The sequence below is a fragment of the Pygocentrus nattereri genome, chromosome 6 (assembly GCF_015220715.1).
Source record: "Pygocentrus nattereri isolate fPygNat1 chromosome 6, fPygNat1.pri, whole genome shotgun sequence".
In the NCBI taxonomy this organism is placed as follows: domain Eukaryota; kingdom Metazoa; phylum Chordata; class Actinopteri; order Characiformes; family Serrasalmidae; genus Pygocentrus; species Pygocentrus nattereri.
This window is the reverse complement of record NC_051216.1, coordinates 5,704,488-5,774,773: the sequence shown is the minus strand read 5'-3', so window position 1 is coordinate 5,774,773 and position 70,286 is coordinate 5,704,488. Positions and strand designations below refer to the sequence as shown.

The 70,286-nt window shown below is 40.9% G+C and overlaps 2 protein-coding genes and 1 non-coding gene across 3 annotated transcripts; 1 reads left to right on the top strand and 2 right to left on the bottom strand.

The window, feature by feature from the left end:
• Nucleotides 1-2,396: 2,396 nt before the first annotated feature.
• Nucleotides 2,397-2,509, bottom strand: LOC119263654. The gene has a single exon (XR_005130435.1). It is a non-coding gene; the product is annotated as a U5 spliceosomal RNA (small nuclear RNA).
• A 10,226-nt stretch (nt 2,510-12,735) lies between these two features.
• fev (FEV transcription factor, ETS family member) lies at nt 12,736-21,410 on the top strand. The gene is made up of 3 exons (XM_037539186.1): nt 12,736-12,801; nt 13,381-13,452; nt 17,296-21,410. Exons 1-3 carry the CDS (start codon nt 12,750-12,752, stop codon nt 17,814-17,816), a joined length of 645 nt encoding a protein of 214 aa, XP_037395083.1. The 5' UTR covers nt 12,736-12,749; the 3' UTR covers nt 17,817-21,410.
• A 21,699-nt stretch (nt 21,411-43,109) lies between these two features.
• cdk5r2b (cyclin-dependent kinase 5, regulatory subunit 2b (p39)) lies at nt 43,110-47,151 on the bottom strand. Its single transcript, XM_017683699.2, has 2 exons — nt 46,773-47,151; nt 43,110-44,217 (listed from the first exon to the last, which is right to left on the bottom strand). Exons 1-2 carry the CDS (start codon nt 46,974-46,976, stop codon nt 43,564-43,566), a joined length of 858 nt encoding a protein of 285 aa, XP_017539188.1. The 5' UTR covers nt 46,977-47,151; the 3' UTR covers nt 43,110-43,563.
• Nucleotides 47,152-70,286: the final 23,135 nt, after the last annotated feature.

Sequence of the window (70,286 nt, the reverse complement as noted above, 5' to 3'; positions counted from 1 at the left end):
CAAACGACATGCAATGACTGATGGGTAAACCTTCCTGCAGCTTCCTGTACCCGGAGCAGTTCAGTTTGCAGGGAATTATGAAGGCACTTGGAATGTAAGTTTGATCAGGTGTGTGGATCAATACCTTTACATATCCAGGAGCATAAACTCCGTGTTTTGTCTGTGTTAGCTTGATTCTCGGAAAACTGACCTATTTACCGCCAAAACAGGTTCTGCTACTATTACGATGCCAGGTTTGTAACAATAGAAGAACACACTTTGGCGATGTACAGAATCATTTTCAAGAAGGTTCTATAGAGAACCACACACAACACATTCTCCATCAATCTAAAGAACCACTTCACCATGCAAAGAAGCTACTATGAATTATCTACTATGAATTATTCAGTATCTACTATGAATTAATAAGCATCTAAAATGAATTTTGTGGTAAATACTCTGAAACATTCTGTAACTCTAATGAATTATTAAGTGACATAAATTATTTATTTTCTAATCTGAAGTTTTCAGTCACTTGCTTTATTTATTCTATAAGCTATAATTATATGTGGAGGACAGTAACTGAGTAACTGAGTAAATGTAATTAGTTTCTGTACTTTAGTATTTTTGGTGTATCTGTACTGAAGTTTCTCCGTTCTGGGCGTCTTTCTCCTTTCACTCCACTACATTTCAGAGTCTAATATCCGACTTTTTCCTCCTACATTTTGAGTCGTTCCTTTTGGTTTCTGTGTGTATAAAAACGTAACAGGTCAAAACGAAAGAAGCGCAACGCCAGAGCACCAATCAGGGCCCAGCGGTCACTTTGTTTAGAGCTGGTTTTGACCTGTTGGTCAGACCGACCCAGTGCAGCACGCGGTTCAACGTCAGCGCAGCAGCGTAAAACTTTGGGAGAGTCTGTTCAACATAAATGATGAACTAACCTAACTTTGTGTAAATAGAGCTCAATATAGAAATATGTCCACATATGCAGTCGAGACTGACGCGGCTTTTTTCTGAATTTCTACAAACACCATTTCATTTTATAGTAAATGAGTTTGGGCTGGTTTATGTTTATGAACAGACGCCTACAGATCAACATAGTAAAGGAGCTCATCTGTGATCCTGAGTTTAAAGCCAGTTTTTATTCAACTTAAACTTGGAACTAAGTTGTAAATAAATCTGAAACTGAAACTTTGCTTGTGTGTAAAAAGTGATTTCAGAGCCACTCGGTTCTCCCTGATGGAAACTGTTTACCTTCAGTGTTTTGTGCTTCTGATCATTTTAATAGACGTCAGCGTCACTAATTAATGACCTTCTATTAAAAGACTGGTTTACCAAGAGAGACGCTGGAGGACTTTCACCTGAAATGAGTTCATGAAGCCAGTCTGGTTATAAAAATGATAACAGGACATCAGAGCCAGAATTCCTCTTTTAGTACTTTTACTTTATACTTAAGTACATTTGAAGGGAAATACTTTAGTACTTTTACTCAAGTGGAGGTCTAAAGGGAGGAACTTCTACTTTTACTGGAGTGATATTTTACCTTGAGGGTCTCGAGCGATTATTACGTCTTAAACTGAGCTTTAAAGGAAGAGATCAGTGATGACCTGATGAGTTGAATCAGGAGTGTCATAATGAAACTCAGTGCTGTGCAGTGAATTCAGCACTACAGTCTCAAACTGCTGATACAGTGATGTCCAGTGGATGTTTGGGCAGGGAGACTAGGAACTGTCCAGGGTGCTGACCTCCACCATGGTCAAGTGTTTACAAAGCAAGCAAATCATCATTTCCTCATTTTTTTGGAAGTTATGAGTGAATGTTTGATCACAGTCAAGTCAAAAGTGCGGACCCAACCAATTGAATGCCTGTTTTTAAAACCACTGAAATCTGAAAGTTCAGGGTTGATGCCTGGACTGAAGCCCATGATTACTCACAAAACCTTCTCATCTTTTTTTAATGTGAACGTGAGCGCTAAAGGATCTGAAGTGGATCTGCTTAACACTTTCGGTCATTATGTAATTTAATGGAGAAGGAAAACAACCTACTTTGCGTTTAATGTAAGTCAGTGGATGTTTTTCCAAGTCATTTTGGGTAGTTTGTTTTGTTCCATTCATCATGAAATTCACACACCATGTAAAGAGGCACAGGCCTTTTCAGATCATATCAAAAACAGAAAATCAAGAAAAATGGAGATACACTTGCCGTATGTTGTTATTTTTGCAGGAGACACTAGGGGGCAGGACGTTCCCGGAGCGGTGGGCAGCCCAATCCACAGCGCCTGGGGAGCAGTTGGGGGTTTGGAGTCTTGCTCAAGGACACCTCAGTCATGTACCGTCGGCTATGGGGATCAAACCGGCGACCTTCCGGTCACGAGGCCGGTTCTCTGACCGCCAGCCCACAACTGCCCTGACAGGTTTAGCTGTGCCATTGCAGAACCTTCAAAAACAAGAACACCTCATCAATGTTCCCCTCCACGGAAACCTTTAATTAAAGGTCAAAGACTTGCATGAATGAAGAAAAACCCGAGCGATGTTCCCCACAGAACATGTTCGGTTCTGGATAACTAAAGCAATGAGACAGGTTTAGGTGGTAATGACTCGAGGAAGGTGAAATTTAACCCGCTTTCAGTGTTTGAATTTAAAGCCTGGCTAATTTAACGTCAGCTCAGCGAGCAGCGACAGACCCCAGCAGTGCAGTCACCACAGTACAGGCTTGATTCTGACCAGCTTCAGCTCTGCTGACACGAGTTTAGACGGCAAACCCTGAAGTCTGAGAGAGACGAGAGTCGGGCGAGCGGCCGAACGCCAAACCCCCGCTTCTCCTGTGGCGTTTGGGAGTTTAGCTAGAAGGCCAAACATGCCTCCCAGCACAGCTTGGTTCCAGCTAACTGGTGCTGAAGTAACACCCATTTAGAGAACATCTGAAAGCACCAGGCGGTGTGACTGAGAAAAAGAACCATTTCACCATGCAAAGAACCATTCAAGCATGCAGTGGATCTAGATTGAAAGCATGGTTCTAAATAGACCCATATCCTTTACTAAGGAACCCTTAGAGAGTGTAAAGAGAGACATTTGCATCCTAAAGGGTTCTCTGCATGGTGTAATGGTTCTTCAGACTGAAGGACAATGTGTTGTGTATGGTTCTATATAGAACCTTTTTGAAAATGGTTCGGTACAGCTCCAAAGTTCAACAGTTCTTCTGTTACAAGCTTGACATCATAAAAAAGACAAACATCTTCCTGCTGCTATATAGAACCATTTGCAAAAAGGTTCTATGTAGAAGCATACACAAAACATTCTCCAACAAACTGAAGAACCGTTTCCCCAAGAACCCTTTCCCCAACTATTTCAGCATGCAAATGGTTCGATATTAAACTCAGGGGTTGATAAAAATCATGTCCTTTAATAAGGAACCCCTGAAGAACCATCTTTTTAAAGAGTGTACAGAGAATCATTTGCATGCTTGAAGGGTTCTCTGCATGGTGAAATCGTTCTTCAGATTGATGGAGAATGTGTTATGAGATTCTATATAGAACCTTTTTTAGAAAATGGAAAAAAACAAAAGTGGTTCTGCTGTTGTTACAAGTGTGACATCGTAAAAGTTAGAAAACCCTTTTTGGTGCTTTACAGAACCATTTGCAAAACGGTTCTATGTAGAAGCATATAAAATATATTCAACAAACTGAAGAACCCTTTCCCCAAGAACCCTTTCCCCAAGAACCCTTTCCCCAACTATTTCAGCATGCAAACGGTTCAAAATTAAACAAATGGGTCAAACCAGAACCTTGTCTTTTACTTAGGAACCCTTGAAGAACCCTCTTTTTAAAGAGTGTGCAGAGAATCACTTGCATGCTTAAAGAGTTCATTGCATGGTGAAATGGTTCTTGGAAACCCTTTCTGCTACAGGGAACCATTTGCAAATGGTTTCACCATGCAAAGAACCATTTAAGCATGCAATGTTGCAATATTTACCTCATGGTTCTAAACATGGATGGATGGGTTCTAAACAGACCTGTGTCCTTTCCTAAGGAACCCTTGAAGAACCGCCTTTTTTAAGAGTGTATAGAGAAACATTTACATTCGGTGCAAACGGTTCTTCAGATTGATGGAGAACGTGTTCTATATTACACCAGCAAAGGTTCTTCTACGGTCACAAACTTGCCGTTGTAGAAACTGAGTTAGGGCTTCACTAAAGAACCCTTGAAGAACCTTCTCTTTTCTTTTCGTTTCGCACTTTTATGTGAAACCTGCAACGTTTATGTGTTTCTAGTGCTTATCAAGCCCAACGTGCACCCCTGTAAGTGGACGGCGTGTGGAGCGAGATTAAAGACCCCACCCTGTGGGTGGGCGTGTCCTGACTGTGTGACTCTGTATGTGATTAGGGAAAGCTCCTGTACTTCCTGCTGAAGTTTTCGGATAACCCCCCCCCCCCCCCCCCCCCCCCACGGTCCTCAGCATCCTGCTCGGATTCCGTCTCCTGTTTGTTTGCGGCGGAAGCTGCACACGCCCGGCAGGCAGGCTGAATCAGAGTCGGTTGAGAAGTGAACAGTTAGTGCAAAACACACTCACACACACACCCAGACCAGGATCTCCTAATAAATGTTCAACCACACACACCTTTCACAAATATGCATTTCAGCTGCAGCGTTTTAAAAACTGCAGCCGGTCATTCCCGGCGGACCAGTCACCGCTGCGGGATGCAGGTAAAGCACAGGGTAAGTCGCTCTGGCCTTTTCTGGTGGGAGAAAGATTGACGGGCTGAACAGTTTGCAGGTTACTAAAAGTCTGAGAGAGGCTCAACTTGCTGTTTTGGATTTATGTGATCAAACATATCAATCTGAATAAAAAGCATGAGGACTAAAAAGCTTTTGCAGTAAAATAAAAACACTGAAAGACAAGGACAGAAATTATAGCCTAGAAATAGAAGCTTAAATATCAACGCGCCATCACTACTGCAAATGCACTGCACCCAGTGGTGGAAACACTGGACTGGTAATACTTGTACTTTATTATTATACCTGAGTATTATTTTAAGTGCATATTGAGTCTCCTACTTTTACTCCGTCACAAGAGAAAAAAATAGACTTTTTACTGCTTACATTTTCATTTAGACCTTCAATGGACTCATTACTGACCTCAGAGGCCAGGACTTACTATGCTTAAGTATTATTTTAGTGGATTTGTACTTTACTCAGTTGAATTACTGAATACTTGTACTTTTACTCAATTACATTTCCAAGGAAAGTATATATGTATTTTTTTACTGCTTACATTTTCATTTGGTCATTCAAAGTGCTAGCGACAAATTTCAGCCCAGGGGATTTTTTGTACTTTCTTACTGTACTTGAGTATTACTTTGGAAGATTTTTACTTAATACTATTATAATTACATACATTTTAAACGATTTGCCTGTATAAAAGTGGATTTTTGGGTCCACTTTTAATTGAATATGATTTTAATACAGTGCTGCTTACTTTAAAAAATATTTACTTTAAATATTTACTTTAAATATTTATACTTACTTTAAGTTTCTCTGCACTTTTATACCCCAATCTATGTCTGAGAGACCCCAATACTGTAATAGTAATAATAATAATAATAATAATAATAATAATAATAATAATAATAATTTCTGAATCAGCCCATTTTCTCTCTTTAATTTCCTTTCATTAGACCTAATTAGACTCTGTAGACAGAAAATGGCTGAAGATTTAACCCTCTATGATGGTACATGTCCACATGATTCATATATAATATGGACTGTATATGATATATACTTCCTTTGTTTATCAGATAACTTATGCATAATTGTCCATAGGATCTCTAACACTCATCATGTTTATTAACGGTGAGTTATGGTGTTTGGGGGCTGCTAAGAAGGTTCTAGGCCCGGTACCGTTCCATACCGAACATGAAGTGTGGTTTTTAAGGTGAAATCTGTATTCCAGGAATTCTTTACGGGGTCAGAACCGAGGAAGCAGAGAGACTAACATTTCTGATAAAGGTCTCATATGAACACCGCAGCGCTTTTGTTGTCTGCTCAGCCGGCTGAAGACGTTTTAATAACGCTATCAATCATCTTTCATTTCAGTGCTGGTGGCTGGATCCGTGTCTGGTTTTCGGGGCTTGTTTTAAGTTGCCTGCGAACTGTGTTAAAGACTCAGGCAGCTAAAGCAAGTCTGGGACGCCATAGACAAACACCGCAACTGCAAATATACAGACCAAGACAACACGGCTGTTAATGGCTTTTAGATGGACTGGACTGGACTGGACTGGACTGGACTGGACTGGACTGGCTGTGGATGATAAAACTACAGACCACATTCACAAATAAAATCAACCTTCTAAGACATTTTTCAAGATTTGTATGAAACTGTAGGTCATTTAAATAATATCTATTCACTTTCAGTGCAATGGAAGCAGCTGCATGTATTACTAAGAAGCTACGAAATGAAATGAAATGAAATTTATGTGTTAATATTCATATTTGTAGTTCAGACGTGTTGAAATGTGCGCTGTTCTTTTAACAATGAATGTTTCCTGACGATGCCAAAACAATAAATTGTATTTATTGGCCATTTTAACAGAATTAAACCTACAATATTACAATAAAACCTGCTGTCCAGACTTCAACGTGTCCACACGTCTAATTCCTGTCAATATGAACTAACGTCTGAATTTTAGACATCGGCTATCATGAGACTGTGGTAACGTCACACACTGAGCTCAAAAAGACGGTTCTTTAGTAAAGCCAATGCATCTATATAGAACTATTACAAAGAACTATTTGCATGCTTAAATGATTCTTCGCACAGCGAAATGGTTCTGGAGTGATGGAGAATATGTTGTATATGGTTCTAAGTAGAGCTGTTTTCAAAATGGTTCTAAATTGCACCAAAAATGGTTCTTTTTTGGTTAGAAGCTTGACATTGTAACAATAGAAGAACCCTTTTTGGTGCTGCGTAGAACCATATGCAACACGTTTTCCATTAATCTAATGAACCACTTCAGCATTTAAGCATGCGAATGGTTCTATATAGAACTTCTGGTTCTTATAAAACCATTGAAGAACCATCTTTTAAAAGTGTGTAGTTGTATGCATGAATGATTGTATGAGCAGCAATGTTTGTGTTGCCAGACGTATCAGACTAAATTTATATACAAGCAAATACAGCACTGCTGTTAATGGACTGGACTTTACTGTGGACTGGAGTGGACTGGACTGGATTGGATTGGACTGGACTGGAGTTGAGTGGAGTGCAGTGGACTGGACCTGACTGTGGACTGGACTGGACTGGAATTGACTGTGGACTGGAGTGGACTGGACTGTGGACTGGACTGGACTGGACTGTTGACTGGACTGGACTGGAATTGACTGTGGACTGGTGTGGACTGGACTGTGGACTGGAGTGGGCTGGACTGGACTGTGGACTGGACTGGAATTGACTGTGGACTGGACTGGACTGTGGACTGGACTGGAATTGACTGTGGACTGGAATGGACTGTGGACTGGAGTGGACTGGATTGGATTGGACTGGACTGGACTGGACTGGACTGGACTGGACTGGATTGGACTGGATTGGACTGGACTAGACTGGAGTGGACTGGAGTGGACTGACTGTGGATGAGACAACTACAGACAATATTCAATAAAATCAATAAATATCAATAAAATGAAATTGGATCAGTTAAACAACAGCTGTACTGGGTTCGGTGTAAGCAGCTGTATGTATTACTAAGACTGCTATGATTATATGGAATTATATGACACATTATGTGTAAAGACACATAATAACAGCTCAGGTGTGTTGAAAGGTGCACTGTTCTAACAAAAAGCAGTAAAACCAACCACACATTGCGATGTTGTATTGTAAGGGATGTGAGGAGCAGCTGGATTTATTGCTAATATGCTGAGGTTGGAAATAAATTCTGTACATCGCTGTTGTTGAAACAAAACCTTGTATCTCCGTTTTTCTCGATTTTCAGTTTTTGACCATTTAAAAAGGCATTTTGGCCTTTATATTGTTTGTTTATTGCTATATTGTTCCGACAGCTGTGAATTAGTAAATGGCACTGCTAGTTAGCGTTAGCTTAGCAAGCTAACCTTGCTAAAGGGCTGTGTCCCAATTGTGTACTACACACCAATACTATACAGTATATACTGTGTCCTAATCTCAATGGCATGCGCTCGACAGGTTAGTCCACGAAATATTAACATGCTGTTGATGTTCTGACTAACAGGAGGTGATGAACCGTTGCTATGACAACGCGCATCATAGCAAGCCAGACTCCGAAGGCCAGCTAACAAATTAACGAGCGTTCACAAACGGGTTTCCCACAGAAACGCTGACGAATGAAAACGTTAGGAAGTAGAACACATTTGTTTTTTTTATGGAATATTTTTTACGAATTTGGGGCGAACTCATATTTATACACCATCTCTGGTCGTGCCACCGCCACAGCTGCTCTCGCATCGCCGTCCGGCATTTTTCCTGAATTTTCCAGACGCAAGAAACTCCTCCCTTTCCTTTCCCACCTGGATTGTCGGACAACAGTGTCCATCATTACTAGACTCAGAAATCGGCTGGTTCTAAGTGAGCGTTGTGGATTTTTGAGTAAACTCAACTTTAACACTTCTGACTGTACTACACACTCAAACACTGGTGTTAGTATTAAGTGTGCAATTGGGACACAGCCATAGAAAGCATTAGAAGGCCCTGTTGACTCCTGGTGGGGCTCAATAGTCAGAGTGGACTCTCAGGAAAAACACAGGTACAAGTACGAACGTTTCACCTGGAAAAACCGATTGAAGGTTCGCAATCGGACCTTAAAACCACCGTAGAGCCTTTGAGGGAACATTTACACTGTTTGTACCTTGATGAATGAAAATGTTCCTGCACAGAACCTTCATTTCTATCAGCGTGAAAGAAGCTATTCTGATGCAAATTTAGACAATAATGACTCAAATCTCGGCGCGAGACGTCGAGCGGCTGGTGTTGGAGGGACAGAAGGCTGGAATGAAACCTGTTCTGTGGTGTCTGGACCTGGACCTGTAGCCTGCTAGCTAGTACAGCTTTGGTTCTGACTTGCTGGTGCTCTGTCAATTCAAGTGCAGCGGATAAACACAAAGCCGAGTTACCGGTGTTTAAAACCCAAACCCAAACCTGTTCTGTGCTGCTCTGAGCTGCAGCCTACTAGGCTAAGCTAACGCTAGCTCAGTTAACAGGCTTAAGGCAGCACCTGCCAAAGAACAGGCTTTGTTCTAGATAATTAATGCTCAAGTAACATGTGTCGAGGATAAGGGCTCTTACCTGTGACTAGTCGGGTTAGGAGTGCAAGCTTGTTCTGCAGTGTGTAGCTTAGCCTGTTAGCTGTTGCTTAGCTACTTGTTTCCCAGAGCTATGAGGCCAACGTAGCTAGAAAGTGGACAAAAATTCAGGCTTCACAATATTCGAGGTTCTTCTATCCGTGTTTATGGATGCAGTGGCAGATATCACAGTCTCAGCGAGTATGTGATGATTTAGACATGCAGTTAGCACCATGCTAAATACTGGAATGTATCGCTGTTGTCGGGAAAAAACCTCGTATCCCCATTTTTGTCAATTTCCAGTTTTTGACGTTACTTGAAAGTACCACTGGTCCTACATAGTCTGTGTAAATTTCATGATGAATGGACCAACAGAAATCATCTAAAATGACTTGGGAAAACGTCTGGTTCCATTGACTTACATTAACAGTAGAGTAGGTTTTTATCTTCTACTGTAAAATTACCTTTTTGGAGACGCGAGGTTTTGATCCGACAACAGCGATATGTTTCCATTAATTGTTAGCTACATTAGCAGAGAACGTGGAGAGAGGATTCCCACTCTCTGCAATGTCTTCCAGTTTTGCTCAAACACTAGAGGGCGCTCCCGAGCGAGTCTAAAATGAATTGGTTGATAGGAAGCGTTTGAGCAAAATCATAGTTTAAAAATGCTGAAACGTTTTTTAATGTAAAGGAATGAAGTCAATCCTGAACAATGAATATAATAAAACACTAACGCCGCTGTTTTATTTAAAACTCGAGTTATAGGAGTTTAAAACAGCTCCTCATGTACATTCATGACGTCAGTGAGCGCAAACAGCCAATGAGCTGCTCCGCTCGTCCATCAATCAGTACGCTCTAGCAGTAAAGCCCGCCCCCTGCTGCCCAAAACCCTGTTTACTGCAGAAATAAAGGAAACATATCAGTATGATAAGTGATACTTTTTTAATCCCACAAACGGGGAAATTCCACCTCTGCATTTAACCCATCTATGAAGTGAAACCCCACGTGCACACACACACTAGGGGGCAGTGAGCACACTTGCTTGGAGCGGTGGGCAGCCCTATCCGCAGCGCCCGGGGAGCAGTTGGGGGTTAGGTGTCTTGCTCAAGGACACCTCAGTCATGGACTGTCGGTGCTGGAGATCGAACCGGCGACCTTTCAGTCACAAGGCCAGCTCCCTAACCTCCAGCCCACGACTGCCTCTAATTTTCTTTGTTTCTTTGTTCTAGATTTCTTTGTTTTTTTAGTGAAACACATCCTTCTACTGTCTAAAACTAAGTGATTAGAAACTATTTTAACTTTCTCTCTTTAGCTGTTGAGCCATTCTCTCCCATTCATTGAGGACTCGCTCGCAGGCGCCCTCTGCTGTTCAGCAGTCCTGTTTATGATGTAATGGGGGAAATAAGAAGTGGCCAGGATCCTCATAACCCGGCTCTGATATTAGCCTCAGAGTTCCAGCGTAAAATTAAAGAAGCAAACCTCAGACACCAAACATGACTTGGCTGATCGACTAGGCTTGGGGTCAATAGCCACGGAATTTATTTAGTTTTACTGTGAAAATTCTCATTTAAAGCGCCACTGTTTTCAATGAATATGGTGATCGGGTGCAAACTGAACTACAGTCACCCGAAAAACACATGCGGACGGAGTAAAGATGGTGAGAAGAGCACTCTGGGTAATAAAACACACAAACTAAATGCTTAGTGTGTCTCGGACTTCTTCAGTAGCAGAAATCTAATGAACAGGAACAGTGAACCTCGTATTCCCCAGGGCATGTTTTGGTTTGTCCTTCTGAATTTTCACGAACAAATCGTAAGGCAGATTATTCGGTAACCGCATGAAATAAATCCATCCATCCATCCTCAACCGCTTACCCGGGTCCGGGTGGCGGGGGCAGCAGCCTAAGCAAAGAGGCCCAGGCCTCCCTCTCCCCCACCACTGCATGAAATAAATATAAATTTATATTTATTTATTTTATTGTAAAAGCCCCTCAAATGAGCAGAACATTGATGGTCTACACATTTCACTGTACGCTTACCGTTCACTGCTGAAAGCCAGAAATCTCAGACCCTCTTTGTGTTATTTTATAAAAGTAATGTTTACAGCACAACACACACTAACACACACACACACCACCAGTCAGTGTTACTGCAGTGCTGCGAATGACCCACCACCCAAACAGTACCTGCTCTGTTAGGGTCCATAGGGGTCCTGCCCACTGAAGAACAGGGTAACAGAGTATCAGAGAAACAGATGGACTACAGTCTGTAACTGTAGAACTACAGAGACCAGCTATACAGTAAGTGGAGCTGAATGTTATGCCTGATAGGTGTACATCTCCTCTAGCTTCTTCAAAGAACCTTAAAAACATGGCTCTACACAGCAAGAAAAAGGTTCTAGCATTGTTTATGAATGGATTTTTTAGTTCTATATACAACCATCTTTTCTCAGAGTGCATCCCCATCAAAGAGAACAGCCTTTACAGTTTAAGTGCAAAGAACCATCGTTCTTTGAGTTTCTACATATAACCAACATATACGCGTTGAAGATGAAATGAGGTTTAAACTACGAGGATTTCTGTGCGTGATGGGCTGATAGATATGATGAAGAGCCTATTTGACTGTATATCACTGAACAGTCACACTAGGTGGTTGGTCAGTGTAGTGGGTAATACTTCTGCCTTCTATGCAATAGACTGGGGTTCAATCCCCACCTGGGTAAACACCCTACACTATACCAATAAGAGTCCTTGGGCAAGACTCCTAACACCACCTTGGCCTCCCTGTGTAAAAATAATCAAATTGTAAGTCGGTCTGGATAAGAGCCTCAGCCATATGCCATAAATGTAGATGTAAAACACGCAGCACTGGCTCTGCGTCCTGCCTCCCTCCTGAGCCGCAGGCAGGAGCCTGAGTCCTGCAGGGCGCATCTGTCAATGGTTAATCAATACGGTCGTGAGGCGAAGGGCTTTTACGTTTACAGCCCCGACGCTGAGCTCCGGCATAAAATGTTCCCGTTTGGCCACGAGCGCTGGAGCGTGCTTGAAAGGTAAACAGCGCGGCGCGGGCCTTTTCTGTTTGCAGAGAGGTAAAAAGGCGGAAAAGAAAGAGGATCTGAACTGGTTTCCATGTCAAACACTTCAATTCTCCATAGAAACTCCGATCTTAACGCAGAAACTTTATTAAAGGCAGATAGCGGGGCGATAAGGGCCGAATTTCTATCGGCTGCCTCTTTTTATTGTGCAGCCAGGGAGGGATGACAGAGGTAAATTGCTCTTTTAATTAAAGCAATGCTCCAAAGGAAATTGCTGTCTGAATATTGTCTCAGAGATGGGGGCTGGTGACAGTTGCCTGGAAACTTCAATCTGTTTCACATTTATTCCAGATCCCAGTTTTGAGATAAAGTTTAATAAAAAATCTCCCCCCTTGAATGAAAGCCTAAGCCCTCGTGCGGCTGCACCACAATGCCCCAGCGCTGCGGAGGAGGAAGCCTTGTGTTTAACATGTATCTCTCAGGTACGGAGCTCCATTTACTCCTGTAGCTTTACCAATTAGGGCGAGATGGAGGAGAAGACGGAGGGATCGTGGAGCTCCTTCTCTTCTCTTCTCTTCTCTTCTCTTCTCTTCTCTTCTCTTCTCTTCTCTTCTCTTCTCTTCTCAGCGGAAATCCCCTCCTCTGCCCTTTCCTGCTCTCCTCTGTGCCCTCCGTGCGCTCCGGCCTCTCCAAGCCTTCTCGCGTCTTTGTGCGCCTTTGCGCGCTTTGCGCGTCTTTACGCGTTCGGATTAGAGCGGATGTCCTTTTTCCTGGACGCGTTTCCTGACTCCACTGTTGAGCTCCAGCAGGAGTATCACTCACTGCAGCCAGAGGAGCGACTCTGCTCCTCACAGAGCGGCTCCTTCAGTCAGAATAACGCATCCAGGTTCTGGAAACGCGGCTGTGATTTCAGCCTTTTAGGCGCGCGTTTCGCCTCTCCGAGCTCTCCGGCTCCAGCAGCGGTTCTCTCTCGTCAGGCAGCTCCTAACGAAGCCGCAATCGCCCCGTTTAATAAAGTGAAATGATTTAACTGCAGCAGTTTGTTTTTTTTTCATTTCCAGATCCTACAGAAAATTTACTGAAGGACAGTAAAAGTTCATCGTGGAGCCCCATAAACGCAGGAGTGCAGAAAGGTAAGTGCTCCGTCTTTCACCGCGCGCTCAGCGCTCCTGTAACATCCCAAACATCCGTCACGATCTCGGCGAATAAAAGGCGCAGTCATCACTTTATTCCCCGCTTTTATTCTCACAATCAGGTTAGAACGAAATGTTCCCCAAATGCCTGTTTTAGACCGAAGCCTGTTTTCTTTCTTAACGCTGGTCTTTAAAACTGTTTCTAAATGTAGCACGAATGATTTAAGGACGTCTGTCTAATTTGTGGCAGAGCTTTTCACCACATTTCCTCGGATTTCTCAGCTCAGATGTCCAAATCATCATTATCATCATCATCATCTGCGTTTGGCTTGGATTCTCTTACAGTTTGACCTTCAGCTAAAATCAATTTTAAAGCCCATTGATCTTATTTCTCTGATTTATTATAGTGAAAATAACCGCGACAGATTTCTTCTCTGTTAAATCTACAGACAGGAGTGAAGTCAAGCTCACGGTTCAGCCCGAACATGTCACATTTATATACAGTCATCATTCATTTATTGAATATTTTGGTGATGAATATTAATCAATAGGTAATTAGACGATATTTATACATCAGGTTTTTTGTTTATTTCCGTCCTTGTTTATCATTTAAATACAAATAAAGGAATACATGAAAAACAAGGTATTCATTTAATAATAAAGCATATATATATATATATATATATATAAAATGGATTTATTTAGCCTGCCTTTTTTACCTCACACGGTCTAATAGATAATGCTTTCACTACTAAGACAAAAAGAGGAAATAATAATAAAGATCAAACCCCAGTTTTATATTTAATTACTACCTTATTTTTAAATAAATAAGCTTTGGAATTTTCCATATATATATAATATATATATAATATACAGTACTGTGTGAAAGTTTTGGGCATCTAATCAAATGTTTAACCAGTTGACCTCAGCAGTGAGTTTATCACAATATACATTAGAATAAAGTCACATTCACAATTCAAATAAACAGAAAAATAATAAACAGTAACAAGAATTTCTTGGGTCCATATTTTTCCTGGACACCTTCACAGCCGCCACAGAGACTCGTTAATATCATCAATGACATCATGAGCTCAATTTACTGAGCACTGATTGGTCAAACCAGGAGCTGCTTTATAACTACAGATAATACTGGGCTTCCTCGAGGAGGAGAGGCTTGGAGATGGTTAAACACACACACGTACAGAAAATCACTATTTATTATTTGTATATATACATGATCATTATTAATTAATATTCTATAAATTTGGTTTATTCAAATATTAACACTTTTCTCAGCAAATAAACACAAACTACACAAATAAATAGATTTTCAAAATGTGTCTTGGGTGCCTCAGACTTTCACACAGCACTGTTTATACACTCTCAGAAAAAAAAGGAACTGCCACTGGGGCAGGACCCCTCTCGTCACTGTGGTGGTGCCCTCAGGGGTCCATCTCAGTGCCTTTAGTGACGGAACATAACTGAACCATAATCCACTGAAATGATCTGTTCTAAGCTCCACACACCCCGCCTCGCCTCGCCTCGCCTCGCCTCCAGGCTTTTTATTAAATGCTTCTGTTTTAGAAAATTAGTCTATAACAAGAAATAAATATCGAATTTTTCACTGGGAAAAACATATTTATGGTACACAATTGGACCTTAAAACCACTGCTGCACCTGAGGGAACGTTTACATTGTTCGTACTTTGATGAACGAATCAGGTGCCTGCACGGTACCTTTATTTCTAACAGTGTATATATGTGCATGTGCATGTGTGAGTGTGTGTGTGTGTGTGTGTGTGTGTGTGTGTGTGAGTGTGTGTGTGTGTGTATGTGTGTGAGTGTGTATACACATTTCCCCTGAGCTCATACTGCCTAAATCTAATTCCACAGTGAGGAAGTAAATGATTTTCTGATCTATTTACCATATTTAAAGCTTCCTTCTCTCGTCAGCACTTTACAATTGGCATTTTTGTCTTTACATATTCGACATGACCCATAACACCTGTACCTTCTCATTTTAATCCTATTCAAAAAACGGGAACGACTTGTAAACACTCAGAACGTTGTATGTGTTTTTAACCCGTTTAGACGTCCAGCCAAATCCTATTTTTCTGCTTTGTCACACACAGAAAAGTCCATTCTTTATTAATCTCATTCCTATTCCCTATCAACTCCGAGGAGCATCACTTAAAGCTGTTAAAATGACGGATTATAATTACAGGTAAATAAATCAGTTGTGTTAAAAACATTTCAAAACCTAAAAACATAAAAACATTGATGACCAAAGAGCTGAACCTCTTGATTCTCTTTTATATTAATGAATAATATTATAAGGTAGTTCCTCTCGCTTCAGCTGACTACGTTTATAAATCTGCAACTTGTAACTGATTCAGCGCTGAAATGGGTTCAGTATTGATTTTGAATGTTTACGGCGCTGTGCCGTGTTCGTTATGTGCTGAAACGGGTTCATTAGTCAGCACTACCAGATATTCAGCCAGTACAGTCTTTTAACGTCTTTATTCAGCATTTTAATGTGGTCTTTAGGTACTATACTGAATCTGCCGTACCTCTATGATTTCAGTACCGCATTATATTCAGTCAGATTCATCAGGAACTGGACTGTGTTCATTCAGTGTTATAGTCTATTCACACACTACTGTAATGAGTTTATACAGTAGTATGGAACGTCCATTCAACGCCGTGACGTATTCATTTAGTGCCATAATGTGTGTGTGCGGTCCTGGGTGGCCGGTTTCCAGCACAGTTTGATGTTTTACCTACTCACACACAGCTGATTACACTTAGCTGTTAATTACCAGGTTTAGTGGGTCTCTTCAAGTAGGAAAACCTCCAAACTGTGCCGGACGCTGGACCTCTAGGACAGCGTCGGTGCACCCCTGCTGTTATGTGTTCGCTCAGTACCCAAACTCATTCATTCAGTACTGCACTGTGTTCATGCAATACCATAATTTGTTCATTCAGTATTATAATGTGTCCATTCAGTACTGTAATGTATTAATTTAGTACTACAGTGTGCTCACTGCGTACACAAATGCGTTTATTTGGTACTTTAATGTATTCGCTATTCTTACGTATGTATTAAGTATTGCAATATATTCATTCTCTACTTTCATGTATTTGTCCAGTATTTTCATGTGCTCAGTCATTCAGTACTGTAATGTATACATTCAGTACAATAATGTGCTAAGTCAGTTCTGTAATATGTTCATTTATTACTCTAATGCATTCATTCAGTACTCTTCTGTTCACTCAGTACTGTAATACATACCTCTAGTATTGCGATATGTTCATTCAGTACTGTAATGCATACTTTTAGTACTGTAGTGTTCAAACTATATATTAATTCAGCACTGCAATGTATGCATTCAGTACTTTTATGTACTTGTTCAGTAATAATGTGTCCATTTAGTACTGTAACGCATGCTTTCAGTACTTTTATGTACTTGTTCAGTAATATGTCCATTCAGTACTGTAACATATGCTTTCAGTACTTTCATGTACTTGTTCAGTAATAATGTGTCCATTCAGTACTGTAGTGTATGCTTTCACTACCATAATGTAATGATTCAATAATGTATGTTAATTCAGGACTTCAGTATATTAATTCAGTACTGAATGTGTTTATTCAGTATATTGATGTGTCCATTCAGTACTCTTATGTATTTATTCAATACTTTTGGGTTCATTTAGTACTGTAGTGTACGCTTCCAATATTATAATGTGTTCATTCAGTACTGTAATGTGTTCACATGTATATTTTCAGTACCAGTTCAGTTCAGCAGTCCAAGCCCTTGTTCCCCATGTCCTTGTGTTTCTCCAGGCAGTGGTCAGATTCAGCTGTGGCAGTTCCTGCTGGAGCTGCTGTCCGACAGCTCCAACACATCCTGCATTGCGTGGGAAGGGACGAATGGTGAATTTAAGCTGCTGGACCCAGACGAGGTGGCTCGGCGTTGGGGAGAGAGGAAGAGCAAACCCAGCATGAACTACGACAAGCTGAGCCGCGCGCTGCGCTACTACTATGACAAGAACATCATGAGTAAAGTTCACGGGAAGCGCTATGCCTACAAGTTTGACTTCCACGGCCTGGCGCAGGTGTGCCAGCCCTCCTCCACCGAGCAGGCCCTCTATAAACTGCAGACCAACTTCGCCCCCCTCCCCTTCTCAGGCATCTCCAACATCTCCAAACTGAACCTGGGACCCCCGGGGTTCTCCTACTGGCCTGCGTCCCCCCAGGCCCTGTACCACAGCCACGGCCTGCAGCCCGGAGCATTCAGCACTGTTGCCCCTGCGCACCTGAGCTGCGTGAACAACATCAACAACATCAACAACCATTACAACTGAGAGGAGAACAGCACACACAGTGAAAAACCCCCACTGCAGATTGAACACCAACGGTAATGGATTAGCACATTAAAGTACTGAATTAACACCTGCAGTACTTAATGAATACATACAGTACTTAATACATACAGTACTGAATTAATAACTACAATACTTAAATAATACATGCAGTATGGCATAATATCTACAGTACTTCATTAATACATACACTACAGAATAAATATCTATGCTACTGACTCAATACCGGCAGTATAAATATATACTTCAGGTGCTGAATTAATACATATATACCAAATGCACACATACAGTGATGAATTAATACATACAAGTACTGAATAAATACCTACAGTACTGAATGAATACCTACAGTACTGAATACATACCAACAGAGCAGAATTAATACACAAAATGCTGAATATATAACTACAGTACTGAATTAATACATGCAGTACTGAATAAATACCTACAATAATACAATGTATTAAATAATACAGTCAATGCGTAATACAGATTTTCTGTAACAATCATACTGACATTACTGAATTAACACAGTGTTAGACTGAGTAGTGCTGAATTAATAACACTTTCGTCGCTGAATTAATATTTACAGTGCTGAATAAACACATTACAGTGTTCTTTTGGTTAAAGCTATGAGATTTAATTCAACACTGCAGGTGTTCAACAGTTTGGAAAAAAAACAACATTGTAATGTGTTCATTTAGCCCTGTAATGTATAAATTCTATACTTGAATATATTTTATACTAATGTATTCATTGAGTATTGAAATTTCTCAGTATTCTGATGGTCTTCTTCATGTAGTGATTGAAAACTGTTGTGTTCATTCAGTACTGAAGTGTATTAATTCAGCACTGTATTTCATTTGATACTGAAACATTAATTGAGAATTCTATGTGTTCAGTACTTTCATTAGTTCAGTACTGCAATTTGTTTATTCAGTACTGCAGTGTATTCAATTGGTAATATAATGTATTTGTTCAGTTAATGTGTTCGCTCCATACTGTAATGTATTCATTCAGCACTGTAATGTGTTTAGAACGTTAATGTCTTTGGAACTTAAATGTATTCATCGAGTATTGTAATGTGTTCTATACAGTACTCTATTTTTTTGTTGGTACTCTTTGTATTTTGTTGGTACATTAATGTTTTCATGGAGTACTGTAATGTATTCACTCAGTCCTGAAATATGCTGATTCAGTACTGTAATGTATTTTGTTGGTACGTTAATGTTTTCATGTAGTACTGTAATGTGTACACTCAGTGCTGTAATTTGTTCACTCAGTACTGTAATGTATTCAACGAGTACTGTACTGTATTCACTCAGCACTGTAATGTGTTCACTCAGTACTATAGTGGGTTCGCTCAATGCTAAAATGTGTTCACTCAATGCTAAAATGTGTTCACTCAGTGCTGTAATGTGTTCACTCAGTACTGTTATGTGTTCACTCAGTACTGTAGTGTGTTCACTCAGTGCTGTAATGTGTTCACTCAGTGCTGTAATGTGTTCACTCAGTGCTGTAATGTGTTCACTCAGTACTATAATGCGTTCACTCAGTACTGTAGTGTGTTCACTCAGTACTATAGTGTGTTCACTCAGTGCTATAATGTGTTCACTCAGTGCTGTAATGTGTTCACTCAGTACTGTAATGTGTTCACTCAGTGCTATAATGTGTTCACTCAGTACTGTAATGTGTTCACTCAGTACTGTAATGTGTTCACTCAGTGCTATAATGTGTTCACTCAATACTGTAATGTGTTCATTCAGTACTGTATTGTTTTCACCCAGTACAGTAATGTGTTCACTGAGTACTATAATGCATTCACTCAGTGCTATAATGTGTTCATTCAGTGCTGTAATGTGTTCGCTCAGTACTGTAGTGTGTTCACTCAGTACTATAATGTGTTCACTCAGTACTATAATGTGTTCACTCAGTGCTGTAATGTGTTCACTCAGTACTGTAGTGTGTTCACTCAGTACTATAATGTGTTCACTCAGTACTGTAATGTGGTCACTCAGTACTATAGTGTGTTCACTCAGTGCTGTAATGTGTTCACTCAGTACTGTAGTGTGTTCACTCAGTACTATAATGTGTTCACTCAGTACTATAATGTGTTCACTCAGTGCTGTAATGTGTTCACTCAGTACTATAGTGTGTTCACTCAGTGCTGTAATGTGTTCACTCAGTACTGTAATGTGTTCACTCAGTACTGTAATGTGTTCACTCAGTACTATAATGTGTTCACTCAGTGCTGTAATGTGTTCACTCAGTACTGTAGTGTGTTCACTCAGTACTATAATGTGTTCACTCAGTACTATAATGTGTTCACTCAGTGCTGTAATGTGTTCACTCAGTACTATAGTGTGTTCACTCAGTACTGTAATGTGTTCACTCAGCACTGTAATGTGTTCACTTAGTGCTGTAATGTGGTCACTCAGTACTATAGTGTGTTCACTCAGTACCATAATGTGTTCACTCAGTACTGTAATGTGTTCACTTAGTACTGTAATCTGTTCCCTAAGTGCTATAATGTGTTCACTCAGTACAGTAATGTGTTCACTCAGTACTGTAATGTGTTCACTCAATGCTGTAATGTGTTCACTCAGTACTGTAATGTGTTCACTCAATGCTGTAATGTGTTCACTCAGTACTGTAATTTGTTCACTCAGTGCTGTTATGTGTTCACTCAGTACTGTAATGTGTTCACTCAGTACCGTAATGTGTTCACTCAGTACTGTAAAGTGTTCACTCAGTACCGTAATGTGTTCATGTTGATGTGTGGGGGTTTCACTGTGAGTACTGTGGTCCACAGTGATGTTGATGAAAGTCCAGCTGGGTTAGCAGATTACAGCTGTGTGATGCTGGTGAAGGACATGCTGCAGTTTCACGAGAATGACGGCTCTTCAGTTTTGCTGAAAAATTGCAGATGCTTTATTCTTCTTTACGTTTCATGGTGACGGGCTCAGCTGAAGCCCAGCTTAGTGCTCAAGCTCAAGCTTTGTCGAGCAGTGGTGTTGATAAAGTGATGTGGCGCCATCTCATGGAGGGCAGTCAGTAACATTTTACCCCTGATGATTATGTAGAAACATGATTCAGTCTATTATATTTCTACAGTGGTCTGGAAAACTGCAATTCAAACGTGCAGGATAATCAGCTCATATTTGTCCTTGGTTTTAGTTTTTAGTCATATTTTTGATATTTTTCGACTATTCTTTGTGAAAATGCATCTCTGTGCTAATCTGTTGTTCAGAGGGTTAGTTATAAATGTATCTGTCTAACATCCTTAATGTTTCCTCAGAATTTTGATCACAGAGCTTTTTTTTACTCTAGGTGTGTCTGAATCTCCTACAATGTTCACTGTGTTAACAATACTGTAACTATGATGCTTCGCACTCAGTTCAGCTCAGCGTTTTCAGAAGGAAGGGTAAACACGTCTCTGGGTGAGTTGCAGCCTCAGTAACACTGCAGCGGGTGAATGAGTGATGTGTAAGTTAAAGGATAAACCGTGTAGAAAGGCTTTCTGCTTTCTGTTCACTAGTGACATCCAGTTTATTCAATAAAGTCACTACACACTGATTTGGTATTCCTGCACTCGTCAGACACACGAGGGAACATGTAAAGGACCTCAGTGTTGCTGCGTGTTACGACCCGGTAAAGACTAAGCACCTTCTGAAACTACTCACAAACACACCTCCCCCACCAAAAGAAAACTGCCAGCAAACAGGCCAAAATACCAGTACTCACTGGAAAAATCCAAGAACGGACGAGACCCGGTCTAGGGTCAGCCCGTGACAGAGAACGAGAGTGGGCTCTCTCCCCAGACCTGCTGCCAGACCAGACACCAAACACCATTTAAACCAGAAAATGACCCGTTTATTTTCTTCAAAAGCTCAAACAAGCTGGGTTGATGGCTTCAGGGACGAGGATTAGCCAAAATAACAAACACAACAAGTAATGATTTCAAATCTAACTAAAGCAAGAACAAAAGAAAGAAATAAACATATAGGCTACCCGAACTCCCGACCTCAAACAGGAGACAAGGGAGCCAAAACAACACGGCGCCTGGCCCCAACTATCTCCCAGCTTTCAGAGCCAATCAAACAGTCACAGTCTTAACAATAGCAGCACAGCCAAGCAGATAGAAGGGAAGATCTGGTCTGGACAGGTGTTCGTCCAGGTCAGGTCAAAGGGGGAAAGAGCCCTGAATGTCTCCCAAGGAGGTGGCTCAGCGACCTCTTATGCTGCCAGGTGCACACACACACACACACACACCCCTTCTAAACCGCTTATCCTTCTGGGTTGTGGGAGCCTATCCCAGCTGTCATTGGGCAAAAGGCAGGATACACCCTGGACAGGTCGCCAGTCCACTGCAGGGCAGGCAGACAAATACAGACCCACACCCAGGGGCAATTCAGCACGTCCAATGGGCCTGACTGCATGTCTTTAGACAGTGGGGGGAAACCGGAGAACCTGAAGAATCCTACACAGACACGGGGAGAACATGCAAACTCCATACAGAGAGGACCCAGGTCGCCCGGCCGGGGACTCGAACCTAGGCCCTCGCTGCTGTGAGGTGACAGCGCTACCCACCACGCCACTGTGCCGCCCCGTACTACTACTCAATCTTAAAAAAGATATATATATATTTTTAAGGGTTCTTTAGTAAAGAAAAACATTTTGTATAGAACTAAGAGCACTCAAAGAACTGTTTGCATAATTTAGGAATTGTTTGAATCATAAAAAATTCTTCCAATGGATGAAAAACGTGTTGTACACGTTCTGAATAGGGTTCTACATAGCATCAAAAAGTGTGCTTCCATTGTTGTGATGCCAAGCTTGTTACAATAGTAGAACCCTTTTTGGTGCTATATATAGAACTATGTACAAAACACATTGTCCATCAGTCTGAAGAAACATTTCATGACACAAAAACATTTTAGTCATGCAGAGAGTTCTTTGAATGTTGATGGTTCCATACAAAACAATTTTAATTACTAAAGAACCCTTTAAAAAAGAGAGTGCTACTAATAGGACTTAAAAAAATCAAACATTTTTATTACATGTAATTAATTTAATAAGTATTTTATATACTGGCGGAGTGAGTTTCTGGCAGAGGATGTGACCTTCACTCAATATAACGTGTGACGTTTTAGCTCAAGGCTGTAAGAACAGCTAACATACACTATATTTCCTAAAGTCTTCACTCCCCCATCCAAATCACTGAATTCAGGTGTTCCAGGCACTTCCATGACCACAGGTGTATAAAGCCGAGCCCCTAGGCCTGCAGACTGCTTCTACAGACATTAGTGAAAGAATGGGTCGCTCTCAGGAGCTCAGTGAGTTCCAGCGTGGTACCGTGATCGGACGCCACCTGTGCAGCAAGTCCAGTCGTGAAATTTCCTCACTACTAAATATTCCACAGTCCACTGTCAGTGGGATTATAACAAAGTGGAAGCGATTGGGAACGACTGGAATACCTGAATTCAATGCCAGCCAAGGCTACACTGCCACCTTCTGGTAGCATCAGGGAATAGCATGGATACCTGCTTCACCGCTCTGGGCAAGTGTGCTCACTGCCCCCTAGTGTGTGTGTGTGCTCACTAGAGTGTATGTGGTGTTTCACTGCACTGATGGGTTAAATGCAGAGGTGAGATTTCCCCGGTGTGGGACTAATAAGGGTCTCGTAATCTTAATTTACTCTAAAACAATAATAATAGAAGCAGAATCCATAAACATCAGCCGGACAGCGGTGCTGAAACTCCCGTTGTGAGAGTGAGATCAGATCAGCGCTGCACTGACAGCTTTATTAATAAAATAAATAACTCATAAAAACTCACCCAGTAAAGAGACCGAGTCTGTCTCTCTGTCACTGACACCTCTGAGACCCTGTGTGTGTGTGTGTGTGTGTGTGTGTGTGTGTGTGTGTGTGTGTGTGTTCACTCTCTCAGCCTGACCAACACCGGACACAGTTCACCTCTGAGAGACACAAAGAGAAAGGACAGAGATAAAGACACAACTCCTCTCTCTCTGTCTCTCTCTCTGTTTTTCTCTCTCTTTCTCTTCTATTTCTCTCTCTTTCACTCTCTCTCTCTCTCTCTCTCTCTCTCTCTCTCTCTCTCTCTCTCTCTCCCCCCCTCTCTCTCTTTCATTCTCTCTCTCTCTCTTCTATTTCTCTCTCTCTCTTCTATTTCTCTCTCTCTCTTTCTCTCTGTCTCTCTCTCTCTCTCTCTCTCTCTCTCTCTCTCTCTCTGTCTCTCCCCTCTCTCTCTCCCCCCCTCTCTCTCTTTCATTCTCTCTCTCTCTCTCTTCTATTTCTCTCTCTCTCTCTCTTCTATTTCTCTCTCTCTCTCTCTCTCTCTCTCTCTTCTATTTCTCTCTCTCTCTCTCTCTCTCTCTCTCTCCCTCTCCATCCCCCCCCTCTCTATCCCCCCCCTCTCTCTCTCTTCTATTTCTCTCTCTCTCTCTCTCTCTCTCTCCCTCTCCCTCTCTATCCCCCCCCCCTCTCTCTCTCTCTTCTATTTCTCTCTCTCTCTCTCTCTCTCTCTCTCTCCCTCTCCCTCTCTATCCCCCCCCCCTCTCTCTCTCTCTTCAGTGTGTGTGATTACAGCAGACTGTGGCAGTGTTTCAGAGACTCTCAGTGACCCTCTGAACACTGAAGCTCTGTTCTTCTTTCTCTGAGAGTCGTTCTCACACTCCTCCACTTCTTTATCCTACTGTCACTCATCTCTTTCCATTATAATTTTCCTTATGACTGTGTCTATTTTGTCTTCTTTTATGCGTGCTAGAGAGATACCAAGTTATTATCATTACATGTAATTATAATGTATGTATTTTTAATTAACACATTTTTAATGAACAAATGGCCTTTATGGACATCGTTGCTTCATCAGCAGCTCTTAAAGCACTTTCCTACAGTACGGCAGCACTGTACGGTAGGACAGCGCTCATAAGGCTTAACGACATCTACATAAGCCTTTCATGACAACCTACATAAACATGTATTAATACGAAGAATGATTCTAAAAGCTGTCGGTCATCATGAAGTCTGCTTTTGTGGTGGTTGTTTAGTGTAGTGGGTAACACCTTTACCTTCTACACTGTAGACTGGGGTTCAATCCCCACCTGGGTAAGCGCCCTACACTATACCAATAAGAGTCCTTGGGCAAGACTCCCAACACCGCCTTGGCCTTCCTGTGTAAAATGATCAAACTGTAAGTCGCTCTGGATAAGAGCGTCAGCCAAATGCCATAAATGTAAACTCTGTTACGAACCTTTATGTCGGGTGACGGGCGTTTTTCAGATGTTAAATTGTGCTGTGATACTTTTTTTGGGGTGAAATGACACGTTATAAACTGACTTTGTAGGCCAGCACACACGGCTCAGGCGTAACATCATGACCACCTCCTCGTTTCTCCACTCACTGTCCATCTTATCAGCTCCACTTACTGTATAGCTGCTCTCTGTAGTTCTACAGTTACAGACTGTAGTCCATCTGTTTCTCTGATACTCTGTTACCCTGTTCTTCAGTGGTCAGGACCCCCATGGACCCTCACAGAGCAGGTATTATTTGGGTGGTGGATCATTCTCAGCACTGCAGTAACACTGACGTGGTGGTGGTGTGTTAGTGTGTGTTGTGCTGGTGCGAGTGGATCAGACACAGCAGCGCTGCTCAGGTTTTAGTTGGAAACATAAAACATTTAATGAAAATTGTTCAATCAGTTGAATTTGTCACATTTAGGATATGCAAATGATATTCAGATGCATGTTTATTTTGTGTCCCTGTGGACGTTCAGTGCTGTAATGAATTCTGGCCAGTGCTCCGCTTTTAACTCTTTGACCAGCAGAATTTATATTTCAGTATTTAACAGCGTTTAACTTTCCTGTAGCTCTGAGTTCTGTGTCGTAATCATGTGAGCTGCTTAATCTTAAGGTTGGGAGTGTTACTTTTGCTGCATTATGTGCAGGTTCATGATTGGCCACATGGGGGCAGGCTGCTGTATAAGAGATCATCAAGCCACCACCTGAGGAGACGTTCAGGGCTGTCTCTCCTCTGACGTGATCTAGAACTACACCTGTCCAGACCAGCACTCTTCACTCCACTCCACTCCACTCACTCCTGCTTCCCTCCTCTGAGAGGACGCATACAGGCTCTGAGCATTTCTATTAAGGGTTCTTTAGTAAAGAAAAAGGTTCCGTATAGAGCCATGAACACTCAAAGAACCTTTTGCACGATTAAATGGTTCTTTGCATGGAGGAAGGGTTCTTCAGATTGACGGAGAATGTGCTGTAGATGGCTCTAGGCAGAATCCTTTTTGAAAATAGTTCTATATAGCACCACAAATCATTCTTCTATTAAGAGCTTGGCGCTGTGAAGACGCTGTGTTTCGGCCTGACCCTGGACCGGGTCAGAACAGTACCAGCAGAACTAAGAAGTGGCAGAAGAATCAAACAGTCTTGCCTTTGTTCTTCACTGAGTCACTGTATAACTGCTGGATAGGTAAAATGTAACTTAATGTGACTTTCAAATGAAACACTGACTGTCTTTTCTAATCTTTTAATGTCAGAAAATCGCCGCTGTCGGATCAAAACCTCATATCTCCATTTTTGTCGATTTCCAGTTTTTGATATAATATGAACAAGCATCTTAGCTTTTATATTGTGTGTAAATTTCATGAAGGATGGACCAAATTAAACAGCCAAAAATGACTTGGAAAAAACTCTGGTTCCATTGACTTACATTGAAAGTAATGCAGGTTTTTCCCTTCTCCTGTAAAGTTACCGTTTTGGAGACGGCACCGATATGCTGTAAGTAAAGTAAGTAAACAGAAATGAGTATTATGGTACAAGTGTTTGTTTTCTTGTTATCTGACAAACTGACCTTTTTAATGGCCCAAATCAAAGACCCAACTCGACTAGTACAGATGTTATTTGAATTTGACTTAAAAGCTGGCAAGTGCAACCACCATAATAAATAAGGAATAAGCGTTTATAAATATTTAGGTTTATGTCAGTGATCATAAGGTGTCATGTAGTGTTATGAACACTTCCCGACAGTAAAGCATTACCACATTAACGCTTGTGCTCCTGCCTGTTTTATTACACACGTCCGTAACCTAAGAATAGCTCCATTAGTTTGCATTGAACTCCCTGTAGTTACTGAATAATAAGCCTTAGTATGAAATAAACCTGGACTGTTAAAGGGTTAAATGGCATTTAGACTCCATTAAGACATTCCTGAATACAAACGCTCGGTTCGTGATTTCACACTCCTACACATGGGCCAGCTTCTCCCACAGTGTGTGTGTGTGTGTGTGTGTGTGTGTGTGTGTGTGGGCCGTAGCACGATTCTCTCTGAGCACACACACAGAACATTCAGATCCATTCACAAAATCGCACAGGCCGTCTCCTCTGTGCTTGTAATGGTAAAGACGTTATCCTCTTACATAACCAGACTCCTCCAGCTGTACACCTGAATCACATCCAGTCCAATCCACCTGTGGACCTAAATAACAAACACTCCCATCCACCTGTTCACATCTACCCATACACCTTAATAATAGGCATATCAATCCATGTGTGCACCTGAACAATGACCAGTCCGTCCACTTGTAGAGCTTAATAATAGCCTTAAAACACCTGAATTATAACCCGACCATCACCAGATCACCTGAATAATAACCACTCCCATCCTCCTGTACACCTGAATAATAATAACAACATTATATATATATATATATATATATATATATATATATATATATATATAATATATACACACAACTGAACAGTTCAGGGTCTCTTTTATCGTATTGTTCATTTCATAATGTGGCAAATGTTTTCAGCGGGTGACAAGTCTGGACTGCAGGCTCTTTTAATACAGAGCAATGAGCTCGGGCCCAGAGAAGGTGGCAGCATTTCTAGATGCTGTTTATATTTGGTTTATTCTTTGCGTTTTAGAGTTTTAACTTGCATTTATGAATGCAGGGATGAACTGTGTTCACAGACAGTATTTTTTGAGCCCGTGCGGTGATTTGCACTGCAGAATCATGTCTGTTTTTAATGCGGTGCCGCCTGAGGCCCTGAAGATCACACTGTAAACATGGTTAAGAACCCCTGAGTTAACAGAATCCCCTTTCAACTGTCACATGAGTCGGTGTCAGCGTCATTGTTATTGACACTGTTGAAGCTGGTCTATGATCTGCAGACTGCCGCAGATGAAGTTCACAGCGAGGACACGGCGTCTCACTTCAAGGCTGGAAACTCCACTGAACTTAAAGCTCCTCTTTTAAAAGTCCCTGCTGAGAGGGGTTGGGGGGTGGGGGGTGGGGGGGTTTGGGTTAGCGTGAGCATTAGCGTTAATCTGCACGTTATCTGTGCTAAGCGCAGTTCAGCAGCTCTTGCGTAACCCGGTGCCTGTGGATTGGATCCTCTCCTCAGTTCCCCTCCGCTCAGGGGCGAATTTAAACAGCACATCCAGGAACATTAAACCTGCTTCAGTGAGCCAAATCCCCACCGACTCTCTCTTCCAAATCCCCCAGCATCCTCTGCCCCTCCTCAGCTCCAAGAAGACGACAGATATGACATGATACAAAATGTGCTCCACTTTTCAGCATCATTCTGTGTTTTTAATGGTATTTAGCACAGTCAGCAGTAGTGTAATAATAATGTCACACTGAACTATGTGCCAATAACTGACCCCTTGCCATGGAACAATTAGTTACTGTTTCTTTGACTTTCCTTTCAAATCCAGCATGCTCTTTAGTGGTCAGGACCCCCATGGACCCTCACAGAGCAGGTACTATTTGGGTGCTGGGTCATTCTCAGCACTGCAGTAACACTGACATGGTGGTGGTGTGTTAGTGTGTGTTGCGCTGGTTTGAGTGGATCAGACACAGCAGTGCTGGAGTTTTTAGACACCTCACTGTGACTGCTGGGCTGAGAACAGTCCACCAACCAAAAATATCCAGCCAGCAGCGTCCTGTGGGCAGCATCCTGTGACCACTGATGAAGGACTAGAGGATGACCAGCACAAACTGTGCAGCAGCAGATGAGCTGTCGTCTCTGACTTTACATCTACAAGGTGGACCGACAAGGTAGGAGTGTCTAATAGAGTGGACAGTGAGTGGACACAGCAGCACTGCTGTGTCTAATCCACTCGCACCAACACAACACACACTAACACACCACCACATCAGTGTTACTGCAGTGCTGAGAATGACCCACCACCCAAACAGTACCTGCTCTGTGAGGGTCCATGGGGGTCCTGACCACTGAAGAACAGGGTAACAGAGTATCAGAGAAACAGATGGACTACAGTCTGTAACTGTAGAACTACAAAGTGCAGCTATACAGTAAGTGGAGCTGATAAACTGGACAATGAGTGTAGAAACAAGGAGGTGGTCATGATGTTGTGCCTGATCGGTGACCTGGGCTGTCTTTTAAAAGCTTCAAATGTCTGTGTTTAATCTAGAATTCATGGTTGTGGAGTACACGCAGGACTAGGTAGATTAGTCCAATGAAAACGGGTTTTATTCCATATTTTCCACTAACCCATAACCCATAATGCTGTGAAAATATCCAGGCAGTCACGTCTCTCCAGTGTAATCAATCAACACAGAGATAACACCTAAATGTTTTTTCCACAATAGACCGACTACTCAACCCCAGCTTTTCGGCTGGCGCGTCTCCTGATCATTTATCTTCTAAAATCTGTCGAGTTCGCAATTCATTTCCAAAACGAAATAGACCTGATAGGACAGGGTGCAGCTCAGCAGACTCACGCAAGGTCCTCTAACCTTCCTGATGAGCCACCTACATCAGTAATGACATCATTCTGTCATCAGTTATCAAGAGCTTACAACTGTTGTAAACAAACTATGTTCATCCACATGTGATCTTGACCCTGTTCCTACCCCGTTCCTTCAGACGCCTTTCGATTGTGACAGACAGCACTGGTTCACGTTACGAATGACCTCAGGCTCAGCGCTCATGCACAAAATCCTTCCATTCTGGTTTTATTAGATCTTAGTGCAGTTTTTGATACTGTTGACCACCAGACACCAATCCAATATCTTGAATGCTGGGTCGGCCTCTCGGGCAGAGTTTTAGAATGGCTTAAATCATATTTAGGCAATAGGCAGTTCATGATTTCAATGGGACATCAATCTTCAAAGATTTGGTATTTCTTGAGTCCCTCAAGGTGCAGTTTTAGGGCCTTTGCTTTTCTCTTTGTACATGCTAACTAGCTCTAGGTGAAACTCGATGTCTCTTGGTATTTAATCTGTCATTTTCTTATATGATACTTATAATTCCTTGTATAATTGTTAAGCTTCATCACATGTTTGTAAAGCACTTTGAGCAGCCACTGGCATGAAAAGTGCTTGGTTAAAGAAAATAAATAAATAAATAAATAAATAAAAGACCATGGTGGCATGATGGGTAGTGTGGTTGTCTCATAGCAGCAAGTGCCTGGGTTCGATTCCCCGGTTGGGTGACCGGGGTGCTCACTGTTTGGAGTTTGCATGTTCTCCACGTGTCTGCGTGGGTTTCCTCTGGGTTCTCCGGTTTCCTCCCACAGTCCAAAGACATGCAGTCAGGCCAAATTAAGCATAACTTGGGGCTCGTTAGATACGTCCATCTTTTGGGAAGCTATCTAGGATACAGTGATTAGGCACTTTGCTCCACTTCTGTCTAAAGCACATTGGGATATTGTGCCATGTCACGAATTTGATCTACTTATAAAGGGTGTGTTAGATGGTCAAACGGGGTAGTTGCTAATGCAGCCTTAGCTTGGAGCAAATGTGCATGTTCCATGTGAATTTTGATGTGTTTAACTGGTAATGTGGTCTTCTACACAATCTTACACTCTCACAGATAAAAGTACTAAACTGTCACTGGCATGTGACCCCTCTTCTCACCGGGGTGGAACCCTCAAGGGTCCATCACCATAATCCACTGAAATGATCTGTTCTAAGCTGTACTGACTCCACACACCCCGCCTTACTGCTCTGTTTTAAATCATTCGGTTATGAAAAGGAACAAATACCAACTTTTCACCTGGAGAACCTGATTTAAGCTCCACAATCAGACCTTAAACCCACTGTAGAACCTCTGAGGGAACGTTTACACTGTTTGTACCTTGAAGAACAAAAAATGTTCCAGCACAGAACCTTCAATTGTAACAGTGTACACACCGTTTGTCATGATTCATCCATGCAGTCTGCTTGACCTAACTGGTGATGGATGTTTGTTACTTGTTAGCAACATTGGCCTTGTAGCATCAGTGCAAAACTAAAGAACCTATAGGTAACGTCTAACAACAGTGCACAACCTGGTCGACCCCAAAACTGCCCCCATCAGATAAACAGCACTGAAAGCTTTGATCTCTGAGAGAGAGGAGAAGATCAAGCTGCTTCAGATCTGAAAACATCCACAGGTGTTTCTGTCCATCCTTCCAATGTGAGAAGACCACTCAGCACTGTGGGTCTGAAAGGACGTGTAGCTGATCAAGAAGAACCTCACTGAGAAAAGGAGACGGACACATCAAACAAAGAAGCTGGATGGACTGACCACCCCAGAGTCCAGACCTCAGCACCACTGAATGGGTTCGATTCAGAAAATCAACCAGCTTCTCAGACTGAGCTTGTCTGCAGGTCCTTTGAGGAGCTCCTGAGAAGAACGGAAGGCATATTTAATGAAAGACTACTTCACAGTGAATAAGTGTAGCCCATTCAATGGGCTATTTTTACATTGTGAATTGGCACAAAGCTGCAAAGGCATAACTCAGTGCATCCCACTCAGCTCTCCTGGCTGTGTAATTATGCTGTTGAGCGTGTAGCTCAGCTGGAGAGTGTGCTGGTGTGAAGGCTGTTGGAGGGGAGGGAGGTTTTTTGAGGAGGTTTTGCTGGCAGCTCTCTGGAGGGTCTTAATGAACAGCACTGCTCTCAATCTGTCGTTTTCATCCAGTGACTAACGCTCCGTCAGTGGGCGGCACTGAGCGCTTTTCTCATTCATCCACCTCCCTCTGCTAAAGATAGGCAACCTGCTGCTTCACTCCGCTTTAAGGAGAGAGAGAGAGAGAGAGAGAGAGAGAGAGAGAGAGAGAGAGAGAGAGCGAGAGTGAGAGAGAGAGAGAGAGAGCGAGAGAGTGAGAGAGAGAGAGAGAGAGAGAGAGAGAGAGAGAGAGAGAGAGGCTGGATCTATACTTCTGTCCTACTTAGCCTGTTCTGAAAGGTTCACTTCTTTACTCATTTAGCTAAAAATAAAACCCACTTAACCAAAAATAGTTACACTACAAAAAAAAGACATAGGTAATATAAAAAAAATAGCCAAAATTTTTTCAATGAGATTGTTGGGAGAATATTACAAGACTGTTCAACCTATTTTTAAACGTTTACTCATTTCAAGTTCAACCCCAATTCCCCAAAAGCTGGGACGCTGTGTAAAATGTAAATAAATGTAAATAACATATACCATATCATCTCATCTCATATCTTCATTATTATATTTACGGTGTAAACAGGGTCATTCCGGGTGGTTTGGTGTGAAATGCTCTGTTCTAGAGAAACGTACAGATTCAGAATTGATGCCTCTAAAGGTTACAATGAAATCGTTACAACTATTTCTTAATGTCTGAAATATTGTTTTAAAGTACATTTTTGGCCTTAAATGTGTGCTTTTATTCGCTCATGGTTGTGGAGTACACGCAGGACTAGGTAGATTAGTCCAATGAAAACGGGTTTTATTCCATATTTTCCACTATTTCACCACAATCAAGGGAAACCCTTGGCACTCTCGCTCCAGTCGATTGGAAGAAAAACGTGTGACTAATGAAAAAGAGACGTTGTCGTGAATCAGAGCACTTATGGAGGAAAAATGAACTGCAGGCACATTATAATATTCTCAGAGAGCGGCTCTCAGTCTATAATAATGCTGTGAAAATATCCAGGCAGTCACGTCTCTCCAGTGTAATCAATCAACACAGAGATAACACCTAAATGTTTTTTCCACAATAGACCGACTACTCAACCCCAGCTTTTCGGCTGGCGCGTCTCCTGACCATTTATCTTCTAAAATCTGTCGAGTTCGCAACTCATTTCCAAAACGAAATAGACCTGATAGGACAGGGTGCAGCTCAGCAGACTCACGCAAGGTCCTCTGACCTGGGACGCTGTGTAACATGTAAATAAATGTAAATAACATCAGAACGCAACGATTTGCAAATCTCAAATCTCGTATATTATTCACAATACAACACAGAACACATATCGGCAACAACGCATCTCAACAAAGCCTACCGGTGTGTAGCTCCCCTCTTTTTTTAACAACAGTCTGTAAACGTCTGGGAAGTGAGAAGAACAGCTGCTGGAGTTTTGGGAGAGGAACGTTGCCCCATTCTTGTCTGTTGTGGGATTCTAGCTGCTCAGTTCTGGGTCTTGTTAACTGGATTGTTTGTTTCATGATGCACTAAATGTTTTCTGTTGGTGGAAGGTCTGGACTGCAGTCAGGCCAGTTCAGCACCTGGACTCTTCTTGTGTGAAGCCTTGCTGTTGTGATGGACGCAGTATGTGGTTTAGCATCGTCTTGCTGAAATATGCAAGGCCTTCCTTGAAGGAGACGCCGTCTGGATGGGAGCACATGTTCTAAAACCTGTATACTGGTCAGCACTGATAGAGCCTTTCCAGATGTGTAAGCTGCCCATGCCATAGGCACTAACGCAGCCCCTGACCATCAGAGATGCAGGCTTTAGAGCTGTGCGCTGATAACAAGCTGGATGGTCACTCTCACTTTGGAAACATCAGGTTTCCAAAAAGAATTTCAAATTTTGATTCATCTGACCTCAGACCAGTGTTCCATTTTGCCTCAGTCCAATCTGAATGAGCTCTGGCCCAGAGAAGACGGCAGTGTTTCTGGATCGGGTTGACATGTGGCTTCTTCTTTGAATGATTCAGCTCTAACTTGCATTTGTGGATTGCAGGGTGACCTGATTTCTGGAAGTGGTTCTGAGTCCATGCAGTGCTTTCCAGCACAGAATCAGGCCTCTTTTCAATGCTGTGCCGCCTGAGGGCCCAAATATCACGAGCATTCAATACTGACCGCTGGCCTTGTTCCCATCTTTGCTTCTGAGAAACTCTAAAATACTCTTTTATACTCAGTCATGTGAGTTAGTTGCTCATCCAGCATTTTTTTTTTTATTAGTACCACTTACTTCTCCTTTTGTTGTCCCTGTCCCAACTTTTTTGGGATGCGCAGCTGCCATTAAGTTTTTCATGAAATGGTAAAATGTCTCACTTTCAACATCTGATATGTTCTATTGTGAATAAAATGTGGGTCTATTGCAAATCATTGCGTTCTGTTTTCATTTACCAACTTTTTTGGAATTGAGGTTGTAATTTTAAGGGAAAATGTTTTATTTCCCTGGAAGATTGTTTTACTTGTTTTATGACATATTGCAGATAATTTTGCTTATTTCAAGAAATAATGCTTAAAACAAGTAAACCGATCTGTCAATAGAAAAAATTGACATATTTATAAGATAAAATGATGAAAAATTCAGAAACACCTGAAGGGTGTCTAAAGACATGGGCATGAATATTCTTCGCTTTCAGTGTAATCTAATTAGAGTGTTTGTTCTCAGCAGTTCTGGAGCATTTTCATTGGTCCAATCATCATGAATGTAAAGAACAGCTAGACAGCGATGATATTCATCACTTTATAACCTGTTCATGAACATTTAAATGATATCAGTATGGATGACTATGTTTCTTCACCGAGAGACATTTTTCAAAATAAAAGTTCTCATTTTTTATTTTGAAAAACTATATTATTTTCAGTAAAATGCCTAATTTCTGAACAGCCAAAATAAAAATGACCGCACCTTACCCCTTTTGGTCATTAAGTGCTTTGATACCTAGACACACCACCAGACTAAGATTCAGTTGAATGATTGTTGCTAAGCATATTTATCAGTAATTTATTGTCTAAGTTAAGTGATACTTTTTTAATCCCACAAACGGGGAAATTCCACCTCCTCATTTAACCCATCTATGAAGTGAAACACCACATACACACTAGTGAATACACACACACACTAGGGGGCAGGGAGCACACTTGCCCGGAGCGGTGGGCAGCCCTATCCACGGTGCCCAGGGAGCAATTGGGGGTTAGGCGTCTTGCTCAAGGACACCTCAGTCATGTGCTGTCGGCTCTGGGGATCGAACCGACAACCTTCACAGGGCCGGAAATACAGAAATACAGATAATTAAAAAGACATTGAAAGTATGGGTGAAACATGCCTGAGTGTCATGTACATTCACAAGCATGTTATGAAGTGTTTATGTATGAGGTTATGAATGTGTTGTGTGGACACCCTTCAAGTAAAGTGCTCAAAATCTAGAAATGAGTAAAATAATAATATATAAATAAGATAAGATATAAATAATGTATAAATAAATAAGATATTCTCGCAGCAATGTAATAATGAGAAACACTGGACATGGGGCAGACGTGGGCTGGAGGTTAGGGAACCAGCCTAGTGACCAGAAGGTTGCCGGTTCGATCCCCTGGGTGCTGCGGACAGGACTGCCCACTACTCTGGGCAGGTGTGCTCACTGCCCCCTAGTGTGTGCTTTCACTAGTGCGCATGCGGTGTTACATTGCGGAGCTGAACTTTCCCCATTGTGGGACTAATAAGATATCATTTCATATCAAAATATATGGCAGTAATGGTTTTCAGTCCATATAGATTAGACTTTGCTGTAGTTTCTGGCGAGATGACCGAGGCATGCAGGTCACACCACGCTAACCTGATAGGTGAAAGATACATTAACGATGTAGCTCCAGTGCTAAATCTCCCAAGCTGTATGCTGGGTGTGACTGAACCTTAGACTTCTTACATGAGACGTCCCATTGGTGCCAAGCCAGTGTTAAGGCTGAGTTAGGTAAGGCATGCTGCATATATCAAGGAGCACGGAGGCTAAGTGGCTACAGGAAGAGTAATCCCATCGATACATTAAGGAACGTGTATTTTGGGAAAGGACGACCGCTAATCCCTCAGAGTGTTGTTCCATTAAGAAAGTGCAGGCGCAGAGCACTCTGAGGTTGAGAAGAAGGTTTAGATTGCTAGGCTGGTGCTGTTTTAGTTGGTCATCCAGCGTGGTCATAGTGGATGACCAGCATATCAACATCCAAAACACAGCTTATGCTTGTTTTCTAGCAGGGTTAGCTAAATAGCAGGATACTGGGTCTAACAGTATGAAATGTATAGCTTTAGATTGACAGTATCCTTTGCTGTGTGTGCTCACTAGTGTGTATGTGGTGTTTCACTGCATGGATGGGTAAAAGTATAAGTATCACCTGCACCAGCCAGGCCTCTGATTGGATCCAGAGCAGGTACCTCGGTGAAGGAAGAGACCATTAGAGAGAGAGACACACACACACACACACACACACACACACACACACACACACACACATAAAAAACAAAACATGTGCTTACACGTAACTCCCAGACTATAGCTAAACATTAGAGGGAGAAAAAAAATGCGTACAGCAGCAAATCCAGCATATGTTGTGTTTTGGATGCTGGTATTCTGGACAATCAGCAGGACCATGCTGGGTGACTTTTTTCAGCAGGGTAAATGTTAACGGGAGACTGTAGCTACAGCAAAACGACCTCTTATATCGCTGCTGTCGGAACAAAACCTTGTATCTCCAAATGGTAACTTTACAGGAGAAGGAATAAACTTCCCTTACTTTTAATGTAAGTCAATGGAACCAGACATCTTCCCAAGTCATTTTGGGCCGTTTCCTTTGGTCCATTCATGATCAAATTTACACACAATGTAAAGAGCACCAGGCGTTTTCAAATTATGTCAAAAACTAAAAAAATGAGAAAAATGGAGATAGGAGGTTTTATTCCGACAGCAGCGATATAATGTTCACTAGCGTCCAAATGGACTGGCATTAATGCAGCACTGAACATGTTTATGCAGCACTGTACATGTTAATAATTCAACACTGTAGATGTTAATGCAGCACAGGTTAATGTAATACCGCAGTGTAATTATGCAACACTGCAATGTGTTGAGCGCTTCACATACTGAGTCTTACTATTTAGTAATTACAGGGACAAATTGGTTGAGCTATTCTTATGTTATAGAAGTGTGTAATAAAAAGGGGTTAATAGACTTTTATCGTGTATAAATCAGGTGTCTGTGACTTTTCCTGGGCATGAAATTACTGCACCTGCAGTGGAAACAGTGCCATAGTGTTAGTGTCATACGAACACTGTTGCACATGCAGTTACTTTGGACCACATGTTCTGCTCTCAGGTGCCCCCGATAATTCTGTGGTTACCACAGCAACAAAAAAGGGTGGTATAATGCATGAAAAGTACCATGCCTATGTCTGTCTGTCTGTTAGTTTGTCTGTCCGCCTGGTTTTCTTCGCTCTGTCTGTCTGTCTGGTTTACTCTCATTCAGCCTGGTTGTAGCTGTAGCTGCTGCTGCAGCTCAGACTGCAGCAAATTCCCACCAATCAGCTGCAGGATCAGCTCTGGTTCTCTATTCACAAAGTCTGAGCGGTGCTTCTTTCTGGATTTCAGCCTTCGGAACACACACACACACACACACACACACACACACACACACACACACACACACACACACACACTAACTGCTCATCTGATTCAGTTCAGAAAAAGTTATACTGTCTGTAGAAAACAACTTCTTATCTTTGTTTTGCTGCACTGGGTGTACAAGCTGCAGCAGTGGGACCACTGGGATTGAAGGGGAACTCCATCACTTTTCCAAAAAGTATTTAAGACGTAAACAAAGCCATTCAGAGTGGATTGGTGTGAAGCTCTCTGTTCTAGACAAACTTACAGGCTCTACAGACATTTTCACAGTGGTGGATTCACTGCCTGATGTCTAAGACACTGTCTTATGAAAGTATTGAGAAACGTTTGGCCTAAAACATTTAAAAAGATTTAAAGCCTATTCATGGCCCATGGATACATGTCAGGAATCATGAGGCAAAATATTTTAAAACATTTATCATTTATTATTACACAATTTCCCATTATCAACATTCCATATAAACTCAGAAGACGTGTAGGTTCACTGGTGGTTTTTTATAGTCAATAAAATGGGAAACCCCTGGTTCCCATCACCACCACTGCCAAGAAATTTTAGTCTGAATAATATTAAAGTTGACACTAAATATATAAAATCATTTAGTAATACTTTATAGTAACGGAACCCTAGAAATAGAAAGGTAAACATTATCTAAGCCTTTGATGATTGTTAATAATAATATAATTGCTACTTGTGCTACCATTTGAATTATTACCTGTGTAATTTTCTGTGATGTAATGAACATATAATTTCTAAAAATGTGTTATAAAAAATTGTACATAAAAAGAAAATGCAGTGATGTGCAAATTATTTAGACAATAAATTGAACTGAAAATAGTACAAAGACAACAAAGGACTGGCAAATTTGTGTAAGGCTAAAAAAACTGTGGTGGTTAACTGACAACAATTAACATTTGTACCATGATTGGGTATAAAAAGAGCATCTCAGAGAGACAAGACTAACATGTCTTATAGTAAAATAGCAAAGACCTTGGGGATTTCATCGTCTAGAGTACATAATATCAGTAAAAGATTCAGAGAATTCAGAGAAATCTCTATATGCAAGGAACAAGGCTGAACTGGCTGACCGTGATCCTCAGACAGCACTGCATTAAAAGCAGACGTGATTCTGTAGTGTAAATCACTGCATGGGCACTTCTGCAAAACACTGTCTACGAAAACAATTTGTCACTGCATCCACAAATACAAGTTAAACCTCATCATGCACAGAAGAATCCACATATAAATAGGATAAATAAATAGGATAAATAGAAACACTGCCACCTTCTCTGGGCCCAAGCTCATTTAAAGGCAGAGTGAAAACGTGTCCTGTGGTCCGAGGAATCAAAATTTGAAGCTCTTTTTGACGCTTCGTCCTCTGGGCTAAAGAGGAGTGAGACCAACCAGCTTATTTTCAGCGCAAAAAAAACGACAACATCCGTGATGGTGTTGTGGTGCATTAATACACATGGCATGGATGACATGAATGTGTGTGAAGGCAGCATTAATGCTAAACCATATATACATGTTTTGGCAACATATGCTGCCATCCAGACGACGTCTTTTTCAGGCAAGGCCTTGATTGTTTCAGCAAGACGATGTCAAACTGCATTATGAAATGAAAAATAAAACAAATGAGACTCTGAACTGCTGAGCAGATGAAATCCTGAATTGAACAAGAACAGGAAAACAATTCACTTTCAAAACTACAGCAGCGTTTCCTCAGGTCCCAAACGCTTACAGGGTGCTGTTAAAAGAAGAGGTGATGAAACACAGCGGTCAACAGGCCCCCGTCCCAACTTTTTTGGAAGGTGTTGCTGGAAACAAATTCAAAATGGGCATAAATGTTTCAAAAAACAATAAAATTTCCCAGTTTTCAACATTTCATATATTATGTTTGTCCTATGTTTGATAAAATATAGGGCTAACAAGATTTGCAAGAACTTGTAAGGAAGCTTTATGTTTAACAGTGCAGCACTGGCTAAAAAATACAGTGACTGAGAAAAGGAGACAAAAACACCTCCACCTGTGATGGAACATCAAAGCGGATCACAGCTCTGTGTGTGTGTGTGTGTGTGTGTGTGTGTGTGTTAACAGGATTGATCTGATCTTTGAAGTCTGTCTTCAATGACACTGTTGAATCAGATAGAACTGCATTCGCTGAATATCTAATATTTGTGACTTACCACCGCTGTCGTAACAAACCCTCATATCTGTCAAACGGAAATTTAGGAGAAGGAGTTTATCTTGTAGTTAGTTCACATTTCTGGTCATATTAAAACTGATTTATTATGTCATACAGGCAAAAGACTAAATTCTTGGTTTTCCTGTAATTTTTCATAAAAATCTGACCTGACTTTTGCTGCCCGTAACACGTCTTCTGTTTTTTTGATGTCATCATGTCATATGTCCAGCGTTTCTCATTATGAGATTATAAAAGTATTATGAGATTATGAACTTATAAATGAACTTATTTCTAGACTTTTTTTACTAATTCTGAGCCATTTTATGTAGTGAAAGTGTCTCATTCCACTGGCAGATCATTTGACTTTTTTTAAACATTATTGCTTGAAACAACCAAATTTATCTGCATTATTTCCCAAAACAGTTATAACAATCTGCTAATGGAATAATGGGATAAAATCACTTAGAACAGGCAAAAATGTCTGGAAATAGACGGAATGGTCTTCGAATATTCTTACGACAATCTCAAAACCAGAAACATTGGGTATATTGACTACATTACAGTCACAACGGATTAAATTAAGACCTCCAAACTTAATTAATGATATTTTTAATTTCCAATCTTCTTTGTGAGACTTTACCAGTCTGTTTTGATGTGGTAATGCATGGTTATTACAGCAATGCTGTTGCGCATTTCGCACATCTGGGCACTAGACACTTTACACTGGTAACAATATCTGCACATACTTATTCATTCAGTGGTTTATATGCCGTTACCTGGACCTCCCTGTACAGTCATCACTGCGCTGCGTCGTTCATCTCGGGTTATGGATCTTATTCCAGATTAGATTTTTCTATTTGTTTATCTGCCTGTAGAGAGGATCTTTATATTTATTCTTCCTGTTAGATTGTTTACACCCTTATTACTGTTACTGTACAGTGCTGTGTGTCTGATACTGGCTGCTAAATATCCTTCAGGATCAATAAAGTATCTATCTATCTATCTATCTATCTGTCTGTCTGTCTGTCTGTCTGTCTGTCTGTCTGTCTGTCTGTCTGTCTGTCTGTCTGTCTGTCTGTCTGTCAAGCACCGGCATCATAGCGGCATCAGGTTGAAATGCTACCCACAGTTGATGTGGTGTTGAAAGGAAAGCGGCAAAACAGCTTGAAACAGCTGAATTTGTTTGACAGTATGCTGGTTAGTACCATATCTAATCTAACTGAAGCTGAAGTTGCAGATCTCATTCCTTTTAAATTGCTGAATTAGCCAACATGCTAACTAGATAAACATGAACTGATGTTGAGGCTAACGATGGGCATTCTGGCTAATTTTGGTGTTTCAGTGTCAATAAAGTTCATGAATGGACATCCAGTCAGTGGTAGGAAAGCAAAAAGCAGCAGTAAAAAGTAGCCGACGGAAATCGGTAGTTTTTTTTTGTTGGATGAGCATCAAAAGCTGCCTCTTCAGATGAGTTAATAAGCTAACGCTAACACTACAGCTGAGCAGTACAATGGATCCTGACGAGGACCCGTGACCTTCTACGAGGTCATTTCTCCTCAACTGGCATAGCTATTGTGCCTGACAAACTGTTGCCCAGTAGTTTTGGCTCCTCCTTTTAAACTAAATGTAGAGCTTCGGTTCTTTTCTTCAAAGCAAATGTGATGCAAATCTAGGTTACAGCTCAGCTGCTTCACAGGAACAGACAAAAACAGGCCCAACGCAGGCTTTTACAGTCACCACCAGCAGATAGACTGGGATTTATTTCACTCGGGCATTCAAGCAAGAAAACAATGACACAAATAAACCTCGGTAACAGTGCATCTGACCTGCTGACGTCTTTTGGAAGAAATATAAAACAAGACTGGAATCCTTGAACCGAACAATAATTGGCACAATCAAAATCTTCAGTATCCTCGGTGTTGACTGCTGCTAAACTAGAAGCAAAAATGAAGCCCATCATCTTACAACGGACTCAGCACTTCTGCTGAAATCCATCTATGATGGGAGTGCTGGATGACACGGAGAACATGAGGAAAACATAAACATAACCTTTTTATTTTTAACTTATTCCCACAGTAACGATGGATGCTTAAGTTTACTACAAATAGAAATCTTCCTGCATGCATTGAGGTGCCACGGAACCCGTAAGCCCAACGCTGGAAACAGTAACAGTTCTGAACAGAATCTGCATCACTTCAGTATAATGATGTTCTTGTAATGCTCTTGTTACCAGCCTGAAACTAGCACTTAACGTTATTATTATTATTATTTTTTTGTGTGATGTAATATTTCGTAGTGGAGCACTGAGTGTCCTTTTAGCCTTTTTTGCCCATTAAGTGTTCCTTCAATACCCATGTTCTACAATACCCAGCATGCATTGTGCAAATACATCATGCAACCACTGGGAATCCAACCAATGGCGATTAAAGTAGTGCACCAATGTTGAGCTGATGAATGAATGAATTAAAGTTAATCAGGCAACTAATTTGCCTTTGTTTAGAGCTACCTAGTGATTTATATTTGATGCATTGAAAATTGTGATGTATACAAATAAAGGTGGTCTGGAAACAAAATAAAGAGCTCGATAAAATACATAATTCACTGTAGTTACTCCTAAACAAAGTAAGGAAGTAAATGAGCAGCCAGGTCATGTGCAGCTGCTTAGCTATCATAATAAGAGCACTACAATGGCATTATACTGAAGTGTCACCAAATATGTTACATCAACACAATTATTGACAAATGTTCTGGTACGCTGAATGTCTTTGCCAAATAACTGTGTTGTTATAATATATTTTATTTGTATAGAAATATCGGACAAACACTATATGGCCAAGAATATGTGGGCAGTAGAATGGGTCAAGCTCTGTGACTGTAAACATGGCACTGCCATAGGATGCCAACTTTCCTAAAAATAAAAAACAACTGCCCAACAAGATCTGCCCCAGACAACTGTAAGTGCTATTATTGTGAAATGGAAGAATCAAGGAGAAACAACAGATCACACAAACTCACAGAGTTGTCCTCTGTAACATCACTCACTGCAGACTTCCAAACTGCCTCTGGAAGCAACATCAGCAAAAGTAACAAGCATCGGGAGCTTCATGAAATGGGTTTCCATGGCTGAACAGCTACACTCAAGCCTAAGATTGCTATGCGCAATGCCAAGCGTCAGCTGGAGTGGTGTAAAACGCTGCCACTGGACTCTGCAGCAGCTTTACTATCTGTCAGTCTGATGGATGAGTCTGAGTTTGGTGGATGCCAGGAGAATGCTACCTGCTAAAATTCATAGACCCAACAATAAAGTTTGGTGGAGGAGGAATAATGAGCTTTTCAGGGTTTTGGCCCCTTAGTTCCAGTGAAGGGTGATGTTAATGCTACAGCACACAAAGACATTTTAGACAACCATATGCTTCAAGCTTTGTGGGAATAGTTTAGGGAACAGCCTTTCCTGTTCCAGCATGACGGACCCCCTGTGCACAAAGCAAGCTCCATAAAGTTAGACAAGGTTTGGTGTGAAGGAACTCCAGTGGCCTGCACAGAGCCCTGACTTTAACCCCACTGAACACCTTTGGGATGTATTGGAATGTCAATGGGAGGTCAGTGCCTATGGTTGTGCAATGGGATGTCCAGCAAAATCAGAGGTGTCCACATACTTTTAGCCATATAGTGTACTTGAATAAAAAATTTCAATGCATTTTTTCAGTGCATTTGCTACTGCATGTCACAGTACAACAGGAGGTATTTTAATACTGTTACAGAGAATGTGATGGGTTTAAAAACCTGCTATGACATTTAGAAGAACCAGTGCATCTGCCGTGCTCTCAAGCAGACTCCACTATTCAAGTAAATGCTTTTTAGTAAAACTCATGCACAGAGTTTCTTTGTTGTTCACGTTCGTTCATGTGCTTTAACGGTCCACATCACTCCCGTCCTTCTTGGTCTCGCCTTCGTTTTTGAGGTCCTGGAAGACCTCGGTGAAAAAGTGTGGATCCATGTTGATCTGGAGCATTTTGCCACTCAGATTGTCGATGACGCCCAGAGACTGCTCCCAGAACACATCCTTATTGCCCTCGCTGATGAAGGGCTTCAGGGGGTAGGAGATCTCATTGCCCAGGTAAGAGTAGGCCAGGTACAAGCAGGTGAGGAACACTCCCTGAAGCTCGTTCTGGCTCTCAATGTTCTCAGTCACTGTTTCCTTGCACAGCAGGTAGACGAACACCAGGGTGGCCGGAGTGATGAAGCCCTGCTCTTGCCAGCCTTGCTGCAGCAGAGTCCTGTCCACGTTTCTGAACCACAGGATGACCTCGTTTGGGCTGAGCTCCTTTAGTCTGAAGCAGCGGCGGCACATGAACTCCCCCAGGCAGCGCAGCAGCTCCCCCGTCGAAGCCTGGATGATCACTCGTGTCGGAGAAAGCAGAGAGTGGCTGCTGGGCTGCTTCTGGACACACTTAGTCTGGACCGGATCTGGGTTGGGTTTCTCAGGCGGAGGGACTGTCGGGATGGGCACAGCCACAGGTGCGGTTTTGGTCTGCTGCTCTGACGATTTCTTCACAATTTCGTTCTTCAGAAAGGAGAAAAACAGGCAGGATCAGAATGATTTACTGTCCATTGAATTCAAATGAAATCGGAATTCTACTTCAGCACTAGTAAATCACAGTGGTGCCAAGAAAATCTCGAATTTTATAGGAAAAGAGAAAAAGTTCTTAATTTTAATGCATATTAATGTAATGAAATGTTATTTATAATGATATTCTGGAGCATTTCTATTGGGCCAAAAATCACCCTTGTGATTGAAATAAGGACTTAAATAATTACGACTAACTTTGAAAATTTTATTCCAATTCCATTGGTCAGTTCATCTTGAAAGGCTATCATATGGGGGAAAATAGTAAATGGTCATTTTATAGGAGAAAGAAAAATTCTTACTTTATTACATATTAATGGAACAATATTTAGCTTGTAGAACTTTTGGATCCTTTTTTGGTCTTTTGGCAGAAACAGAAAACCTCATAATGCGTCTATTGGTGCATTCATCATTAATATTAACATAATATAAAAGGCAGCTAACATATGTTTTCAAACGGTGTTAAAAAACACACTAATAAATGAAGTTATGTGGTTTTGACATGAAAGTGACAATATTAAACACTGTATAAATCAATGCTTGATATTTGAACATTAGGATAAAAGGGTGACTAATGGATTAACTCCTCAAACTCTGAGGCTCAGTTGTCCAGACAGGGATTAGAGCTAGTTCTGGACTATACTTACCTTTCAGTGGAGACTCTCCATTCAGAATACTGTGCAGTCCAGAAATGGGCTTAATCCCCAGCTGGTAAAGCTAAAGGTTCTAAGGCTCCTCGTGTGAGACTACACCTCAATGTCTTACTCATGTAACTACCGAACTTACACATCAGCTTCTTAGGTTACCAAATCACGTACAACAGTTGCAAAATAAGTCTTAAGATTGATAAACGAACTTGAATTTAACAGCTTCAGAAATGAACTCATTGCTGTTGAAAAAACAACAACAGGAGATTAAAGGAAAACACATCAACTAATTGGTATATTATATTATATTATATTATATTATATTATATTACATTATATTATATTATATTACATTATATTATATTATATTATATTTTAAACGTTATTTTACACCAAAATTATGTGTAATTTTTCTACAAGATAATAGATATTCAGTTTTATTTACTATTTGACATAAAAGAAAATCTTTTCTAATAATGTTGGACAATCTGTCAGTTTGTTCATCATGAAATTTTACCACAATGTAAGCGACAACTGACATTTTTAAATGGAAAAAATGGACATGTAAGACAAATATATATATATGCTGAATTTAACAATGAGGAAAAAAATGTAACATAAAATGTGACATGTGCAATATTTATGGCACATTTTATAATCCACCCCCCCAAATTTGTTAAGTTTAGCTAATACATAGAAACCATGCACTAAAATTTGAAGACAGTTGGCATATTTAATCTCTGTGGATGAAGTTTTAACTTATCTTCACTTGGAAAATCAACGAAACGTTATTTGAACAGGAGTGCGTAGACTTTTGAATCCAGCTGTATATAAGCTATGAAATATACAGTCGATAAAGCATCAGCAAATAATAGCGCTGGGCCTCGTTCGCCGCCTGCTCTTCAGAGGAAATTTCTTCGTGAAACCCACTTCCATTGTTCTCATGAAGATTCTGATGCACCAGGGTTTTCTTATCTGGGATTTGTTCTTAGGTCAGAACAGAACCTACGCACACTCGAACAGCTGTGCACTTCAAGAACCCGTCATGAATCAACGTAGACTTTCTCTTAGGACCTTTATCTAGAACACATTTAAGAACGAACTCGGGATACTGGAGAATGAGGCCCAATAAACATCTATTCATGTAATGTAAGACGTCTCAGTTTCATTTGCATCACAAATAAAAAACGAAAAGTAGCAATTTACAAAAACGGTGATGAAGTGATATCAAAAAGTATTTGGACACTAATGAATAATTTATGAAACTTTAAAGTTCTTTTGATTACTCCTTCAATAGGCTGTTTTTCTCACAGTGCTGCTGCTGATCAGGTCATGAACCCATGAAATATATGAAGACGTTTTGGGTGCAAAGTTGAAGAAGATCTGCAGAGAAACGAAGATCTGAAGCTCATCCTCCTGTTGGAAGGTCCTGGATTAAATAAATAAAAGCCATAATGTCTCAAATGTCCAGAGACTTCATGGGACCAAAATACAATCGTGTGCAAAAATTTAAGCACCCTGGCCCTAATGGGGCACAAAATAAAACACTGAACGTGGCCTGTGCAAAAGTAATGGCACTCTTTATATTTTTATATATATTTGACACAAAATAATTTCTGTGAAATTTGAAAATTCGCGTTATTCTTTGCATCGTGTCAAAGTTTCATGTTGATTCTATTCATTTCAATTTGAAGTTAAAGACGTTCACTTTTGGAAACGTTTTTGTTCCCTTATATGTCTTTATGACTTCTCCTGTAAAGGTACCATGTGGAGATACGAGGTTTTGTTCTGACAGCAGCCACACACATACATACATTCATGCTGATCCACCTGTCCAATGCTTACCTGAGCCTGAGCCGCAGGATTGGGGTTCACTTTCTTGGCACTTTTCTTCTTGGCCGAAGCGGTGACCAGTCGTGTGAAAGCAAAAGTGGACACGATGATGGACGGTTTCTTTAGGATTTTCCCATTGTTTTCAGCCACTTCTGACCCATTGTCCAGCCCTGAGTCTTTCCCTGAGGAAGGAGAGATGGACAGAACGGTGCCCATGGCTACAGCTGCGGTGAAAAAAATCCCAAGCAGTTTCTCACTTAAAGCTCCATTGGATGTGAGTGAAATCCAAATACGGGCAGTGAATGGACGTTCAGTGCAGGTCGCTCCCTCCTACAGCTCCACACAGACACTTCACACAGAGCGGATTGGAGAGTGAATCAGCTGCAGTCAGCCTGTCTCTCTCTCTCTCTCTCTCTCTCTCTCTCTGTAAACAGGGATTATCCCTCTGTGTCTGAGCTGCTAGCCAATCAGAAGCACCCCCAGCAAGACAGGCAGCTTCCTGCACCAAACACATTACTGGGTCCTGCTTTGGAGCTGAAGAGCTAAATTTAGTCACTGTCCCCCGAAGGAGGTTTGTGCTGCTTTTCCTCACCTGAAACAGGTGCATGGAAATAGCACACATTCCAACGGCAAAATAGTGCAAACTATAATGACCCCAAGATTTAACCCTGTAAACTGCAGGCTTATCATACACGCCTTAATCTAAAGGCTTATTACACATGCAGTACAGTGCAAAACTCAGAGACGTCTTCCTTTATTTAACTGCCAATGAAAAAGTTATTCATTTTTCAGGGCCCAAAAGAACACAAAACTCCTAACTCACAAACTAAAGCATCATTTTTTCAGTATTTAATGGAGCTGGTTGATTTTCTGAACTAATCAAACCCATTCAGTGGTGTTGAGGTCTGGACTCTGGGGTGGTCAGTCCATCGTCCAGCTTCTTTGTTTGATGTCTCCGTCTCCTTTTCTCAGTGAGGTTCTTCTTGATCAGCTACACGTCCTTTCAGACCCACAGAGCTGAGTGGTCTTCCCACAGTGGAAGGATGGACAGAAACACCTGTGGATGTTTTCAGATCTGAAGCAGCTCGATCTTCTCCTCTCTCTATCGGATGGGGGCAGTTTTGGGGTTGACCAGCTCTTCCAGGTGGTTGTTATGAGGCACATTTTCTCTCTACTTTGGGAAAGACTCTTCACTTATTTTCCTTGGAGTTTCTCCTTCTATGTGCCAGTGGACGGTGTTATATCTAACCTCATCAGAAACTACATCTCCTGGAAAAACGAATAGTTTTAAGCCCAAAGTTGTTTCTGTAAATGAAAGCAGTGAAAGGTGGTCTCTGACTTTTGATGAGATAAATTAAACTAGTCTTCCTTTGTATTATCTCTCCGCATCGTTCATTACACAACACAGTAAGAGTTTATCTGGAGCTCAGCTCAGTGTGAGCTGTAGGGACTCTATGAATGGATGCGTGTAGTATTTAGAGCTAATTGGATCTTGGTTAAACTTGGCTAACGCTTCTATTTGTGGCGCTCAGAGGTGGAAAGTTTCAGATTGTACTCTGCAGTGAGGTGAAAAGCTAATCAGGCTGATCACACACAGCTTCACCTTCCCAGAATTAAAGTCCCGCAGAAATACAGCGACAGTTTCAATACAGTGACGGTTTCAATACAGTGACGGTTTCAATACAGTGACGGTTTCATTACGGTGACGGTTTCAATACGGTGACGGTTTCAATACGGTGACGGTTTCAATACAGTGACAGTTTCATTACAGTGACAGTTTCAATACAGTGACAGTTTCATTACAGTCACGGTTTCATTACAGTGACGGTTTCAATACAGTGACGGTTTCAATACAGTGACGGTTTCAATACAGTGACAGTTTCAATACAGAGACAGTTTCAATACAGTGACGGTTTCACTACAGTGACGGTTTCAATACAGCGACGGTTTCAATACAGCGACGGTTTCAATACAGCGACGGTTTCAATACAGTGACGGTTTCACTACAGTGACGGTTTCAATACAGTGACAGTTTCATTACAGTGACGGTTTCACTACAGAGACAGTTTCAATACAGTGACGGTTTCACTACAGTGACGGTTTCAATACAGTCACAGTTTCATTACAGTGACAGTTTCAATACAGTGACAGTTTCATTACAGTGACGGTTTCAATACAGTCACAGTTTCATTACAGTGACAGTTTCAATACAGTGACGGTTTCAATACAGTGACGGTTTCAATACAGTCACAGTTTCATTACAGTGACAGTTTCAATACAGTGACAGTTTCATTACAGTGACGGTTTCATTACAGTGACGGTTTCAATACGGTGACGGTTTCATTACAGTGACGGTTTCAATACAGTCACAGTTTCATTACAGTGACGGTTTCATTACAGTGACGGTTTCAATACAGTGACGGTTTCAATACAGTGACAGTTTCATTACAGTCACGGTTTCATTACAGTGACGGTTTCAATACAGTGACGGTTTCAATACAGTGACAGTTTCATTACAGTCACGGTTTCATTACAGTGACGGTTTCAATACAGTGACGGTTTCATTACAGTGACGGTTTCAATACAGTCACAGTTTCATTACAGTGACGGTTTCAATACAGCGACGGTTTCAATACAGCGACGGTTTCAATACAGTCACAGTTTCATTACAGTGACGGTTTCAATACAGTGACGGTTTCATTACAGTGACGGTTTCAATACAGCGACGGTTTCAATACAGCGACGGTTTCAATACAGTCACAGTTTCATTACAGTGACGGTTTCAATATAGTGACGGTTTCATTACAGTGACGGTTTCAATACAGCGACGGTTTCAATACAGTGACAGTTTCATTACAGTCACGGTTTCGATACAGTCACAGTTTCATTACAGTGACGGTTTCAATACAGTGACGGTTTCATTACAGTCACGGTTTCATTACAGTGACGGTTTCATTACAGTGACGGTTTCAATACGGTGACGGTTTCAATACAGTGACGGTTTCAATACAGTGACGGTTTCATTACAGTCACGGTTTCAATACAGTCACAGTTTCATTACAGTGACAGTTTCATTACAGTCACGGTTTCATTACAGTGACGGTTTCAATACGGTGACGGTTTCAATACAGTGACGGTTTCATTACAGTCACAGTTTCATTACAGTGACGGTTTCAATACAGCGACGGTTTCACTACAGTGACGGTTTCAATACAGTGACGGTTTCATTACAGTGACGGTTTCAATACAGTCACAGTTTCAATACAGCGACGGTTTCAATACAGTGACGGTTTCATTACAGTCACGGTTTCAATACAGTCACAGTTTCATTACAGTGACAGTTTCATTACAGTCACGGTTTCATTACAGTGACGGTTTCATTACAGTGACGGTTTCAATACGGTGACGGTTTCAATACAGTGACGGTTTCAATACAGTGACGGTTTCATTACAGTCACGGTTTCAATACAGTCACAGTTTCATTACAGTGACGGTTTCATTACAGTGACAGTTTCATTACAGTGACAGTTTCATTACAGTCACGGTTTCATTACAGTGACGGTTTCAATACGGTGACGGTTTCAATACAGTGACGGTTTCATTACAGTCACAGTTTCATTACAGTGACGGTTTCAATACAGCGACGGTTTCACTACAGTGACGGTTTCAATACAGTGACGGTTTCATTACAGTGACGGTTTCAATACAGTCACAGTTTCAATACAGCGACGGTTTCAATACAGTGACGGTTTCATTACAGTCACGGTTTCAATACAGTCACAGTTTCATTACAGTGACAGTTTCATTACAGTCACGGTTTCATTACAGTGACGGTTTCAATACAGTGACGGTTTCAATACAGTGACGGTTTCATTACAGTCACAGTTTCATTACAGTGACGGTTTCAATACAGTGACGGTTTCAATACAGTGACTGTTTCAATACAGTGACGGTTTCATTACAGTGACAGTTTCATTACAGTCACGGTTTCATTACAGTGACGGTTTCAATACGGTGACGGTTTCAATACAGTGACGGTTTCATTACAGTCACAGTTTCATTACAGTGACGGTTTCAATACAGTGACTGTTTCATTACAGTGACGGTTTCATTACAGTGACGGTTTCATTACAGTGACGGTTTCAATACAGTGACGGTTTCATTACAGTCACAGTTTCATTACAGTGACGGTTTCAATACAGTGACGGTTTCATTACAGTGACGGTTTCAATACAGTGACGGTTTCATTACAGTGACGGTTTCAATACAGTGACGGTTTCATTAAAGGAAAGGAGAGGCCTTTATTGTTTGTAACACATACCGAGTTTTAACCCTTTAACATTCCAGGTTAATTTATTTAGACAAACAGACGGACAGATAGATATACAGATGGATAGATAGATCGACAGACAGACAGACAGACAGACAGACAGACAGACAGACACATAGATGGAACTTTTTTGATCCCAAAGGTAAATTGCATTGTTACAGTAGCAAAGCATATAATTGCAAATTAACGTTCAAACGTTAGGCAGAAATAACAAAAGACAATTCAGACAGTAAAAGAAAACAGACGTGAGTTAAAGTATGAGAGAGTAGAAATATATCTATATACATATTTACATATAATATCAGACCGATTTGCTGTGTTTACATCAAATCAAATCACCGTTGTCACATCACATTTACACAGGCGTGAAGGTAAGTGAAAATGGTAGGAGGAAAAAATGAATAAAGTACCAAAAAAAAAGAAAAATACACATATACACATTAATATACACCACTATTACACTATTTCCAATGTACAGTTATGCACAGTAATACAATTATGAAACAAAAAGCTATGATGTGTACAGTTCTTCACATTTCCATATTTGCATCATGACAGCAGGTATTGGACTAAATGGTATGAGGTAGTTACAACACAATAAATATACCCATGGCTAGGAATATCAGCAGTACTTACAGTGAGGGTGTCAGTACAGTAGCGGTTATGATTTACTTCACAGTGTGTTTTATATATTTCAGGGTAGAATCATAATCAGATTTATTGGTTGTGTTTACACACACAACGAATTTGGTTCCAAGCAACATGCATGTGGTAGTGCAAACAACAGTAATGTGTCTAATATATGGTAATGAGGTTGTGGTGTACAGTGGTGTGGATGTGAAACTCTCTGGAGAAGACAGGAGGAGCTGTGGCAGATGATCTTACTGGTCAGCTGTTTATGAGCGTGATGGCCTGAGGAAAGAAGCTGCCCTTGTGTCTAGTAGTCTTAGTGTACAGGGTTCTGTAGCACCACCTTCAGAAGAGAAGTGGATTTGAATTGAATAAAAAGGTTGTGGTTATTGCTTTACATTGCTGGTACTTTGCTGTTGTTAAACTGACTCCAAGTTATTGATGCGCCGAATGAAAGTTCTGTAGTCTTTGGCCGAAACCGAAACTGAAAACCAGGACAGACTGGGCTGTAAACTAAAACCCTAACCTAGAAAAAAATATTGTAGTTTTTGTGTTTATTAATCTTTTTATCTATGCTTTTAAAAGACATTACAAAAAATACACGTTCCTGAGAAAAAAAAAAAAACTTTTATTATGGATGAAGTTAATTCACAGTAAATATACACACACATCTTCTAAGCCGCTTCTCCCTCAGGGGGGTGCTGGAGCCTATACCAGCTGTCATCGGGCAGAAGGCAGGATACACCCTGGATGGGTCACCAGTCCATCGCAGGGCAGACAGACACATCCACTCACACATAGGGGCAACTGGACTATGGGAAAAAACCGGAGAACCCAGAGGAAACCCACGCAGACATGGGGAGAACATGCAAACTCCACACAGAGAGGACCCTGGTCGCCCGGCCGGGGAATCGAACCCAGGCCCTTCTTGATCTGAGACGACAGCGCTACCCACCACGCCACCGGTAAATATAAAGTATGCAAAAAAGCTAAATTTATTCACCATAAAATTCTTTTTAAAATGTTAGATCATTCTTATACTTTGGCTCATCGTAGGCCTCGTCAAATTTTGACTGTAAACTACAGCTTTTGCTTCCCTCAGGCTGAGAGCTGGAAGTGTGTCCCTGCACTAAAACTGCTGAAACACGGAGCAGTGCAGAACGAGGAGAGCAGATCTTTGATGATGACTCTGGTTCTCCTCTCAGAAAGGCTTTAATTATATCCCACTCCAGGGCAGAGATAAAAATACCCATTAATGAGAAACCCAGATTACAGAAGAAAGGGTGTCTGATTTGGCCGAACTCCCTAAAATAAACCCCCTGAGTTCTGCTCCCTGAGGAGCGCCTCAAAACCCACAGCGCTCTACAGTCTCCTCACGCCTTACAGCACGTAGAAGATCCTTCACACCTAGTCCGGAAAATAAAGGTGCCAGTATGGGTAGAGGAACCACTTTGGGTTCTCTAAAGAACCTTCCACTGGATTTTCTATAAAGAACGATCTTGAAATGAAATGAGTGAGACGAAGCTTTTGAAAAGTTGAAAAGATTGTCACACAATATAGAGGTTCTATATTAATCAAAGCTTTTTGCCTACACAGATAAAGAGATTGTTCTTTAAGGGTTCTTTAGTAAAAAAAAAAGGTTCTATATAGAAACATGAAGACTCAAAGAACTGCGTGAGGAAATGATGCTTTGCATGGCGAAAGGGTTCTTCAGATTGATGGGGAATGTGCTGTAGATGGTTCCGTATAGAACCTTTTTCAAAAGAGTTTAAAAATATACATAAAAAATGATTTTATTGTTACAACATTGAAACACTAGCAGAACCCTTTTTGCTGCTATAAAGAACCATCTACTGCACACTCTTCATCAGTCTGAGAACAATTTCACAATGCAAAAAACAAATCATGCAAAGGGTTCTTTGAGTGTTTATGACTGCATATAGAATCAATTTCAATTTAAGTGTGTATATTTGGTGCCATATAGAATAATTGTAAACGTTTTTGAAACATATTCAGCAGATTCTCCATCATAGAAGATAAATATTTAGCCTTGCAAAGAATCAATTAAGCATTCAAATGCTTTTGAGTCCTGATGGTTCTATAATCATCTGCATTAGTAAAAAACCCTATGAGTACTTTTTAAATTTACCCTCTTCCACTTCAACGTGCTACTCGGAGGTCAAACAGTCCTGGTAATAAACTAGACAATCTCATAATAAGTGCACGACCATCTCAAAATGGTAAATGTTAGATGTATCAACTTATGTAGTGTATTGTAGTGTAGTGTATTGTTTTGTAGTGTATTGTATTGTTTTGTAGTGTATTGTATTGTATTGTAGTGTAGTGTATTGTAATATCCTGACTTGTATTGTAGTGTATTGTAGTGTATTGTATTGGAGTGTAGTGTAGTGTAGTGTAGTGTAGTGTAGTGTAGTGTATTGTATTGTATTGTATTGTATTGTATTGTAGTGTAGTGTAGTGTATTGTAGTGTAGTGTATTGTAGTGTAGTGTAGTGTAGTGTAGTGTAGTGTAGTGTATTGTGGTGTAGTGTAGTGTAGTGTAGTGTAGTGTATTGTATTGTATTGTATTGTATTGTATTGTAGTGTAGTGTAGTGTAGTGTAGTGTAGTGTATTGTAGTGTAGTGTATTGTAGTGTAGTGTAGTGTAGTGTAGTGTAGTGTAGTGTATTGTGGTGTAGTGTAGTGTAGTGTAGTGTAGTGTAGTGTAGTGTATTGTATTGTATTGTATTGTATTGTAGTGTAGTGTAGTGTAGTGTGTTGTAGTGTGTTGCACTGTTCTGTGTTCAGCTCTGCTCCTTTTCTCTCTGTATCTACAGTGACTGTGTTTCTCTCAGTATCTGAGCTCTGGACCGTCTTTCTCTCTAACCTGCTGGTAACTAGCAGAGACACTTTCTCTAGACAGACTGAGCTCTTCTTTAAGTTGCATCTGCTAAATGTTGTAAATGTAAATGTGATGAAGTTGTTTAAGCAGCCTTGTATAACAAATCGAGCAAACACAGTTCACAGCCTAAAGCCCAGCAAATCAAATGTTATGGTTTTGAAATATTAATCATTTTAAAATAGTTTTCTGAACCGACGAGGCCAGGTGGCCAGGTTTACAGTAATGCATGTTTATCTAGCACAGACCTGCGCTGCCTGTGAAAGTGCTCTCTTTTAAAATGTAAAACAAAAACAGAAAAGAATGAAGAATGGGAGAAATATAGCCTGCAAAATCAAAAGTTAAGTAAAACTGGTTATGTTAGAATAAAAAAAAGCTATATTAAGATGTGTCTTCTCAAATATTTCCACTCTCTAATCGTGAGCTCCAGAGTTTAGAAGCACAAAGCAGAAAGAGGCCTTATCACTTTTCCTGTAATATTTAATGTGTGGCATTAATGAAAAACAATAAAGGAAACATGCATATTTATCAAAGGCATTCTGAAAAGCGAGTGTGGGGCACAGAAAGCCATGCATATACTGGCTAATGGAAATGCTAATGGAAAGAGCTGCTGTGATGTCGTGTCTGAGGCAGAGAGACTTCGGAGTGTCTGATAAACAGGCAGTGACAGAGAGAGCAAAACAACTCAGTGCCTCTTTATCACCTCCCACCCCACCCCCACGCCCTGCATCCCCTCATATCTCCTATTCCACTATATGAGAGCTTTTATTTATATCAATGAACTAATATCTCCTTTACTTCAGTGTACAGGAGGGTTTGAGGTTATTTATTGACTAATATCTCCTATTCTAGTGTATAGGAGTGTTTATTGAGGTTGTTTATGGACTAATATCTCCTATTCTAGTGTATAGGAGTGTTTATTGGGGTTGTTTATGGACTAATATCTCCTATTCTAGTGTATAGGAGTGTTTATTGAGGTTGTTTATGGACTAATATCTCCTATTCTAGTGTATAGGAGTGTTTATTGAGGTTGTTTATGGACTAATATCTCCTATTCTAGTGTACAGGAGTGTTTATTGAGGTTGTTTATGGACTAATATCTCCTATTCTAGTGTACAGGAGTGTTTATTGAGGTTGTTTATGCACTAATATCTCCTATTCTAGTGTATAGGAGTGTTTATTGGGGTTGTTTATGGACTAATATCTCCTATTCTAGTGTATAGGAGTGTTTATTGAGGTTGTTTATGGACTAATATCTCCTATTCTAGTGTACAGGAGTGTTTATTGAGGTTGTTTATGGACTAATATCTCCTATTCTAGTGTATAGGAGTGTTTATTGGGGTTGTTGATGGACCAATATCTCCTATTCTAGTGTACAGGAGTGTTTATTGGGGTTGTTTATAGACTAATATCTCCTATTCTAGTGTACAGCAGTGTTTATTGAGGTTGTTTATGGACTAATATCTCCTATTCTAGTGTACAGCAGTGTTTATTGGGGTTGTTTATGGACTAATATCTCCTATTCTAGTGTACAGCAGTGTTTATTGGGGTTGTTTATGGACTAATATCTCCTATTCTAGTGTATAGGAGTGTTTATTGGGGTTGTTTATAGACTAATATCTCCTATTCGAGTGTATATGAGCTTATATTGAGGATGTTTATGGATTAATATCTTTTAAAGTATAGAAGTGTTCATTGAAGATGTTCTATAGAGGGAGGATTTTAATCCTAAATCAGAATCAACTGAACTTTCAAAAATGAAGAAACACAGATGGCTTGATAAATTCACTCTTAAAGATGGTTCTTCAGGATTTCTTGACAATGGTTCTATAATGACAGTGGTTCTATATAGAACCATAGACACTCAACCATTTGCATGCTTACAGGGTTTTTTGCATTGTGAAAAGGTTCTTCAGATTGATGGAGAATGTGTCTAACACCAAGACAGTGGCAAGCCTGTAACAAGTGGAACCCTTTTGGTGCTATATAGAACCCTTTTCTAAAAGGTTCTATGCAGAACCATCTATAGCACATTAATGCACGTTTTCCATCAATCTCAAGACTGTTTCATGATGCAAAGAGCCCTTTCATTAATAATCATGCAAAAGATTCTTTAAATGTTCATGATTCTATAAAGAACCGTCGTCTTTGCCCAAGAACCCTTAAAGCACCATCTTTTCCCAGATTGTACATCAGCACAGTATATCAACATTCACTGACCCTGTTCTTCTAAAAACAGCTGCCTGTGAATTCAGGTAGCCCCATTTTGGTTGGCTGAGCAGACACGGCCTCCCCAGTACTGGCTTTAAAATCACAGCCGGTGTGGTGGCTCCCTCTTCTGGACAATCAGAGGAAATTATGTGAAAATGTTATTCTTTGTTTAGCAAGCAATTTCATGCTATAGATGGTCTGAATACACATATGCAGTGTATTTTATTGCAGTGCAGTTACTACATGCATATCGCTGCTGTCGGAACAAAACCTCGTATCTGCAAAACGGTAACTTTACAGGAGAAGGAAAAAACATACATTACTTTCAATGTAAGTCAATGGAACCAGATGTTTTACCAAGTCATTTTTGGCTGTTTAATTTGGTCCATCCTTCATGAAATTTAGGCACAGTATAAAGGCCAACATGCCTTTTCAAATGATGTCAAAAAACTGAAACTCGACAAAAATGGAGATACGAGGTTTTGTTCCGACAGCAGCGATATGCAGATACATACAGCTCGTCTGGTTTTAATGTGAATATAAGTGAACGCATCCACTACAGAAAGCACATGTTAACACACAATTACTGTTTGTTTGCTTAATTCAAGACATCAGGGAAAAAAAATAAAACATAAAATGAGGCCTTTGTGGCTTTGTTTTTCTTTTCTAATGTGCTTAACAAAAGAAATTACATATTCTTATACTTATTATTTCAGATTTTCCTCTATTTACCATCATCAACATTCCATATAAACTCAGGAGACTCGTGTGGGTTCTCTGGTGGTTCTGGGTGGTAAATGAAACGTCTACATCTGTGTTGTAGTCATGGTGAACCCCTGGTTCCCATCACCACCACTGTAAAGACATCTGGACCATCTCACACCAAACCCACCCTGAATCTCTGTTTACCGTTTAATTACGAGAAAGTTTTGAAAAATGAGTAGAATTCCCCTGTAAGAACATCTCTCCATTGTTTTCCATGTGACCTCTGAAGAATATGACTTAAGCCTGGAAATTTAATGGGTTAAAAAGGCTTTTTGTTACTATGCCTTCAAGATTTCTATATGTAAATGACCTCTGTTCTGATTGGTCTGCCCTCTCATCAGCTAAGGCTAAACTGCTATAAGCTGAATTGATGGTCATATATAAATGTGTACACAGTTGTGACATCACACACTGTTTACACAGCACATCAAACTTTTTTATATATGTGTGTGTATATATATATATATATATATATATATATATATTATTTAACGACACAACCCCATTGTATTATATAAACATATAAATGCCTATATTAAAGTACTAAAACCCAGATCACAGTCATAACCACAAATGCAGTGAATATACAATGGCTGTGGCTTTAAAGGGCCCATATCTTGGAAAGTGTAAACGCTGCAGTATGTAAAACACTGAGATCTGTGTCAGGCATGCACACCTACTCTTCACACTCCAGTCCAGTCTGGAAACTAAACTACAAAACAGCCCTTTTGAACGCGGCACTTTTACCTACATATTTGCCATGTCAGCCTACAGCAGTTTAGCCCCATCCACTCACACGGAAATATTAGTTGTGTTTTAGCCCAGACTGCTTTTTGAAAGAGGCCCAGTACAGAGCAGCCAATCAGAAAGAGTGAGCTCTTTCTGATTGGCTGCTCTGTACTGGGCCTCTTTGCATAGATCAGTCTTAATGGACAGCCAGGTCCTGGAGATCTACATTCCTGCAGAGTCTACGTGCACCCACAACCTGCCACACCTGGTCCACCTAGTCAAGAATCAGATGTATTAGAGTTATATAGGGTGATATTTATTTATTTATTGTACTGTTGTTCTATATTTACAACCCCATTTCCAAAACAGTTGGGATGCTGTGCAAAATGTAAACAAAATGTCATCAAATCATTTAAACCCTATGTTTCATTGAAAATGCTTCAAAGTCAAAATATCAAATATCCAAACTGAGAACTTTTATTGTTTTTTGAAAAAAATATTTGCCCATTCTGAATTTAGTGTCAACAGCATGTTGCAGAAAGTTGGGACGCGGGAACAAAAGGCTGGTAATATTGTGTAATGCTGAAAAAACCACCTGGTGGTTGATTGGTAACAGATCAGTAACATGACTGGGTATAAAAGACCAATTCAGCCTCCAGCAGTTTAACCCCACCCACTGAAGTTATAAGGAGTGTTTCAGCTCTCAGTGCTTTCTGATAGAGGCAAAATACAGGGCAGCCAATAAGAACAGAGATCATTTACATACATCAGTCTTAAAGAGACAGCCTTTTAATTCTAAGGGATAGAAAGGTTGGAAAACGGTCTCATATTTTGGGACATAAACACACACAAACATTATAAGTAGACTTCAGAGGGGGTAATAAAACACAGGAAACATGTAGGTTATGGGCCTTAATGAATATTCTCTGAGCTCTATGCAGCCAGAATCGAAGGCCGTCATCACTCAGCGGTCAGCAGGGGGCAGCACCAGCCCGGCGTGAGTGGGATCAGCGTGTGGTGTGTGTGAGGCGAGTTGGTGCCGCTGGTAGGAGTGTTGCTGAGAGCTCCTGTCAGCGACGGCCTTCAGCACTTCAGTTCAGTATTTAATAACCCGCGGCTGAAACCCAACACCGCCAAATCTCCATCAGCCCAATATTCCTCATCATGACAGAAACCGGCTTTCAGCTGCGCCTCTGAACAAACACACACTATTCCCTCTCCAGCTGTTCGTGTGTGTGTGTGTGTGGGGGGGGGGGGATCTTTTCACATGAAGGACAGCCATTTATTCAGTGTGTCCACTCTGAGGATGTGGCCAGACCAGAGCAGAGGGACGGCAATAAATGGACGGTGGTTAATCGTGTGGTGGGTTTCTGAGCTTTTTGGAAAGATTCTATCACCACACATACACAACGCAGGCCATGTCTGAGGAGCACAGCAACCGATTCGAGACGACTCCACATCAAACAGTACACAACCCATTCTCCATCCAGCTCTCACGCTCTCTTTCTCTCTCTCTCAAACTTCTCTCTTTCCCTCTCACTCTTTCTGTCTCTTTCTCTCTCTCTTACTCTTCTCTTTCTTTCTCTTTCACTCTTTCTGTCTCTTTCTCTCTCTCTTACTCTTCTCTTTCTCTCTCTTTCACTCGTCTTTCTCTTTCTCTCTCTCTTACTCTTCTCTTTCTCTCTCTCTTACTCTTCTCTTTCTCTCTCTTTCACTCGTCTTTCTCTTTCTCTCTCTCTTACTCTTCTCTTTCTCTCTCTCTTACTCTTCTCTTTCTCTCTCTCTTACTCTTCTCTTTCTCTCTCTCTTACTCTTCTCTTTCTTTCTCTTTCTCTCTCTCTTACTCTTCTCTTTCTCTCTCTTACTCTTCTCTTTCTTTCTTACTCTTCTCTTTCTCTCTCTCTTACTCCTCTTTCTTACTCTTTCACTCTTTTTTCTCTTTCTCTCTCTCTTACTCTTCTCTTTCTCTCTCTTACTCTTCTCTTTCTTACTCTTTCACTCTTTTTTCTCTTTCTCTCTCTCTTACTCTTCTCTTTCTCTCTCTTACTCTTCTCTTTCTTTCTCTTTCTGTCTCTCTCTCAGTTTCTGTCTCTCTCTCAATCTTCTCTCTCTCTTACTCTTCTCTTTCTTTCTCTTTCTCTCACTCTCACTCTTCTCTCTTTCTCTCTCACTCTCTCACTGTTTGTCTCTCTCTCTCTCTCTCTCTCTCTCTCTCAGCACATCAAAAGCAGACACAGCGGTCACTCTGCAGGCCATCAGTTCTGTTGTAGAGGATTAACACAGTGCCAGCAGAAGGTGGACATTTCACAGAGATGCAGCTGGACAACAGAGCAGATAACACACAGAACCTGAGAACACGTTCTCACATCTCAAACTACCTGAGATACAAAGGAACGCATTCCTTTACAGTTGATGAAGGCCTCAATGTTAGCCAGGTAAGTGGGAGGAGCTCCACTCCAAAAGTAATATACACGCTTAAAAAAGGTGGTGTTTAATGGTTCTTTAGTAAAGAAAATGGTTCTACATACAACCATGAACATGCTAAGAACCCTTGGCGTGATTAAGGAGTTCCATGCATCATGAAAAGATGCTGCAGACCTATGGAGAATGGGTGGTAGATGATTTTTGAAAATAGTTCTACACAGTGCCTAAAATTGTTCTATATAGAACCAGCTTGACATTACAACAACAACAGAAGCCTTTTGGGGTTGAACACACACACACACACACACACACACACACACACACACAATATATTTTCAAAAGTCACTTCCGTGGCCACAGGTGTATAAAGCCGAGCCCCTCGGCCTGCAGACTGCTTCTACAGACATTAGTGAAAGAATGGGTCGCTCTCAGGAGCTCAGTGAATTCCAGCGTGGTACCGTGATCGGACGCCACCTGAGCAGCAAGTCCAGTCGTGAAATTTCCTCACTACTAAATATTCCACAGTCGACTGTCAGTGGGATTATAACAAAGTGGAAGCGATTGGGAACGTCAGCAACTCAGCCACGAAGTGGTCGGCCACGTAAAATGACAGAGCGGTCAGTGGATGCTGAGGGGCATAGTGCGCAGAGGTCACCGACTTTCTGCAGAGTCAATCACTACAGACCTCCAAACTTCATGTGGCCTTCAGATCAGCTCAAGAACGGCGTAGAGAGCTTCATGGAATGGGCTTCCATGGCCGAGCAGCTGCATCCAAGCCTTACATCACCAAGCGCAACGCAAAGCGTGGAATGCAGTGGTGTAAAGCGCCGCCACTGGACTCTAGAGCAGTGGAGACGTGTTCTCTGGAGTGACCAATCACGCTTCTCCGTCTGGAAATCTGATGGACGAGTCTGGGTTTGGTGGTTGCCAGGAGACGGTACTTGTCTGACTGCATTGTGCCGAGTGTAAAGTTTGGTGGAGGGGGGATCATGGTGTGGGCTTGTTTTTCAGGAGTTGGGCTCGGCCCCTTAGTTCCAGTGAAAGGAGCTCTTAAAGCTTCAGCACCAAGAGATTTTGGACAATTTCATGCTCCCAACTTTGTGGGAACAGTTTGGGGACGGCCCCTTCCTGTTCCAACATGACTGAGCACCAGTGCACAAAGCAGGTCCATAAAGACACGGATGAGCCAGTTTGGTGTGGAAGAACTTGACCGGCCTGCACAGAGTCCTGACCTCAACCCGATAGAACACCTTTGGGATGAATTAGAGCGGAGACTGTGAGCCAGGCCTTCTCGTCCAACATCAGCGTCTGACCTCACAAATGTGCTGTGCACAAACTCACTCCTAACCCTTGTGGAAAGCCTTCCCAGAAGAGTTGAAGCTGTTATAGCTGCAAAGGGTGGGCCGACATCATATTAAACCCTGTGGATTAAGAATGGGATCTCACTCAAGTTCATATGTGTGTGAAGGTAGATGAGCGAAAAGACTTTTGGAAATATAGTGATATATATATATATATATATATATATCACTATATTGTGTGTGTAGTGTGTGTGATAATCTGAAGAACCATTTGAAGTATGTAAAGGGTTCTGTGAGAGTCCATGGTTCCATTTTCTTCGCTAAGGAACCCTTGAAGCACCACGTTTTTTAAGACAGTAGATCATTATTTTAGGCAACATGATAAGTTCTGAAGCAGTCTAAATTACACTCAAATGCCTGGCAGGTTCTAGATATTAACTGGGTACATTTGTGGTGCAAACTCCACATTTCTGTGTAGTTATTTTGGTGGTTATGTGATATAAACCGATTGTAGGTGAATAAAGTTCAGAGTTTTATGCAGCATGTATCTGTTTATTAGCTATACACTAAACTGAGTCTGGGCTGTTAAAAATGTTCCGATTTTCTCGTCTCAGTTTTTATTTACCACTTTTTAACTCCAAATAATTAAAAGGTATTTTTCTACGTCCTGTATCAGCTAAATAGCGATAACCTGTTCACTGTTATTTAATAAACCTGTCTTGGTATTTACTGTCGGGACCAAGAATGATTTGGCACCCAAGACACATTTTCAAAATCTAAAATCTATTTATTTGTGTAGTTTGTGTTAATTTGTTGAGAAAAGTGTTACTACTTGAATAAACAGAATTTATAGAATATTAATTAATAATGATTTATTATTTATTATTTATATATATATATATATATATATATATATATATATATATATATATATATATATTTATATATATATATATATATATATATATAAATAATAAATAGTGATTTTCTGGATGTTGGTGTGTGTGTTTACCCATCTCCAAGCTTCTCCTGGAGGAAGTCCAGTATTATATGTAGTTATAAAGCAGCTCCTGGTTTGACCAATCAGTGCTCAGTAAATTGAGCTCATGATGTCATTGATGATATTAACGAGTCTCTGTGGCGGCTGTGAAGGTGTCCAGGAAAAATATGGACCTGAGAAATTCTTGGTGGTTTGGGGGATGGGGTGCTGGACCCTATCCCAGCGGTCATCGGGCGGAAGGCAGGATACACCCTGGGCAGGTTGCCAGGTCATCGCAGGGCAGACAACTGTGTGTTATATTACAACTAATTATTCTCGGTTAAGTTTTTGTTCTAAATTTATTCGGCTCTCTTACGCAAAAAAGGTTATAAAGTTAAAAAGCATTCTGCAAAAAGTAAAAGAAAAAACAAACTTCAGTCGACGAGTCGTTTCAGGAGGAAGGAAAAGGCCCTCTTCATTTATTGAGCTTCAGGTGGCCAGATGGTTCCTGGACAACCACAATGCAAAGATCATCACAGAGCGTCCTTCTTTCTACCCCATTTCAGCCTGAGCCCTTCACCCTGCCCTTTTCACATGTCCTTGAATCACCTCTTGGTTCCCATTACGTATTAGTTTAAACACGTCTTTTGGAAGCCCTTATTTCCAACCACTCTGAAGATATGTTGTTTTTAATTTTCCATTATCCTTTCTGTATAGAGGCATCCTTACCTCCCCAAGGCCTTTGGTTGGGCACTTTCCTCATGAATTTGGCTCACTGGCTTTTGCCCGTCCTTATCATCCAGTCTTCTCATTATCAGCTCACTTGTTTTCATATTTTTGCTGTACAGGCTGTGTTTCTAAGTCCCCCCAAACTCCAGGTGCTTCCCGCCATCTAAAAACCCTTTTATACAACGCACTGCCTGTGCCTGGGTCAGAAGTTCACTCTGTCCCATACATACAAACGTTAGGCCTGTTTTCTGCTGAAGAGATCTGTCTGTCTCAACTACATGACTAGAACCTTATTTCAATCATTTCTAAGTAAACGACTTTTATTAATCTGTAATTCAAGGACTTATTTCACCAGAAATTCTGACATTACCATCATTTTAAAAATAATTTCACAGTACTTTGTTAATGTCCAGAACATGTTGCTTATTTCATTTGCAATTTAGTTAAACTGTCTTAAAAGTGGTCATAATGTTACCCAAAATAATTACCTTGTACTTTGGGTTCATTCTTACCTGGTTACCTAGAACTTAAGGGACTTATGTGAACTTTGGAAGCATATATGATTGTGTAAAATGTCTTTGTGTGCTGTAGAATTAACATCACCCTTCGCTGGAACTAAGGGGCCCAAATCTTGAAAAACAGCCCCAGCTCATTATCCCTCCTCCACCAAACTTTACGGTTGGCACTATGCATTCTGTTAGGTAACGTTCTCCTGGCATCCTCTAAAACGCAGATTCATCAATCAGACTAACAGGTTCTAGCTAATAAGAGGATGAGTGTGTAGAACAAACTCTAAAATACACCAAAAAGCCCAAAATGTTCTAGCTATTAAGAGGGTAAGTGTGTAGAACAATCCCACCCCCACAAGAAAGAGCACTTATGGATAATAAAATAAAAAAGAGGTTCTGCAGTTTCAAAGAGGTTCTGGAGTTTCAAACTCTACACTACAACTCTAAATTAAACAGAAAAGCCCACGTTCTAGCTATTGAGATGGTAATTGTATAGAATAAATTCTAAATTACACCAAAAAATTCAACAAAGTTCTAGGTATTAAGAGAATACGTTTATAGAACAAACTCTAAGTTGAAAAACCCAAGAGGTTCTAGCTATTAAGATGGTAAGCCTGTAGAACAAACTCTAAAATACACCAAAAAGCCCTATAAGTTCTAGCTATTAAGAGGGCAAGTGCGTAAAACAAACTAAATTACACCAAAAAGCCCAAAAGGTTCTAGCCATTAAGAGGGTAAGTGTGTAGAACACCCCACCCCCACAAAAAAAGAGCCCTTACAGTGGATTAAAAAACCGAGGCTCTGGAGTTTTGTGGTTTTCCAGCTAAAACACTGCAGCTTAAAGCTCAGAGTCAGGCGTGCAGTGATTGAGCTCATAAACCTGCAGCTACAAAAGGTCAGAAAGTGATCAAACACCCAGCGGTCAGATTAAAGCCTCATTACATTAAGCCAACACATCCGCCGCACTCTGAGCCCCGGCACGCCAGACACCTGCCTGATCAAAGCAGCGCAGGAGCCCTACGACAGTCCGGCGGCTTCATTTAACCCAGACACAGACAGCACTTAAACACCTCTCAGGATTATCTGAGGCACAGAGGCGTCCTGCTGAAGGACCACAGACTCACAGCCCCACTGTCCAGCTCGCTGCACTACAGCCCCCCAGGGTGCGAACGATGGAAACGTTCCCTCAAAGGCACAACATGGTCCTTTAAAGGGGAATTCCACTGATATCTCAAAATTCCTGCATGATTCAGTGGGTTTGGTGTGAAACGGTTCTGATGTCTTTTCAGTGGTGGTGATGGGAACCAGGGGTCGTCATGACTACAACACAGATATAGACACTTTATTTACCATCCAGAACCACCAGAGAACCTACAGTTAAGTATGTAAGTGTGTAAATTACACTAAAAAGCCCCTAAAACTGAAAGGTTCTAGCTATTAAAAGTGTAAACGTGTAGAATAAAGTCTAAACTTCAATGAAAAACCCAACTGAGTCTAACTATGAAGAAAACAAACTAACAGCTAAATCACACCAGCATGCTCAACCGGTTCTAGATATTAAAAGGGAAAGTGTGTAGAACAAACTCTAAATTACACCAGCATGCTCAAACGGTTCTAGGTGTTAAGAGGGTGTGTAGAACTCAAACTCCACATTGCAAACTCTAAACAAAAAAGCCAAAGTTCTAGCTACTAAGATGGTAATTATGTAGTACAAACTGTTCCAAGTTCCAGGTATTAAGAGGATAAGTTTACAGAACAAACTCTACATTGAAAAGCCCTATAGGTTCTAGCTATTAAAATGGTAAGAATGTAGTACAAACCTTAAATTATACATAAAAGCCCATCAGTTTTTAGCTATTAAGAGCATAAGTGTGCAGAACAAACTCTAAATTACATTGAAAAAACCCAAGAAGTTCTAGGTATTGTAAAGATACGTGTATAGAACAAACTTTAAATTGCACTGAGAAGCCCAACAAGTTCTAGGTGTTACACGGATAAGTGTTTAGAACAAACTTTAAATTGCACCGAAAAGCTCAAGTTCTAGGTAATGTATTATAAGGGTAAGTGTGTAGAACAACCTTTAAACTGCACTGAAAAGCCCAACAAGTTCTAGGTAATGTATTATAAGGGTAAGTGTGTAGAACAACCTTTAAACTGCACTGAAAAGCCCAACAAGTTCTAGGTATTATAAGGATAAGTATATAGAACAAACTTTAAAATACACCAAAAAGCCCAATAGGTTCTAGCTATTAAGAGGGTGTTTGTAGAACAAACTCTTGGTAAGTGTGAAGAACTTTAAATTACACCAAAAGCCCGGCAGGTTCTAGGTCTTAAGTGTCTGAGTTTTATGTGGAATGTTGATGGTAAAACGATGGTTTTCTTTGAGGACCTTTTTATTCCGCATATAAAAAAATAGTTTTAGACCAAAAGCCGACCTCAAAAATATCGTAAAACCACATCTTGGACATCAGTCAACACTATTTACCTTTACGGTTTCCTGTGGGAACTTTCTGTGAGGAGCTTTTAGAGGGGGATGCCTGGTTCCTATCACCACCACTGTGAATGGTTCTGACCGTAGCTTCTCTAGAACACCAAGCCGCTCTGAATGACTCTGTTTACATCTTAATGATATTTATGGTTTTAGTCTGAAAAAAAGGATCTATATAGTTTATGTTGATGCACCCACCAGGAGAACCTCCTCAAACGTCTTGTGCTTGGTGAATAGAACAGGTCCCGACTCTGATGTCATCATTCACAGCTGCGCTCGCCCCATTCAGCCACTCACCGGCTAATAACACACTGAAAATAAACAGACGGCTCCTGTGTGAACGTTCCGCTGACGGATCAGTGTCTTCTGGCTGACCTGCAGCAGGTGTGATCACACCTGTGGGTCCGTATCGCCGCGCACTCACAGCGCGTGTTAAACACAGAGACGCGGCTTATTAGTTATTCCTGTTATTCCTGAAGTTATTCCTGAACTTTCCCCAAGACATTACAAGTCTTTTATAGTCATCCACCTTCTAGGTAATAACCAGGGAAGTGTCAGTTAGGCCAGAAAGCCTAACAGCACAGCAGGTTCTAGCTATTAAGAGGGTAAATGTGTAGAACAAACTCTAAATTACACTGAAAATCCCCAAAAGGTTCTAGCTATTAAGAGGGTGTAAGTGTGTAAGACAAACTCTAAATAAGAATAAAAAAACTAGGGTCTAGCCAATAAGAGAACAAGCTAACAGCTAAATTACACCAAAACGTTCTAGCTGTTAAGGGGGGTAAAATCTAAATTACACCAGAAAACCCAATAGGTTCTAGCTATTAAGAGGGTAAATGTGTAGAACAACCTGTAAATTGCATCATTAAGTAGTTCTAGCCATCAAAAAGGTAAGCATGTAGAACAAACTCTGAATTACACCAAAAGCCTAGCACGTTCTAGGTATTGGGATGATGTGTGCAGAACAAACACTAAAAAAAACTACACCAAAATGCCCAACAAGTTCTAGGTATTGGGATGATGTGTGTAGAACAAACACTAAAAAAAACTACACCAAAACGCCCAACAAGTTCTAGGTATTGGGATGATGTGTGTAGAACAAACACTAAAAAAAACTACACCAAAACGCCCAACAAGTTCTAGGTATTGGGATGATAAGTGTGTAGAACAAACTCTACACCAAAAAGCCCAGCGGGTTCTAGGTATTGGGATGAAGCGTGTAGAGCAAACTCTAAACAAACTCTACACCAAAACGCCCACCAAGTTCTAGGTATTGGGATGAGCCGTGTAGAGCAGGTTCTATCTATTAAGATAGTTAATTTTATGAGTTACACCGAAATGCCCAACCGTCACAGACGAGGTGAGGCAGGACGGCTGTGCGAGAGTTTTATTGTGGGAATCCTGAGCGTCTGAACTGCAACACAAACCAAGACCTAAACCACTTAACACAGCAGGGACCTTACTGAGAGCGGCTGCTCACACGGGTCACATACTGTGTGGGAGGTGAGTCCAGGATGAGCTGCAGGTGTGATAATGAGTAAAGTGCCTTTGTTCTCAGCCTAGAAAGCTGGGGTCAGGGCGCAGGGTCAGCCATGATAGTGGGCCCCCTTGCAGCAGAGAAGGTTAAGCGCCTTGCTGTTTTGTTTGTTTGTTTGTTTGTTTATTACGGCTGAAGCATGAGAAAGCTGGTCTTGCAGTAACGATGGGCTCCTGGGATGTGACGTTTGTCACAGGAGAGCGAGACCAGACTGCAAGACCCTGCTGTGAAATGACCTTTAACCAGCAGAGGGCGCCAGTGTCTCTTCTGTATGGTCGGCTGCAGGACTGTCCGTGCCTTATGACTGTTGTCCACTCTGAACGCTGAGCCGTGGTCACCCTGATCCATCCAGACTCAACAGATCCAGCCCTGATTACCCTAAAAGTGAGAGATCAGTGAAGAAAAATCTAAAATTTGCCCCCCTTACCTCAAACGCAGTTGGCCAGCCTAGACATGTTTGGTGTCTGCAGTTAATTCACTGCTACTGTGCATTTATACATATCCACCTTGTCAGTCTACGGCAGTTTGGCCCCACCCACTTATGCTGAAGTTATAAGGAGTGTTTCAACCGAGTGACCAGCACAGAGGTCGTGTACACATACTAATAACTAATGACATCAGGCCTTAAGAGCCACAGTAGAAAATCAGTTGGCACATTTACACATTGTGTTGATAAATGTGCACTAACCCTGTTAATAAACAAGCTAATAAATCAACAATATATCAGTCTTAAAGGTGCAGTAAGAAGCCTGTTTAGGTCTAATAGATAAAGAGAGGTCGGAAAATCATCCTGTAAAAACGCATTACGACGGGCTCATAAACCAACACAGATGTTGTGTGAGCTCTAATTCATAGTATTCGATCGCGTCATTAAGAAGACCACATCTCCATGTTGGCAGGTGGCCTGTAATGCTGACTGTGCTCTGATGGAGCTCATCTCCTCACTGGTACTGCAGATACAGCCCTGCAGATGGATAAACACCAGCAACACAGACCAGAATGACCACGAAAAGGTGAAAGGATGTGTGGACACTTTAGATGCGTCTGCAGAAAACACTAGGAGAAGAGTAGCTAGACTGGTGGATCTGTATGACCTGCATATCTCCAGAGTTCAGAACATTCCAGTCTGTGTGATTTTGGTAAAAACTAAGAAAAGTGTCGGCCAAAGTTGTTAAATAGTAAAGTCACACAAACTTAAAGCTGAACTCAGTTTCTTATTCACACTGAATTCATTTACCTCAATAAAGGTGCCGATTACTGTACCTCACTAAAGGCAGTGATTACTGTACCTCACTAAAGGCAGTGATTACTGTACCTCACTAAAGGCAGTGATTACTGTACCTCACTAAAGGCGCAGATTACTGTACCTCAATAAAGGTGCCGATTACTGTACCTCAATAAAGGCAGTGATTACTGTACCTCACTAAAGGCGCAGATTACTGTACCTCAATAAAGGTGCCGATTACTGTACCTCAATAAAGGCAGTGATTACTGTACCTCAATAAAGGCGCTGATTACTGTACCTCAATAAAGGCAGTGATTACTGTACCTCAATAAAGGCGCTGATTACTGTACCTCAATAAAGGTGCCGATTACTGTACCTCACTAAAGGCAGTGATTACTGTACCTCACTAAAGGCGCTGATTACTGTACCTCACTAAAGGCGCTGATTACTGTACCTCAATAAACGCAGTGATTACTGTACCTCAATAAACGCAGTGATTACTGTACCTCGCTAAAGGCGCAGATTACTGTACCTCAATAAAGGCGCTGATTACTGTACCTCACTAAAGGCGCAGATTACTGTACCTCAATAAACGCAGTGATTACTGTACCTCAATAAACACTGATTACTGTACCTCAATAAATGCTTTAATTGACCTCAATAAACACAGTAATGTACCTCAATAAATGCATTGATTAGCATACCTCAAATGCATTCATTACTGTACCTCAATAAATGCATTAATTGACCTCAATTAATGATTTGATTGA

Bases quoted from the DNA above. Each gene is read 5' to 3' on its own strand.
- cdk5r2b (XM_017683699.2), bottom strand. From the start codon at position 46,976: ATGGGCACCGTTCTGTCCATCTCTCCTTCCTCAGGGAAAGACTCAGGG. The intron at 44,218-46,772 runs GTAAGCATTGGA...TCCTTTCTGAAG, and splicing joins ATCCTGCGGCTCAGGCTCAG to AACGAAATTGTGAAGAAATC.
- fev (XM_037539186.1), top strand. From the start codon at position 12,750: ATGCCCCAGCGCTGCGGAGGAGGAAGCCTTGTGTTTAACATGTATCTC. The intron at 12,802-13,380 runs GTACGGAGCTCC...TTTCATTTCCAG, and splicing joins GTTTAACATGTATCTCTCAG to ATCCTACAGAAAATTTACTG. The intron at 13,453-17,295 runs GTAAGTGCTCCG...GTGTTTCTCCAG, and splicing joins AAACGCAGGAGTGCAGAAAG to GCAGTGGTCAGATTCAGCTG.